Source organism: Molossus molossus, unplaced genomic scaffold, assembly GCF_014108415.1.
Source record: "Molossus molossus isolate mMolMol1 unplaced genomic scaffold, mMolMol1.p scaffold_m16_p_4, whole genome shotgun sequence".
In the NCBI taxonomy this organism is placed as follows: Eukaryota; Metazoa; Chordata; class Mammalia; order Chiroptera; family Molossidae; genus Molossus; species Molossus molossus.
The window spans coordinates 53,552,064-53,623,526 of NW_023425377.1; the positions used below are offsets into that span (position 1 = coordinate 53,552,064).

The following is a 71,463-nucleotide window of genomic DNA, read 5'->3' on the forward strand; positions in this document are numbered from 1 at the left end:
GTGGGGTCTCTGGGGAGAAAATATCAATGGGAAATGGAGTTGGTTTTGTCACTCATGCTGTGTGGGTCCAAAGCTGCAGCTCATCCCAGCCACCTGGAGAGACACTGAGCCCCTGACCCCTTTGCCTGTTTCCCTGTCAGTGGATGTATTAGTCAGGATTCTCTATGAAAACAGACCAATAGGGTGTGTGGAGACATAAGAGACAGTTGATCATGAGAATTGGCTCATGTGGTTGTGGGGGTCAAGAAGTGCCATGACTGGACATTTGCAGGCTGGAAACACAGGATAGGGGGTGGGTGAGGCAGTCGCAGTCTGAGGATAGGAGAATCAGGAGCTCTGAGGTGTGAAGGCACGCAAGACAGACATCCTTAAGATGGGCACCTGGAGAGCAAATTTGCCCTTCCTTCACCATTTTGTTTTGTGCAGGCCCTCAAATGAGGCCTATCTGCTTTGGTGAGGGCCATGTTCTTCCCTCAAACCACCTAGTCAAATGTTAATCTCCTCTGGAACACCCTCACAGAGACATCCAGAAATGATGCTTTACCCATCAGGCCTTCCTTCAGCGAGCCAAGTTTACACATACAACTAACCATGCCAGCAGTGCTGGGTGGGGCCTGAGAACCTGCATTTATAATAGGTTCTTTTGATTCAAACGCTGTTGGCCCAGAGAACCCTTTGGGTGACATGGGATGGGGATGGACAGACAGCTAGCCTCTTCTGGCCTGAGGCCCTAGACTGGGGGACTCTGCTGGTGAGGGTCTGCCCATGTGTATGGTGTCTTTGTGGATTGGGGTGCAGGTGTTGTCATATTTGAGGAGTCTGCATTTTGGAGGGGCAGAGTGGGCTCTGTAAGGAGCCCCTGGGCACCCCTAGCCCTATCCATGCCAAAGCCTAGCTCTGTGACATCCAGCCCTGAGATGGAGGGCTTACTGCACCCATTCTGCAGAGGTCATGTTCTGGGGCCTTGTCACTTCCTTCCTTCTCGGGCCTCTGGGCACCCATCACTTAGTGCCCAGACCTCCAGCCCCACTTTCCCCTCAAGCCCAGATCCTAAGAGTGACCAGTCCTTGATCCTTTCTACTGGGGACAGATGGCCTATCTTAGAGTCTTGGGACCTGCCCTCTCCATCCCCTACAGAAGAGGAAACCAAAGCCTGAGGACAGAACAGGATGCCCTGGTGTCCAGTGGGGGCTCTGGGATGACTGTGGCAAGTGGGCAGTGGGTCCTGGCCTCTCTGGGTTTTCCTCTTCTAAGCTGAAGCATAATCCACATTTAGTGACATCACAAGTGTTCAGTGAGCTTTGGAAACTGGTTACATCTGTGCAAACCCCAGTGGTTCCACTCCCCAGCAAATACACAGAACACCTCCACCCTCATGCCTTCAAGGTGCCATTCTGCTCCTGTTAGATGTAGCTGGACACTTGGGCAGTCATGACTAAGCTGCAGGGGGCATCCAAGCTGGCTTTGTGAGACATGCTTTCACTACTGTAATGCTTTGGAGTGCAGTGATTGGCTCGTGGGACCAGACTGTGGATCCCTTCTCACTGGGCCAGAACTGGCAGCTTTCATAGCTGCTGTGTTGGCAACCCTCTCCTTCTGCAGAGGGCTCTCTGCTTCTGCTCCTTAATACAGAAGATAGCTGGGGTTCAGGGAGGGGATGAGCACAGGGCAGCACCCCTTCATGTCCCTTAATTACCTTGTTAGGGGCAGATGGTTTCAGCCCTCCCTTGTGCCCCTCTCTATCCTCTGCCCTCTGCCCTCTCACCTGCAGTAGAGCCAGGAGCCCCAAGCCTGTCCTGTCCTCAGGGAAAGGGGAGAGGGGCCTCTTTCATTTCCTTCCAGGCCAAATGTCTTCTTGGGAAGATAGAGAAATACTCCCTCGAATTCTGCAAAGGAACCAACTAGACCCTCAGCTGGGGGTCTGTCTGGCTACCTGAAGGGCCTGTGTCTGAGCCCAGAGCTCCTAAGAACCTGGCTGTGTGCTGCTGAATCAGGGGACAGGGTTGAGTGTGTGGAGCTGCTCCATCCTGGAGCCTGCTTTGGTGGGAGCTCTCTGGGAATGCCCAGGGGCTATGGGTGCAGCCAAGTTGGTGGGCACCAGTACAGAGCAGGGACTAGCTCCATAGATGGGGAAGACAGTGAGCTAGTGTTGCCGAAGTCATACAAGAGGAGGCTAAATGGACTTTTTACACAGGAGCATTGGTGTCAGATAAGGCTTGTTCTAGGTGAGCCAAAACTCAGATTTCATCATTTCTTGTATGGGAGGAAGTCACATGGGAGAGGCATGTTAATGAGGATAGCTGGAAGGGAGAAGCTTCCTTTTGTCCTTGGAGAATGTCTGGATGTGCCCTTTTTGATGTGTGTGTGTGGCGGGGGAGGGGGGGCACTGTGTAGCCAAAGGGGCAGGGTTCTCCAATGGATGAGGCCAATCAGGGTGAGAGAGAGGCCCCACATAGGGATGTGGTGAGGGCATGCTGGGGCAGCAGAGCCAGTAAAGTTGAGGCTGGAAACTGAGAGGCCAGAGAAGCTCCAATGACTTGTGGGCTTGCAGGTAGTCCCTGCAGTGTGGTCGGGGAGAGGCTGGAGGCTGTGGCCAGCAGGAGGAGGCCATCAGGACTAGGTTGACTGGGGTGTGGAGCTGAAGCAGCCAGCAAGGTGGAGGTGGGGAGAAGGGATTGGCCACCATGGGTGAGGGAGTGATCCAGAATGTGAAGGGTACAACCATAGGCTCCACTTGGACAAAGCTGTCTTCTTGGGATCCCCCCCCCCACCAGGTTTGAGGGACCTGGTGTCTGTATCCCTTTCTTGGGGACTTCTTCCTCTTTCAAGCCTAAACAGAGGATAGACAGAGGGAGGGACTATGTCTGGGCTGGGAGGCATTCAAACACTCAGGATAATGAAGACACCGGGAGAGGGAACATTTGGTCCCTATTCTGGGTTCTGTGGCCTAGTGACAAGTTCTGAAAATTTTGCTGGCTTATAACGACAGACTTCGTGCATGCTACTCATGGTTCTAGAGGGGTTAGGACCTAGAACTTCTGGGCAACAAGTACTGGCCTAAGGTCTCACATAAGGTACAGCCAGACAGCAATGGTGCCCAGGTTTAAACCACAGGCTTTGCAGTGGGTAGAGCTGTGTCTCCCAAAAGTCACATCTGTCTGGAACCCAAGAATGTGACCTTTTGTGGAAATGGGGTCTTTGCAGATATAATCAAACTAAGGATGGAGGTGAGATGACTCTGGATTAGGTGGACCTTGAATCCAATGACATATCTTTATAGAGAAAGGAAGGGACATCTCCCACAGACATGGGGAGAGGGCCATGTGGTTACAGAGGAAGAGATTGGGTGATGTGACCTTAAACCCATGGATGCCTGAGGCACCAGCAGCTGGAAGAGGCAGAAAGAACCCTCCCCTGGAACCTTCAGAGGGAGGGCAAACTTGAGATATCTGTCTGACTTCTGGTCTCCAGACCTGGGAGAGAGCACACTCCTGTTGTTTTAAGCTATCATGTTTGTGGTCATTTGTTGTGGCCGCCCTGGGACCTCATGCAGGCTTCTTCACTCACTTGGCTGGTGCCCAAGCTGAAAGGTTGCCCCCCACCCCCATAACCCTCACTCTTTTCTGTGCCTGTATGGGTGGTATCTATATACAGTGGCCTCAGGGTAGCTGATTTTTTATAGCTGGGCATGTCCCTGGCTCTGACTGCCATCCTTCACAGCCAGTCCCTCTGCAGCCCCAGCAGGACCAGAGGAAGGACTGGCAGCAGCTGATGCTGGTACTGGAAAACACCTCTCACTCCACTTCCCTCACTCATTGCCCTCCAAAGTCCTTTGTCTAGAGCAGTGGTTCTCAACCGTCCTAATGCTGCGACCCTTTAATACAGTTCCTCATGTTGTGGTGACCCCCAACCATAAAATTGTTTTTGTTGCTACTTCATAACTGTAATTTTGCTACTGTGAAAGTGTCGTTTGACCACCAAAGGAATCGCAACCCACAGGTTGAGAACTGCTGGTCTAGAGGAAGTCAGGGGAAGTCCTTTGTTTCATGTGTTTGTCTCTTGTTGCCTAGAAGGGCCTTTGCAGTGGACACCACAGACGCTCATGATATCTGTCAATTATTCCAGAGAAGATGACCAGAGGGAGGCAAGGCAGGTCTCAGGGGGCAGCCAGCAGAGCCAATGAGGGGCCACGAAGACTGGATGGGAGGCCTCAGGCCCTTGGGAGCCAGCCCAGGTGTATATCAGCCAGCAGAGGGCAGGCAGGCTTGCTGTTGCTATCTGAGGCACCACTGCCCTTTGGAGCAAGATCAGAGTAGAGGTGATCAGGCGGTGGCGCTCCTGTCCAGGCCACCACCACCTTGGCTGGGAACCCTGGAACTTTAAATAAAACCCACCTCCTGCCTGACCCCACTCTGCCATCACATTCTCCACCAAATTAGGGCCCTTGAGAGACACAGAGGCAAATTAAAAAGCCCAGTGAAGGCATCATGGTGTCCCAGCATTTGCTGTTAATGCCGGTCTGCACACACCCTGCCCTAAGCCCCAGAGGTAGGGCCCTTGCCTGTCATCCCTTCTGAGCAGGGGTCCTCTTCTTGCCATGTGCTGTATGCCGCCTCCAGTTCTGGTCTCTCTAAGGGGGTGTACTATTTGGAGCTCAATGTCCTCACCAAGGGAGGGCAGGGCAGGCACTGTCCCAACTCCAGTCTTCCATCTGCCAGCCCATGTGGGTACCCATACCTGGGGAGCCCCTTTTTAAAGAACGTCTCCAGCCCTGGCCAGTTTGGCTCAATGGTTAGAGCGTCGGCCCAAAGACCAGAGAGTCCTGGGTTTGATCGCCACTGAGGGCACGTACCTTGGTTGCAGTTTGTCCCCAGCCCCGGTTGGGGTCGTGTGGGTGGCAACCAGTCGATGTGTCTCTCTCACGTCGATGTTTCTCTCTCTCTTCCCCCCTCTCTCCCTCCCGCTCTATCTGACGATAAATGCAAAAATGTCCTTGAGTGAAGATAAACAAAAAAAATTAAAGGGAGTCTCTAGCCTCCTCATTCCCTGGCTGTGGCCTCCTCCACCTCTATTATGACTGTCTGTGAGGGGTGGGCAGGGCACCTGGTAACCCAGGTGTATTCAAGATGGGTGATGGGTGATGGGTGATGGGTGCTGGGAGAGAGGGGAGTGTGCAGCCCACCAGGTGAGAAGCCAGGGTCATCATGGTCTTCTAACTGAAACTTCAAAGGCCTCATGTTAGGGCCTGGCCACAGAGAGGGGGATACTGGTCAGGCAGAGGAACCAAATGAGTGACAAAAGGGACCTTATTTTGCCCTCAAGGGAACAAGGGCATAGGAAGCTGGACTGAGGGCCAGAGTCCAAGCAAGTGGCCGGGTTGCTGAGAAGGCCAGGGCATCTGCACTTTGGTTGCTTCTATTCTGGAAAGAAAGTATCCCTCCTTAACTGGGCAAACAAAAATCTAAAAAGAACACACCCAATACTGAAACAGATTGAAGCTGAATATTACCATGTGCTGGGGGCTAGTCCAGTGGAGCATTGGCCAGCTTGCTGCCCACCTAGCTTGCTAGGTACAAGCTGTGGGGAGAGCCCAGGGAGGCCTCTGGTCCTGTTCCAGAGCCCAGGAGTGTCCTCATGACCCTCAACCCAGGCCCGCACAGGAGGGGACACAGGAAGTTGACATGCCCCCCCTCTGGCTGAGAGAGCATATTAGAGTGCACTATGGCCTGTCATATGTCATATGTCAGGTGGGCTGGGATGCAGACACTGGATCCTGTGGGACCAGGCTGGCTCAGCTCACTGTTGAGGGTCAGCCCAGAGGAGGGGCTAGACCTAGGGTCAGGAACACAACTCTCTTCTTCCTGCCCATAGCAGGACAGGCTGTGTGACAGGGAAAGGCAGAGAGTTGGTGTGAGCCACCTATCAGTGTGTCTCAGCCTGAGGCCACCCACCTGCTCTGTGTGCAAACCCATCTGTAGTATGCTACTTTGTATTGTCTCCACTTACTGCATGCCCACCTGTAGTGTCCTCCCTCACCTGTATCATCCTCACCTGCAGTGTCCCTACCAGCAGCATCCCCACCTTCACTGTCCCCATCTTCAATGTCCTCACTTGCACTGTCCCCACCTGCAGTGTCCCTACCTGAGTTGTTCTAACCTTTATGGTACCTACCTGATGCGTCCTCACCTGCATTGTCTTCACCTACAATGTACTCACCTGAATTTGTTCTCACCTGCATTATCCCCATATGCAATAGCCCCACTTGCAGTATCTCCACCTGCATTGTTCCTGACTGTATGGTCTCCACCTGTACTGTCCCCACCTGCAGTGTCCCTACCTGCATTGCCTCCACTTGAATTTCCACCATATGTGTTATCATCACAGCTGTCCAGGAACAATGCTGTGCCCTCATTGCTTGGATGGGAGATTGAGGTTATCTCTAGGCAGGCCGAGCTGTCTGCAGGTACAGGCCAGTCACACTGCCCTCCTGGTCTGAGCGAGTAGGTACTGGGCCTGAACCCTACTGGCTTCCCCACATTAGCTGGGGGCTGGGGTATCTGTCCCCTTCATCTGAGAGGCTAGAACTGTCCATACCAGTGGTGGCCTACCATTGAAGTTTTCTGCCAAGTCCCATCTGGCCTGCGGACAGGCCATACCAGGGGGTAGCTAGCCGGTGAAATTTTATCACAGTACAAGGTTATATAGAGTAGAGAAAACAAAGCAAAATGGGAGGTGGGATGCGCAGGACATGCTCATGCTCAAGCTGTGTGAGATCAAAACGTTAGCTGTTTCTCTGCAATTGTTTACAGTCCAGGCTCACATCCAGAAGCAGTTTCTCTTTAGCTGTTTCTTTAGCGAGAAGCTGGCCAGGCTCCCAAAGTCTTGTAGTCTGCTTACTGATTGCCTTCATCATATTTCCACATGGTGAAAGGGAGAATTGGAGTTTGGGAAGGGGCCGGTGTTCTCATTTACCATACAGACCCTGTTCTTAATTTGCTGTTAACTCAGAGTCTGGGGCAAGGCCTGGTCCTCTCCTGGCCTCAGTTTTCCTGTTTGCAACATGGATAGATGCTCTGCTGTCATCCTGGGACCCCGGATGATGCCCTTCCTCATGGCCCCTTTCTGGGACATGGCTCCTGGGTGAGCATGTGCACCTGGCATGGTTGCAGAGCCAGCCCATGTTGATGTCATACCTTGCAGGTTTGGCCCCTCCCAGGTGCCCCAACCTCTCCCAAATTTCCCCCCAGAAAAGAGGGTATTCCTCTGAAAGGCTCTGAGGGGCACTAATTTGGCTTGTTCAGCCTGGCCTGCACAAGGGCTGGGCAGGAGGATGAATCTGTTGGGGGTGGGTCTGGAGGTGGGGAGAGAGTTGGCCCCAGCAGATGAACCAGATAGCGGGCTTGGCACCAGAGCCATTTTCCCCACCATGCACACAAACACAGCTTCTCCTTCCCTGTGTGGGCCCCTGAGGTATGGCTGGCACTGGCCTTCCAGGGCCCCCAGAAAACAGTGATTTTGGAGATGCTGAGAGTTATGGACATGTGGTGGTAAGAAGGCTGTGGCTGGTAGTATGGAAGGAGGGTGAAGGAAGGCAAAAGTGAACTGCAGGTGGGACTAAAAGGTAGGATGTGAAGTTGCTGAGTACCCTTGTGCAAGTCATGCCCTGGTGAGGGTTTCTCCATCTAAGCATAGAGGCCCTCCCTTCAGCCCAGAGTGTGAGCAGGGTGTGAGAGGCACAGGCTGAGGCTGAGGCACTCCAACTCCATCTGTGGGCACTGGGGAGCCATAGAAGTTTCTTGAGCTGAGGAGGGGCTGGCTCAGGACTATGCAACCCATGATCTCAGTTCTAAAGGTTCTGGATCAGACCTGGATACTGAAAGCATATGTGGGAAGAAGCATGTAAAATCTCCCTCCAAACAGCCTTGCTCTGAGCTCCCAGCCTCACCTTTCTAAGTGCTGTGAGCTGGTGGGCTGGGCCGTGGAAGGCGAGGTAGGGAGGATGAATCTGGTGGTCTATAGGCAGCAGAGGGAGCTGATGGGCTGCTGAGGGTTCTGCACCAACCTGTCTGCCTTCCCACTGGATGTTGTCAAGCAAGGAACAAACAGGTGGGGAAGTTCCCTTCTCCCCACTGCTGTCTGCCTGTGTCTGGAATTCCATCATTCACCCTCTTGCATTCCTGCCTTCAGTGCTGCAGGTGGCTGCTGGGGTGGGGAGGGAACTTGGAGCCAGCTGAGGGAGGTGACAGGAGCTGCGGTTGGATGCAGAGCATCCCTGGGAGGCAGGCAAGGGCTTGGTGAGCTTTCTGAGCTTTCTTTGGAGGGGACTCCCTGCCACAGAAGCCTCACATCTTCCTAGAAGCCCTCTGGATTAACTGCAGTGCCACCTCCAACCACACAAGCACCCAGCCAGCAGGATTCTGGCCAGTACCAGTCCAGTCAACCAATTGGCCCCTCTCCTCACACTGGGCTGCAGGAAGCAGATCTACTTCCTCCTTCAGAGTGTGGGAAGGTTCCCCCCCAGAACCAGGCCTCCATGAGTGGGCGGGTGTATTGTCCCTCCCAACCAGTCATGTTTGGGTGGACGAGTCTTGGTCCTCACACCATAAACATCAATTTGCAGGGCCCAAGAGCCAAATGACTGTTTACTATGTGCTCCAAGGACTCAAATAAAAAGAGCAAGAGAGAGAGAGAGAGAGAGCAAGAGAGAGAGAGAGAGAGGGAGAGAGACCTGAGCGAGCAGCCAGCTTATAGCTAAATATTAATTAGCATCTTCTTACTAGCTATTGCCAGGCTGGGCAATGGCTGCTCTCAGGCTGGGGCCCTCCCCAGGTCTTCCGTGGTGCCCTGGGCACCCTGCCCAGTCTTCAAAAGTGTAGGAAGCCTAAGGGCCCCAGACTGAGGATGTGAGAACCAGAGAAACAGTGCTCCATGCCCACCTCCTCCTGAAAGCCCTCCCAGGTGATCCAGTAGGTGACAAAGGGGCCATTGTCCAACTCTCCAGAATCAAGTTCACTTGGTGGAGTGAGGGGTGGGGCAGGTGGAAGTGTCATCTGTTAGCTGTTCCCTATCGTCCCACTTTATAATGGGACAGCGAGGAGGAAATGGGAGTGGCTTCACCTTCACGAACTCATACTCAAGAGAGAGCAGGCTCATCCAGCAGGCTTCAGTTTACTAGTCAGTACCTATGAACAGGAGGGCTGGCAGTGCCCCCAACCAATATACTGGAGGGATGTCATCCTGGTCCTCTGAGAGCCTTGGATGTTGCTCTGGGAGGTCGTGCATTATCCAGACTGAGGCTGAACTCCAAGGCTGAAGGGTAGTGTGGGTGGGTCAGGTGTCTAGTTTCTGCTAGGACCTGGAGATCAAGGGGCTGTTGGAGAGAAAGCTGCTGACTCAGAATGCCCTGTCTTTGGGCATCCCAAGCAGAGGGTTTTTTGAAAGGAGAAGAGATTCCAACAAGGAAATGGATGGCAGACAGGAGGGCTGTGGGTCCTGGGTTGGGGAGTCCACTGTAAGGGAGAGCTGAGGGAGTATGGCTACCACAGGCCACAGGTCAGACACCAGGATGGGTTGTGTCCCCCACACCAGACCCCAGGGCAGGGGCAAATTTCAGTCCATCAGGGACTTGATGACTACCCACCCATCCATGCTTTGCTTTGGGGGGCAGGGGCCTTCAACATTTGGGGCAAAGACTTGGGGGGGTGAGTCTTGCTGCCCTCAGGTCCCAGCCTTGAGTAGGAGGTAGAGGCTTGCTCATAGTGTCCCGGAAGAGAGGAAACTGAGGCTCCAGGACCAAGACAATGGAGGCCATAGGAAAGGGCCCACACCCCTGTAGGACTTCAAAGCCCTTGTTTGGTGAGTGTGAGATTTGCAGGGGCGGGGCCAGGGGTGCCTTAGTGCAGGGTGGGGGCCTACTACCTCCGGTACCTTTAATATGGTTATTCCTCTCCTGTCTCAACTACCTGTGAACAGGCCCACCAGGCCCATTTCCTCCCTCCCAGGGTGGGCAGGATGGGCTATAAACTCCCAGGAGAGGTGTCTTCAGAGGCTACAGGCTGCTCAGCTCTGCTCTCCTTTGAGTAGGGGGTTAAGGAGCAGACTGGGGGCTGGGCCAGGAGTTCATGGGGACATGCTGATAGATCTTGGCAGGTGAGAGGGTAGCCAGCTAGGCTCCAACAGTGGCTCCAGATAGAATACCCCCTCACCCCACTTCCTCTTGCACTGGAGGGAAACTGAGGCCGGGAGAAGGGTGGGCCTTTCTCCATGCCAACAGAGTTGAGGGTTTCCCCTCCTCACTCACACAGGCACTTCCCAGACCCCTTGAGGCCTGTCTTGTGGATCCAAGGGCCTGGGTGCCCCATCCTAGACCTTTTCTAATGGAGTTCTGCCTCTTTCCAGCCTGGAACAATGCTGGCAGGGATGGTGGGCATACCCCTTAGGTCAGCACTGTCCTGGTGCCTCATCTCCTGGAGAGCTGAGACCATCTCCACATGGTCCTGTTACCTGGACTGAAGCAGGGCCTCAAGACCTAGCACCCAGAGGCCAGAGTGGGTCCCTAACACTCTGTGTTCTTAGGCCAGTGCCACCCCCTCTCTGGGCACTGGCCAGACAGAGCTTGGATGTTGGGGGTTTGTAGTCTTGTGACTCAGAGGTGTGGGGACCAGATACGCAGAACCCATCTCTGCATTGACCCTAGAGTGGTCCCATCATGTCTCTTTTCATAGGCCAGCCCCACCCATGCTCAGACTGTCTCTCTGGCCCTTTCATCTGTGGAGCCCCTGGCTCCTACTTAGTAGCAGGTGCCAATTAGTGTGGCTCCTGCCCAGCCCCTGACTCAGGTGCTGCACATCTGTGCTGTGTGCACTGTGGATACACTCACGGTTGGCTCTCAGGAGCATCTGTCACCCCTACCTACAAGGCCTGACCCCTATGCAGAGTTTCTAATCAGCTCTGTTGCCTAGGATGGCCTGGTGGGCTGAGAGAGCTGGGGTTCCCCTGGTCAGTGACTCACCCCTGTGGGGGAGATTGCTCCTGCCCTGGGCACTTAATCACTGGTTCTTTTTTTATAGAGCATCTGTTTGCAGCCCATTTGGCCCTGGCTGACCTCTTGGAGCCCCAGTTGGAAATCTCTAGTTGTCAGCTGTGCCCCAGAACAGAGGTTGACCCAGACTGGGGTAGGTCTATTGGGGGATCAGCCGCCCTGAGCCACTTGGGGGCAGGACATGGGGGATGCCAGCCCATAAAAGCCAAGGAGGGATGTTGGGAGTCCAAAGACCTGGATCTACCCCTGTCTTTTTGCCCTACTGGGCCCCATCTAGCTCTGTCTTCAGTGACTTAGAGCCTCCAGCAAGAACTCTGTGGCCATAAGAAATGGGGAGGCAGGTCAGAGGAGGGCACTCCCCAGGTTCTGTCTTAACCATCAAGGCCATGACCTCCCACCACCAGCTTCCTCTTGCTTCTCTCACTCTGATGGGTGCCCACCCCATCCAATAGACATCTCCCCACATCCTCCCACAGCTTTCTTCCAGCTCAGGGCTTGATTGGGAGTAGATATCCATGCTGGCGCCCTGTGTCACCACACCTCTGTCAGGACCCACAGCCCTGCCTCTGCACACCTCTGTCCAGGACCCCCCTGCTCAAGACCCCCCTGCCCTGTGTCTACACACTTCATCCAGGAGCCTCTGCCAAGCCAGCAGTTGCTTTTTTGTCAGCAGAGGGTGGTCCTTACTTCTGAGGCCCTCAGTGGCCCTGATATTTCAGTAGCAGGAGTGTTGTGCCCCAGTGGGCCCTGGTCAGATGTGTGTGTGGGCTCCTAGGTAGGGGCCAGGTTGAAGTCTGTGCCCAAGAGCAATGGTGGGGAGCAGAGGCAGCCGGTGGCAAAGCTGAAGGGCTGAGTGAAGTCAGTAGGGGTGCATGTCCTCAGAGCAGCGGCTAGCCTACCCCAAAATCTGGGGTCTCCATTGGACTTCCCCTGGAAAAAGCTGGAGTGGTGGTGAGTAGCATGTGAAGACCCTGCTCCCCAAAGCTACACAGACCCCTTCTCCCTCCTAACCTCACAAATGGCTGCATTGGGTTCCTTCTCTCCACCATCAGCTGGCAGGGGGTTCCTTATGAGGCCTCCTCTTGCCCTCCATCTTCCTTCCTTCCAGCAAATGGCCTACTAAGGGCCTCAGCTTTCCTTTTATGTTCCTCATCCTCCACCTGTCCCAGCCTCTCCACCCCACCCTTCTCAGGGTTCTCCCTCACTTTGAGTATTGCTCAAGATGTGGTAGTGGCAGGGTTGGGGGGGGGGCTTGGAAGGGTAGAAAGAGGTCCAGGGACCCTGCACTCAACTTGAAAAAGCAAAGGTATGGCCTTGGGAAAGCCCCCTAACCCCCTTCCTGGAGCCTCTGTTTCCAGAGGCCCCACCCAGCACTGCCCTGTGAGGGTGGACATGGTCAACTTCCAGGCCTCAGCTGGGTGAATCTCTGGTTGAGACACTGACTCTTGCCTCCCAGAGAGGCTGGGCTCCTGGAGTGCTCTGTGGTGAGCCACATAGGGGAACCCATACAGGGGCTATGTCCCCAAACCCAGAAGGCAAAACTACATAGCCAAAAAAAGGAAGTGTCTTTTGGCTGACCTGGTGGATGTTCCACTGCTCCACTGATTTTTGTAGGGCCTTCATCCTGCTGACTGCATTGCACCACCCCTGCAGCAGGCAGGCTTCTTCCTCCTCCCTATACCTCATTGGAGCCTTCTGCCTGGGTCTAGTTCCCCTGCCCCAGATCTCAGCACCACTGGCCATGTCCTCCTTTCCTTGGCATGGTGACCCCTTTTTATTCTTCTGGGATGCTGTCCTCCAAGACCCCAGGAGTCTCTGAGGTGCATGCTGACCACTTCTTTACCTGGGTGTCTCCCATCCCAGAGGTCACCACCAATCCAACCATCATGCCTTGCCAACCCACCACCAGAAATCCAGCACAATTCACTGAGTTTGATTGTTTCTGCTTTTTGTTTCTTTGTCTTTTACTTCCCCATTGTTTGAAACTCACAAGCTATGACTAAAATTTCTTTCACAGAAAGAAAAGGGAAAAAATAACAACACAGCTGTCTTATTAGCTCCAGTGTATGGTGAATATAGCAGCAACTGAAATAAAATTAAAACCAAAACCATAAAATTCAAGGCAGAAGAAGGTCTTGTCCTGGGACGCGAGCAAGTCATCCTTGTCTGGCTGGTCTCCTCCCCCTGCCTGGGGACTGGGGGACATTTCACAGTGGCAGAGTCTGAGTGAGGAGAGGCCTGAGTGAGGAGAGGCCTGGGCATTGGCTGAGGAGTCCAGAGACCAGTCCCTCCTGAGCTGGGTAGATTAGTCAGAAGATGAAGGGGGCTGAGCAGCCAGCCAGATGCTCCAAGACAGTGGCCAGTGTGGCAAGTCTGGCACCTCATAGTTGCAACAGGAGACCCAGGGATCAGTCCTAACCACCAGGGCTGGGAGGGGAAACCATCCCTCTGGGTGCTATAGGTCCTCTTCAGCATAGGTGTGGCTCGTCCTATCAAAACCTCCCAAACAACTTACTCCCACCCCAAATGAGCCTTCAAGGCAGGATGATGGAGCTGGGATGGTATAAGCCTGTAGCCCTGGGAAGACATGGTGTCTGGACTGTAGATGAGGAAGGTAGGGGAAGTTCTGGGGCCAAGAGGGAGGCAGGTCAGGGCTAGGACAGGAGGCTATGCTTCTTTCCTGTGGATGGGATGGGGTGCAGGTGAGAGACCTGAGGAAGGGAGGTGGAAGGGCTTACAATGGAATGCTCCATCCAGGGCCTGGGCGACAGCAGTAATAGTAACTGGGAAGAGTGCCTGGGTGTCTGAAGCCCCACACAGGACAGCTAGAGCAGAGCCAGGTTTCAGGGCCCAGCATCCTGCTCGCCTTTGCCACTAGGCCCTTCTTTTCTCCAGGCCCAGCTGGTTCTTGGGGGAATCTGCCAGGCGTGGGCTCTCTCCATTGTGTTCTTGGTTGGGAGCGGTGGCCGATGTCAGGTCTCTGGGCGCTGGAACCTTTCCAGAGCCCCAGACTTGGAGGGCTCCTGGTCCCCAGGCTTCAGAGGAAGAGGTTGGGGGAAAAGGGTCTTGGCCGCTATTGTGCCAGCAGAGCTGCCCTACACAGAGGAGATGGGGTGGATGGAACCTTACTGGTGGGCTGCGCTGGAATACGTGGTGGGGCTGAATCCCCAGCATGGGAGCCCCATCCCTAGAGAAGACTGCGCCCCACCCCAAATCTTCATCCCCGAGCTTCGCCCCATCTCGGAAGGAGCTTTGGACCTGTGGAGAGGAACCACACCCTACTCCAGAGCCGTATACTTGCTCCATCAGAAGACCCAGCCCGATGCGGGAGGACCTCCGTCCCTAGCCAAAGCGCTCTGCTACTTGCAGGTGTGCACGTCGTAGACGCGTGCACACTCCTGGCAGCTCACGTAACAGCACCAGTGGAAGATGCAGAGGCACTTCTCTCGGCGCTGCTCTGCCCGCGCGTTGTGGCCGCGGCCACAGCACAGCAGGTCGCAGCCATCGATGCCAGGCGAGCTCACGTTGCAGGTGCGGTCATGAGTGCCAAAAGAGCCGGTCTCGGGGTTGGGCTCGCAGAAGTTGGGCGAAGCCTCGTAGTACACCAGGTCGCGCTCCGTGGGCACCTTGAAGTAGGTGTAGCGAGGCCGCAGCGTCTCCACCCAGCCGCGCGACTCCCGGTGCTTCTCCACCACCATCTCGGAGGCGCTGTCGTACTTGTCCTTAAGGAAGTCGCCGATGACGCGGAAGTCGGGCTGCGACCACCAGCAGGTCTTTACTTCGCAGCTACCCGACAGCCCGTGGCACTTGCACTTGAGGTGCATATGACTGGCGATGGCCTGCAGGATTGCGGCGGGGACGTCAGGGCCGGTGATCATGCCTGGGTGCATTTGCTCAGGACAATCTCCCAGGACCATGCTCCTTGCCAGCAGCCCTCGTCCCCCAGGCTCACCAGGCAAACCCAGCCCACCTGCCTGCTCCATAAAGAATCTGGGGCTCCCCGGAGGAGCAGGTGCCCTCTCCGTGGGCCTACAGTGGCCTACCCGAGTTCCCCGGAGGGGTAGGGGCAGGGCCTGGGAGCCTCCTTGCTCTCACCTAGGCTGGGTCCAATTCTTAAGCATCCATGACAGAGTGAAGGAAGGCCGGGCTGTAATATAATGATGTAGTGCAGGCATGAAGAAGGAAGGCGTTAATTCTGACTGGGAGAACCCAAGACTGGAGTCCAGAGGTGTATGTGAGCCTATGGCAAGGTTGGGGGCTACCTGAGTGTGGGTAATGGGGGTGGCTTTCATTGGGTACCTTCAGGGCCCAGGAATCCAGGTTCTTGGGTTGTGGGGGATTGGGAAGAGGAGGAGTGAGACAGTGCAAGGGACAAATCTGTTGGGGCCTTAGGGACCTGAGGGTAGACAAACAGCAGGACCTAGTGGAGTAGTGTGTGTTTCTCCCTGTGGGAAGCAGGGAACCCCAGGTTCTCTTCCCTTCTCTCTTTGGGGGAAGAGGTGGGGGTGAGTGACTTAATCAGACCTAGGGTTGCTTTGTCCTCTATGATGGGCACCACCACCCATGAGCCCCTGAGATGTGACTGGTCCAAACTGAGAAGTGCTGTGAGTGTAGACCACATACTGAGTTGCTGTTAAGTCCCCAGACTTTGTACAAGAAGAGTATGCAAAATACCTCATGCATGATTTTAATATTGATTGCATTATTGAAATGACAACATGTTGGGTATAGTAGCTTAGATAAAATTTAGTATTAAAATGACTGTCAACTGTTTTCTTTTAAAATGTGGCTACTAGAAAATTTATTGCACATACATGGCTCCCATTGCACTATTAGATGATGCTGAGCTAAGGCTTCAGGTAGGTTTTGCATCCAGATCCTGCCCCAACTTCATTCCCACCTCCCTGCTGTTTCAACTCTTCCCTCTCATACTGGCCCTTTCCCAGGGCATCTGTGAGTTGCCCCCCACACCAGTCCATTTCTATCTAATCTCCATCCTCTTCTCTTTTGTGGCCAAGCTTTTCCAAACAGGAGTAGCTGCTTCCCACCTCTGCTTCCTCAGTCTCTTGTTTTAGTTTGACTATAATATATAGCTGGGTCTCTTAGTTGGTTAGAATGTGCCATGGATTTAATGCCAGATCAGGGAAAAGAATTGACCAATGAATGCACAAATAAATGGAACAACAAACATCTCTCTCTCTCTCAAGTCAATTAAACACACACACACACACACACACACACACACACACACACACACACACACACAAGTTCTGCACCTATTCTCACACAGTACTTTTTTGACCATCCAAAGTAGTGCCATGTGCCTTTCACAACCTTGTGTTTGGCATTGTCTCTGGACCTCTCATCCCTGTCCCCCACCACTCTGATGCATATTTTCAACTTCTTCCTGCCCTAAGAACTAGAGCATACTTCCAGTTAGACTGATATTTAGTGCTGATGGTACTGGGATTGTTAAATGTCATATTTAGTTGAGCTGTGTGATATGTTATGATTACTTTTCCTTTCCCACAAGATTATTTTTTCTTTATTGATTTTAGAGAGAGAGGAAGGGAGAGGGAGAGAGAGATGGAAACATCGATGAGAGAGAACTGGCAGCCTTCTGCATGCCTCTCACTGGGGACCTGGCCCACAACCTGGGCATGTGCCCTGACTGGGAATTGAACCAGTGACCTCTTGGTGCATGGGTTGATGCCCAACCAGCTGGGCTTCCCACAAGATTTTTTTAAAAAATATTTTTATTGATTTTTAGAGAGAGGAAGGGAGAAAGAGACAGAAAGATTGATGTGAGACTGGAACATCTATGGGCTGGTTCCCTGCGGAAGGTCAAGCCCACAACCCAAGCATGAATGGGGATCAAACCAACAACCTTTTGGTGCACAGGACAATGCTCAACCAACTTAGCCACACTGGCCATGGCTTCTACAAGGTGTTTTGTTGTTGCTTTTAAAATGTATGTATCATGGATTCAGTCTCAAGCTTTCCCTTAATTGTCTAAGTATCTTCTTCAAGACATTCAAACACACCAGGTGTCCTATTGATTTCATCTTGGAGGCATCTTTTTGAGAGGTCTTCTGATAAATTTATGAAATGTGCATGTCTTCAAACAAATCTTTTCTACTTGAAAAGTTGAAAAAATGGTTTTGCTGGCATAAACTTCTTGGCTAAAAAATTTTTCTCCACAGAATTCTGAAAGCATTGCTCCATTTTATTCCAGCATTTATTTGTCTTGGAAACTCTGATGCCATTCTGACTCCTGATACTTTGCGTTAACTCGACCTTCTCCTGGGCAGCTTGGAGGCCATGTCTGTACTAATGGCTTGGTGTGGGTCTCCATTTCTTGTGCCAGACACTTCCTGGGCTTGTGTGGTCTGAAGTGTGTGATCTCCAGTCCTGGAAACTTTCTGCCTTGTTTCTGTGCCAACTTTCCCCATATTTTCTATTCTTTCCTATTTTCTATCTCTTTGTCTTTTTTCCTCTGCTTTGTGGAGGAAAAAAGACAAAGAGATATCTTCCAACCTTTCTACTGAAAGTTTTGTTTCTGCTGTCCTGTTTTTAATTTCTAAGAGCTCTTCTTTTCCTTTCCTAATGTTCTCTTAAATTAACACCCCATTCTAATTTCATGGGTACAGTGTGTTCTATTATCTCTCTGGGGACAGCAATAGTTTTTGAAGTTTTCACCTCTCTTTACAACATCTCTTTTCCTTAAGATTGGCTTTCTTTGTTTTGGTCTTTACCTTTGTGATTGCTGGAGGCTTCCTGGGTGTCTGATGGTCATTGGATGTCTGCTCATATTTAAAAGCAGGGTAATAAAAATCTTGTTGGAAGCTCCTATGCCTGGAAGGGATTGACCAACTTGAGCCCTTGCCCCAGAGTGACCTGAATGCATTGTTTCATTGGAGAATGTCTCTTTTGGGTTTGTGGGATGTCTAGAAACTTCCATTCTTCTGCCTGGGGGTGATCAAGCTTCACTGCAACATTAGATTAGGAAGAGAAATGCATACATAGATAGACTATTTTTATGTGGGTGGCCTCACCCTTAGCTGTGCTTAGGGCTCCTCAGTGTGGATACCCTCTGTTTTACCCTTTTTAGAGAATACCAGACTTTTGGTAAAGAAAGGGTTTGCCAGAGTGCAGGGAGTTGGACAGAAGAGCTGGGGGTTAAAAAGTGCATTTAACATAGACTTTCAACCAGTCTTCCTGTTTTCAGCACCATATTTATCTCTGCTTCTCAAGATACTTGATACTAGTAATTCCTGGGTTGTTTCTCAGATTTTTCCTCTACTGGCTTAAGATTTAACTTTCTTGTGTCTACTAAGACATCAAGTATTGTCTATCTGCTTTTTAACTCTTAAAATTTTGTTGCTATTGTTATTTCTTTTTTTTTTATATGTTCTCAATAGTCTTTATTTATGTTAAAATTCATTCATTGTCATTTTAGTGGGTGTTTAAGAGGGTGCAAAGGGAACTGCCTGTGTTTGCTTTATTGTCTTTAACTGGAAGTCCTCATTCACTCTTCAGTTCTACAATTTCTATGTGACTCTTTAGAAAATCTATTATATTATTTTTATAGTTTCCAGTTCCCTGCTGAAATGTTCAACCTTGCAATTTAGCTTTATGAATGTAAGTGAGCATATTCTAGTATTTAAAGTCCTGTTTCTGTTTCTGTTTTTTTTTTTTTTTTTTTTTCTGATTACCACTTATTTATTGTGTCATCAGTTCATGTGATAGATTATTTTTACTTATGTGTTGGACATTGTGTTTGAAAAATTATTTGCAGAAACAATTTTCAGCTGAAGGTTATCACCCTCCAAAGAAGATTTGTGTGCTTTTTCCAGGTGCGTGAGGATACCAGCATTTGGAATCACCTTAATTCATTCTCAGGTCTTGAGATTTTTTTTAAGCCTGCCCATGTGCACAACAGCTGGTCTGCTTTTGGTTTACCTTTACTCCCTAGTGACCTAAACTGGACAGTGATTTCCTAGAAAGACCACCCTTGGTGGGTCCCTTAGCTCTGTGAGGCCTCTGAAAGTGCAGCTCAGTCTTAGTATATGCACTTTCTTCCACATTAGCAAATAACCCCTGGACAGAAGCTACCCCAGGTACTAGGCTCAGAGTCCTGTCTTTTGGACCTGGGAGTGCTAATTCCTCACTCTATGGTTAGTTATTTGACACTTAAAAATCATTTTATGGAAGTGTAGTATATAAAAATGTATATGTCATAATCTAAAACCTGACAAAATTTCACAAACCACCAGTTCCTCAGAAACTCCCATCATGCTCTTTTTCAGTGGTAGTCCTCCCCTTTTTTAAGGCACTGATTCTGACAGCATTTTCTTGATGACTAATGATATTGAGCACCTTTTCATATATTTATTGGCCATTTTTATATTTTCTTTTGTGATGTGGTTTTCCATTTTTAGCCAGCTTTTCTATTGGATTATTTTTTAAAACAAGATAGAGTTCTTCTTATAGCTTTCATGTATTTTTAGAGATATATTATTTCCTCCTGTGTGGGTTGTGTTTTCAGTTTCATAGTGCTGCCTTTTATAAATAGACATTCTTAATTTAAATACAGTCCACATTATTATATTTTCCTTTGGCCTGTCTAAGAAATCTTTGCCTACCCCAAAGATGTCTCCTATGTTTTCTTCTAGCATTTTTTGTTTGTTTGTTTTACCTTTCCCATCTAGGTTTATAATTAGTTATATATATATGGTGCGAGGTAGAGGTCAACATTATTTTTTTTCATATTGTGATTCAATTGACTGAGTACCATTTATTGAAAAGCCCATTTCCCCTTCTGCACTGCATTATCTTACCTGTGATAAATCAGGTGACTGTATATAGTGAGCACTCTTTACTTTTACTTTTTATATTTCAACCTGCATTTGTACTTGTCTTCAACAGGAAGATGAGTCTGACTCACCTAGTCCCCGTTGTTGGAAGTTGAACATCCCTGTTCACTTTTTAGTCCTCTGCAATCCCCTGGTTCCACTTGGCAAAGCTAGTGCCATCTTTGTGTTGTTAAATCTACTGGACACCTATAGGTCCTTACATAGTCACTTGTATCAGCGATCAGTCCTCTATCAGTTTCTCATTAAACTTCTCACAAAGCCCTCAAAGCTTGATCCCATCAGCTTCTCCATCCCCCCAAACTCTCTTTCTCCTTCTGTTTTTCATATTCTACCAAAACTAATTCATGTGCAGTCTCACCTCTGGGCTGCCTGAAGGCTCTCCTGGCCTCCCTGCACCTAGATAATTGCCATTAGTCTGCATTTCTTCACTCACCGCCCTTGGCAGCAGAATTCTTTTTTTGAGACTCCAGCCTGGGTATGGACCCTCCACTATGCCATGCCACCTTGTGTGTGTGTATTTCCTCATCACAGAGCTTCCCAGATATGCTGTAGCCACCCGGCTGTCTCTCTCTTGTTGTACAGGAGCTCCTACAAAGCAGGCCTTTATCCCATCTCCTTTCCTGTGACCCTCAACTCCAGAGGTGAACCTACTATTCTGTGGGAGTACCCTAGACACTTGTGGAGCAACTGTGTAGTGTTGTGTTTCAGACAACTCTGGGCAGGAGGTGAGTAGACCCTCCAGCCTGGCCACCACAGACAGCCCTCCCACAGCCCCCACCAGATCATACTCCTCAAGGAACCAGGGGTATGCTCAGAGAGTCCAGGAACATCTCCAGTGCACAAAGGGCTGTGGCCAGATGTTCCCCAGCACCCCAGGATGCACAGGGAAGTGGTCAGAGGGCTCCCAGTACCCCAGAATGCACAAGACCATGGTCAGAGGCCCCCCAACACCCAAGAATGCACAAGGCAGTGGTCAGAGGGCTCCCAGATGCATCCCTAGGACACATAGGGTCATGTGCTTACCTGGCGCCCCGCCTCATTGTTGTGGCGGTTCATCGCAGAGCGGGCGTCAGGCCTATTCTCTCTTGCATCCGCAAACTCCCGAGACACCATCCCACCAAACTCGATGTCCTCGCTGCAGCCACCCCATTTCCAGCCTTGGCCCGGTGAGCCCTGGTGATGGCTGCTACATCCACAGATGGCAGCGGAGCCCTCAGCGCATGAGCGCGTCACTGCGAAGGCCACGCCGGCGGAGGCGATGGCATGTACGAAGGCGGACTCTCGGGTGGCTGTGGAGAGAGGCGTGAGGTGGGCAGGGCTGGAGAGAGAGGGATGCATGTCCCCAAAGGATCCAAGGAGGAGGGAGAGCTTCACCAAAGAAAGTACACCGAGGGCCAAGGAACCCAAGAAATGATGTTGGACCGTACTTGTCCTAGTGGGGAAGTGTAGGGACCTGAGAATCCTGCATACTGCTGGCTGGAGGGAAATGGGAGCACCCCTTGGAAATCGACTTGGCAGCTTCTAAAAAACATGCACATACTACCTGACCTGGCCATCAGCTCCCAGGTATTTACTCTGAGGAAGCCCGCATTGATGAGGAAGATCAGGAAGCAAATGTCAGGGCCGTTTCATTAGTAACAGCCCCAAACTGGCAGCTCCCAAATGTCTATCAATAGGTGAATGGATAAAAAACTGGTGTAAGATAAATAAGTCCTGGGATATAATATACTGGGTGGTGACTGTAGTTAACACTGCTGTATTGTATACCTAAAAGTTGCTAAAAGAGTACCTCTTGTGTTATCACCACACACAAAAAATAGTAACCACATGAAGTGATGAATGTTAACTACTATTATTGTGTGATAATTTCACAATGTATAACATATCAAATCATGTTGTACACTTGAAACTAATACAATGTCAATTGTATCTTCATAAAATTATATATGTCAATTATATCTTCATAAAAAATTGTGGCATTTCCATAAAATGGAATTCTATTCAGCAGTAATTAGAAAAAAAGCATGATGCTTCTCAAAATAATCAGGCTGACTGAAAAAAGACCACTCTCATAGCCCTGAAGTGCAGCAACCCTCTGCCCAGATTTCCTGGTAGGAGCTTTCAGCAGCCTGACCACTCACCCAGACCGTGGCTCTGGCCCACATGCTGCTACGTATGCTGCTATTCTGCTTGCACATCTTTCCCCTCCTTCACCCAGACTCCAGGCACTGCAAGGACCACAGGTTCCCAGTGCACACCTCACCCTCTGCTGGCTCCACATGCTCAGGCCTGGGGATGCCTAAGGGCTGCTGGATGTCTGCCCCCGGATGGCCTCCAGGCCTCTGTTAACCTAAGGGCTGGTATTGGAGCTGCCTGGGCCCCTGCATGAAACCTTTTGTTTCCACACATGGGAAACTGAGTCAGAGGAAGTGACATTGGTTTTGCAGAAGGGGGAGGGCTGGAGTTTGGGAAGAAGAAGCTGGTAAGGCAGCAGGATCAGACATAGGTGTATGTGGGTATCCAGGGAGGTCTACCTGGACCTTGCAGTGTAGGGTAGGCCTGGCCTGACCCTGGTAGACAGAGCCTGGAGCAGCTGGTCTTGAAAGAAGATAGGAAGCAGACAGAGAGAAGACAGAAGGCAGGGGTATTCTGCTGGGCTGGCAGGACCAGAAGGAAGCACAGGGCATATTGGGGGCAGCCTGGCATCCCCTAGCAGGACTTTCCCTGAGGGGATGAATGCATTGCCTCCTGGGTATGTGTAAACATTTAGATTGCTCTGGGTTCAGGATAAAGAGGTGGGACTGCCCTGGGTACCCAGCTCACCATTCCACAGGCTTCATATGGAGCACCTGCTGCTTGCCAAGCCCTGCTGGAGAAACAAACAGCAGGGAGCCAGATGGCTTCCTGGAGTTTACCTTAAACTAGTAGGAATTTTAAAAACCTAGCAAAAACTCTCAGGACTTTGGAGCCCAGCAGGCCCAGGTTAACCTTGGCTTGGCTCTGATGGCTTGTGTGCCTTAGGTGTCTCTGCTGCCCTCATGTGGGGTCTTGCACCCCAGTTTTCTTGGCTCTGGCTCCTGTCTCTCCTCAGGTCCTGGGTTGGCAGGAGGGAGAAGGGAGCAGGAGAGATGTGGAAACAGGACTGAATAGGGCAATGGGTGAGTGTCCTGTTGTGTTCCTCCAAGCTTCTCCTGGTCAGAGGCCTCATGCAGGCCTAGACCCTGATGGCTATGGAAGAGTAATGGGGGAGGGTGCTACTGTCCCCTCACCCTACCTTAATGCCTAGGGGCCTTTTGTTCTGGGAGTGGTATGGGTAGGTGGGCTCCACCCTGAGGAGCGAGCAGAGGTTTCAAGCTGCTTCCAGGTTTGCAGTCCAGGATGCATGCCCTAGCCACTCCCCCATGCATGCATACACTCAAACTTACTCACCCAGCTTCATTCACATCCACACACACATTACCAAAATGCACATTTCCTCAGATACCAAGAGGAAGTGCCCTCTGCACTGGCCTCCCCCTGGCCATCTGGCCACACTTGTACTTTTGCTTTTGGTGACTCTTTCCATAGATTTGCCAACATTTTCTGATAGCCCTGTGCAGACTCTGGGCACCCTGTGTCCTTTTTGGGCTCTGGCCAGAGCAGGCCTGGACTCTCCCTGCTTTCAGGAAGCTGTGGGCCATGCACCCAGCCATAAACCCTAGAAGGCCCATCCTGCTTACTTAGCCCTTCCCCAGGAGTCCAGCCCTCAGCATCTCCCACCAGACCAGAAGGAACTCCTGGTTGGAACCTGCACCACAGCCTCCAGCTTCCTCCTACATCCATATGTACCACACACAGAGACACATGGACACACACACAGATACACACACAAATATGCATACACACGTACATAAAAAACATAGAGACACATATATACCCGTAAACACTCTCACATACAGACACAGACACATAGACACCCAGACACACATAAATACATGTAGACACATGCATACATACAGACACACACCCATAAGACACTCTCTTACACACAGACACATAGAAACACACATAGACACAAAAAGACATACACAAATGCATGCATACATATGTGTACACACAGATACACACACCCATAGACACTCTCACAACACAGACACACACATGTATAGACATTCACTCTCACATATACTGGCCACACAGCCACACACACACACACACACACACACACACATATGCACACACACCCATAAATACTGCCTCTCTCACTCACACACACACACACACAAACACACATGAGCACATACACACACACATATATACACAGAGAGACATGGACACACAAACATGTATGCACACACATATATGCACACACAAACACACACATATACATTCTCTCACACTCACAGACACACACACAAACATACATGCGCATACATGCTCACATACATGCATAAACATATACATACACAGGCCACTAGTGCAGTGGTTTGCCCCTTCTTGAGTTCTTGATCAAACACAGGCCTCCTCCTGCCTGTGTGTTGCCCTCCCAGTCCTTCTGGCCACTACCTGGCCTCCAGCCACACTCAGCTATTGTCCTTCCCTCAGTTTTTTCCAGGTGTTCCAATGATCATGTGACACCTGCCTTATCCCACTCCCCACTCCTTAGGGCACAGGACAGGATTCTGTGGCATGATCTGCTCTTGGCTCCTCAGGCTCCCAGGCACCATGGACCTCCCTCCTTCACCCGCTTGGTCTGGAAGCCAGCTGAAGCAGAAACCGTGTCCTGTTCACCTTTTGTTTTTAATCAAGAGCACTAGACAGTCACACAGATGGTTGCTGAGGAGTAAAGACCTGGTCTGAAGAGAGGACAGGGATCCTGATCTGGAACAGGGTATCCAACAGGATCTGAGCCCATATGGGCAGGCTCACACTATGGGGTTCAGCTCTCTGACCCTCCACATCTTGTCTTAGAACAGATCTACAGAATATCTCCCCTCATTTTCCCCTTTCTCAAATGTCTTTCTAAGACTTATGAAGCCCCTACCCTGTTTTCCTTACATAAGACAATGAATCAGTGCACAGGCAGGCCTGCAGAAGCCTTCTGCTGCCCCAAGGCGTCTAAGTGAATAAATACTGAACACAGACCCCTTCCCCTCCTGTCTCTACACTCAGCAGAGCTCCCAACCTTATTTTGTATTCTCAAGGACTCAGGCTGCCTCCTCTCCACTTCTCAGGCCTTCGACCCTCAACTCTTCGCTTCTTCTCCTCTCCAGGGCCCAGCCTGATTCCTTCTCTCCCACCAGTGCAGCCTAAGTTAGGGGCTGTTGTTCGGATGGCCTGTGGACTCCTTGGGGGCCAGCTTTCCTGGCCACCCCTCCCAGGGCAGTGCAGGGCACAAGGCAGAGTCGGTATGTCCCAGGCACTCCTGGGACCCTCCACATACAGCCTGGTGCCTATCTCCACTGCACCCTCTCACTCTCAGCTGGTCGAAGGCCCTGGTCACCCTTCTCAAAGGTCTCCAAGGTCCCCAACCCCAGCAGAGCCTGCCTTCCAGCCTAGGGAGTTCAGGGCAGACTCCTACAGGAGGACCCTGGCTCTACCCTTCCCTCTATGCCAGCCCCTCCCCACCACTCTCTTCTATGGAGATAAGGGCAGAGCAAGCAGGGCCTTGCCCCACAGCTCTAAACAAGGGGTTGAAGATCCCTGCTTATTGACCTCAGGCAAACAGCCTAGGGCCTCCGGACACACTTGAGAGGTGGGGGTAGGGGGTTTTGGGGATTTCCACTTGAAAAAGAATTCTTTTTTGTTTTTGTTTTTTTGGCTAATCCTTATCCGAGGATATTTTTTCATTGATTTTTTTTTTAGATAGAGTGGAAGGGAGGGAGGGAGGGGGGAGAGACAGAGAAACATCAGTTTGAGAGAGACATATCAATTGGTTGCCTCCCATACAGCCCCAGGGACTAACTTGCAACCCAGGTATGTGCCCTTGACCAGGAATCAAACCTGTGATCCCTCAGTCCACAGGCCGATGCTCTAACTGCTAAGCCAAACTGAATGAATTATTTTTGCCTAGTTCTGTCACCAGCTAGCTGTGCAGTCCTACACACATCCCCTACCCACCTGTGGGCCTCAATGTCCCCTTCTGCCAGATAAGAGAATCTCTCCTCAGATAAAATTCTGATGGCTAAGGATACCCTCAATTTGGTCATGAAGAAAAGAAGTCTCTGCTTCATATTTCAGAAAAACGTGATATGATTTGTTCTGGTAAAGGAAGTACATTTTAAAACTGAAGACACACGTCTGAGCAGTTCCCTGAGATACTGGTCCAGCACCAAAAAAAAAACAAAACTATGACTCTGCATTGGAGAAACCGAGCAGGCCCACCTCACCAGAGGGACCAAGGTGGCCATCACCAGCAATGGGGCAGACACCATGCACCATGCACCTCCCCAGATGGTGACAACCCATTGCTTTCAAGGTATTCTTGCCAAAGATGCATAACCTTTATCTAATTCTCAGGAAATCCAGAGGCCTGAGCAGGCTCCTTCCAGTCTCAAGGGCATGAAGGACAAGGGCCTACATAAGATCCTGGACAAAAAAGGAACATTGGTAAAAAAAAAATGGGTGAAACCCAGGTAAGGTCTGAAACTTAGTTTTGATGGATGCAGCTGGGTTTGTGTGATGTCAGCCCTGGGAAAAGCCTAGGAGTAGATTTGGACTCACTCCTGTAATGTTTCTATAAGTTGACACTTATTTTCAGAGAAAAAGTTAAAATGCACTCTGAGGCCATACAGAAGGAAGACCCCGGAATGCCCATGTGGCTTTAATCCAGGGTGACAAGGAGGCTTTTGGGGGTTCATAACCATCCCAAAACCATTAGCAGGAATGACAAGGCATGTCTGAAAACTTGCTCTGGTTTCTGGATAGAGAACCCATTGCCTTGATCAGATTTCCATAGGGGTTTGAACAGTAAGGTCATGACTCAGGGACTGGAATGTAAACTCAAGTTTACAGAGGAGGGCGACAGGGCTCCCCTAAGGTCATGGGTGTGGAGAGTCTAGAGCCCAGTGGCTGTGCCAGTCACAGCAAAGCTTTTATCAGCAGACAGCAACGTCTGCAGAGGTTCCTGCTTCTGAGCAAGGGATGGGGAGCCATCCCGCCCTGGGAAGGCACCTCCTTCACCAGCAAAATGTCTTCCTCTCAATGCACTGTGCCAGGTCAAGAAAGAAGGAGGCCACACAGTCTACTGTGGTGGCGGTGGAGGGGTACTTAAGGACCAACACTGCTAGTTTGTCATGTCTCTGGCTAGGAGATTGGATAAGTTTCTTGAGCTACCTCAGGCCTGTTCTACTCCTTTCAGGCCCAGGACTCTCTCTCTCGCTCTCTCTCTCTCTTTTTAAAATATTTGTATTAATTTTTTAGAGAGAGAGGAAGGGAGAGAGAGAGATAGAATCATCAATGTGAGAGAGAAACATCTATTGTTTGCCTCCTGCATGCCCCCTACTGGAGATCAAGCCTGCAACCCAGGCATGTGCCCTGACTGGGAATTGAACAGGGATTTCTCAGTCCATGAGAGGATACTCAATCCACTGAGCCACACTGGGTGGGCTCAGGCCCAGGACTTTTATTACCACAGTGTGATCAGGCTGGGAAAATGAAGACAGGGATCACATGACAAAGTCATTCTGTAAGACATGCATCTTCCACCAGGAAAACCATCTTCCCAACTTACTGTTGTCTCATTAGTAATTATTTATTGAGTTTATGCAAAATGCCAATGATTCATCCTTTCTTTCATCCATTTCCCATCCATCCGTCTCCCATCCATCCATCCATCCATTTATCTACCATCCATCCACTGTCTATCCATCTCCTATCTGCCCAACAATCCTTTAATCCATCCAGGATCCAAGAGTCTATAATGAGTCATACACTAAATTCAGAACTAGGAACATGAGACAAGTAAAATGCAAGGTGCCCATTCTGAAGAGCCAAAGTAAGAAATTGGAAAAAAAGTAGATTGCTGCTCCATATGATGAAGTTTCTAACAACCCAAACTTTCGAAAGTTGAAAGAGCTACGTGTCCCAGTGGTAATTAAGCAGAAGCTGGATGACCGACCCACTGTCAGGTGGAGAGAATCTATGCACTGGGAAGGAAGAGGGTGAGCCAAAGGAATCCTTCCATACCTTTAGTAGTAGGCTCTACTGTTGCAAGTCAGATTCTTTGCTTTTTGCTGTGTGGAGTCATCTGCCTTTGGGAGCTTACAGTTCATGAGGAAGAGAGTAGGGGGAATAAGGCAACATGAGAAGTAGGTTTGTCAACATAAGCTTTGGGACAGGCCTGGGATGGATGGATGGATGGTGGATGGGTAGATCAATAGATGAACTGATGGAAGGGTAGGTGGATAGATAATTAGTGGATGGTGCATAGAGAATAGATGGGTGGGTGAATGGGTGGATGGTGGATGGATAGATGGATAGATAATAGATGGATGGTGGATGGTGGATGGGTGGGAAGAGTCTTGTGCAGATGAGGGAGTCCTGTGTGGCAAGAACTGAGCATCTGGAGGAGGGCAGGAAGAGCTGCCCAATGGAGACCATCACAGCCAACACCAGTGCAGCCTTAGGTGTGGGGAGCCAAGTATCACCCCTGAGATGGGCTTTGGCAGTTACTTTGCCTCCCAGAACTTAGAACTAAAAGAATCTTGCCCTGGCCAGTTTGTCTTAGTGGTTAGAGCATTGGCCTGCAGGGGTTATAGGTTCCATTCCCGGTCAAGAACATGTATCTGGGTCACAGGTTCAATCCCCGGCCCTGGTTGGGGTGGTGCAGGAGGCAACCAATTGATGTATCTCTCTCATATCAATGTTTTTCTCCCTCTCTCTCTTTTCCTCTCTGCCTATCTCTCCCTCCTCCTTCCCCCCCCCCCTCTCTCCCTCCCTTCCACTCTAAGGAGCAATGGAAAAATATCCTCGGGTAAGGGAAAAAAAATTTAAAAAAAGAAAGAAAGAACTAAAGGGATCTTGTTTCCAAGGCTTGTCAAGTACCAGAGATCATTTGGGAACTGAAAAAGGACTGCCAAGTATTGTTACTTTTTCAATAGAGGGCAAAACATATAAAAAATGACTGTCATAATTTCAGAAAATGATGTTTTAACATCAAAAAGGCTGTATTTCTAAAATCCTGTATGTTGAAGAAAGTTCCAGAAATTATTCCAAGGATCTTGTCTTTCACATTTCACCATGAAGCTGATCAGTTGACAACTATTTATTGAGTACCAACTGTTTTAATTGTGGACAAAAAGGCCCTAGTCTCTGTCCCCAAGCTGACCTTTCCTCAGGGAGATCACTCAGGAGGTCATTTCAGTCAGATTGATAGGAAGGCACAGCTTGGAGGCTGCACTGCTTCAGACTTTGAATCCTTTATCGCTGATGAGAGAACTGGTCCAGACAGGAAGAGGAGTGCTCTGCTTAGCCCCAGCAACATGCAAAGGCTAGGAGCAGGTCAGCCACTGGTCCCAGGCTGCACAGCAGGGAGTACAGTTTCCAGACAGAGGGTCCTGGGAGAGGCTTCTGCACACCCAGCAAGGAATCCTAAGACTCCACCAGGCTCTTTCTGTTACTGCAGCCTTGAGGAGGCGGGGACCCCATTGCCATGGTGAGTTGAGGAGATGCCCACCTGTCCTCTCCTGGGAGGGGAAGGCTGAGGGCACTAATACTGGATGAGGAGGAGGTGTTCTTGGGATAAGCCCATTGGCCTGAAGAGACACTGCAATGAACTTTCTGAGGGACAAGGGTGACTTCAGTCAGTGGAGGTTCTTGGAAGGGGTCTGTGGTTCAAACGTGATTTCTGAACAGTAAACTGAAGCTCCTGGGTTCTGACTGTGGGGTTCACTAGGTGATCTCTTTGGGAAACTCTGCAGGGACAAGGTCACCCAAGCCCTATGTCACTGCAGGCCCACCAGTGGGCCTGGGGCCACAGTTCTTGGGGACATCTATACCTATAAAAGGTCCCAGGTGATTCCCATGTATCCCCAGCTGTGGAGCACTTGTGCCTACACTGGGCTAGATGAGGAGGAGGTAGGACTCCTGGGATGAACCCCCAGCCTCCATTATGAGCTCAGATATGTAAGCCTCCTCATCTGGACAGTGGCCAGACCCAGCAGGTGTGTGGGAGGGGAGGAGCTCGCATGAAGGTCTCTGACACACTCCCTGGTCCCGTGTTCCCACGGTGGGCTGTGTGTCTCTGACCTGGTCTGTATGTGAAGCTAGGCCCTTGGTCATTGACCTGTGGGACTCAGGGGCCTAGACATTGTCACTTGGTGGCCAGGCAGGTACTCAGCCAAAGGCAGGGTGGGGTGTGACATCCTTAGGAGCTGCAGGACCTGCTTGTTAGAATCTCTTCTTGGCTGACCTCCTTCCTCACCTGGTTGCAGCTTTCCCTCCACCATGGGCTCCTGGGCTCCATCTCTGCTTGGGTCAGTGCTGATCTTCAAGCCTCTGTGGGGTCCTCTGTGGGTCACTTTGCCCCTGCCTGCCTATAAGCATTACTGGCGCATCACAGAGAGAACTGGAGTCCCATTAATCATGCTGTACTCCCAGCCTCCTTCTCTGGGCCTTCCAACCTCCAGAGTTCTGCCTTATAAGAGGCCTTACAAAGTTCTGCCCACTTGGCAGGTGGAGGTCTAGGGCACTCCTAGAGCATTCAGTGGGTTGGCACCTCTCCCCCAATCAATGCCTCAAGACTAAGGCCCTGCTAGGCCAGGGCTGGCCAGTGCCTCCCTTTCCACAATGCCTACCTTCTCTGGTCCCAGAGTGAGGTGGGCAGTGTAGGTGATGGTGGGGGGTCACAATGGCATCTGGTAAAACTGCATCCTGGAGCCACCTGAGAGTGGAATTTGGCTGGCACCCCACTGTGGCTAAAGCCCCTGACACCGCCCCTCCAGCAGTGTGGCAGTATCCTCTGATTACCTGCTGGGGCTAATAAATTTGGCTTTGTGAGCCACTGTCATGCTGCGTTAAGCCCACAATGGCTGGTGATATTTTATATGAATTTCCCCCTTGTGTGTGATTAGGCCATGGCAAGCTGGTCATAGCAACCAGGAGGTATTTGCAGTGAGTGCTGTTCACACGCCGAACATGGTCCTTGGGCGTGTGAATCCAGCAGCATTTTCACTTTTCTCTGTGTTTAATCTTGTTGTCCTGGTGGGCACATTGTGCTCTGAGCTGGGCGAGGCGGGGTCTTGTAAGGTTTCTCTGGCGCCTTCATCCCCTCCCACTGGGAAGAGTTAATGATATAGGCGGGAGCCGCCACCACCCAGCATAGAAACACTTTCTGATGAGGGTCCTGGTTTGGAGATGCTGATCCCCTCGAGGGCCTCCTATTCAGGCCCCTCTTGAGCACTGAGCCCAACTTGTGCCTACACCGGGCACTCCCAGGGAGGCAGCAGACCACCTCTTGAAGCATGTCCAGGGAAAGGGCCCTGCCAGGGAGGGTACAGGGCATGCTGCCCCCCTCCTGCTCCTACCCAGCCCAGTCCTCCAACAAGAATAGAGAAGATTAGGGTATGGGGTACATACCTGCTGAGAACTTGATGGATCCCCCCAGACCTTACCTTAGAAAGCTTAAGGGTCCTGGGGAACTGATGAGTACTCTGAAGTGATGGGTTCCTGGCCCTGCTCACACCAAGGGCACAGAATGCATGAACAGACACAGCCTAGTGCCTGGGGTCATTGGAGGATGCAGCTAGGGGCCGCTTCTCATCCCCACTGTGGATGACTCACCCCCCATGGCCCCTTGCATTGCTCTAAGGTGAAATACTCCACCTGGCTGGAGCCCAGCTCCCTGCAAAGTCATGTGCCACAGGAGAGTCCCCCTCATGCTTGGGCCCTAGGCTGACCACATGCCATTGTGCTCCCCAGGGGCATGACCTGGCTGGCCCTCCTTCAGGGTGTCTGCTGTGCTGAGGTTCTGAGCTCTGAGACTTGCCTTTCCTGCCCTACAGCCTCCCCATTCCTTTACCTCATGGGGTCAAGATGAGGTGTTGGCCAGCTCTGGGGAAAGCAGGCCCTCCAGGTGTGCAGAACCCTGTCAGGGGTGGGGAACAGATAACTAACAATCCTATGCCAGCCTCCATGTACTCAAAAATTCTTCAAATGCTTTTTGCCCTGCGATGCAAGTTAAAACATCCTACTGCCTTCGAAGCAGGGGTGTGGGGCACTTGTCTCAAGCCAGGGGGCACTTGTCACTTAACCCCACCTTCCCGGCCAACACATTCTGTGGGTCTAGTCCCTGGCCAGGCAGGTGGCAGACATTGTGTGTGTGTGCGCGCGTGTGTATATGTGTGTATGTACACATGTGTATGTGTGCTGTGAGCATACATTCTTTCCTCATATCCTCACACACCCCACATACACTCACACATGCTCACACAAAGCTGGGCTTCTCTCCTCAGCTGGCTGGGTGGTGTTAAGCTCTGTTCAAGAAGGTCCTCAGTGGGGGTGCGGCCGGAGCTCTGTGGACCCTGCCAGAAAGCCTGGGTGACCCCTGACATGATTAGGGTTGCTCTGACCCCAATCCAGTCAGATTGATTATAATCAGGGGGCAGCTCTGTCCCAGAGCTGCCTTTTCTCTGTGACACCTTGCCAGCTCCTTCCTCTGAGTCATTCACCACAATGATCAGGCCATTTCTCAGCCCTGTGGCAGGTGAGGGAGAGCAGGGCTTCCTCTGTCCCATTTAGACCAGGTTGTGAAGGGTAGGGGCTGAAACAATTGTAATCTAGCAGAAAAGGGAGGAAGTTGAATATGTGAGAGGGAGGAGGAGTGGGAGAGACTGGATAGGGGGAGCCAGAGGAAGCAAGGAACAGAGACAGAGCTTGGACGTAGGAGGAGTGGATGTGGGGAAGTGGACATGGAGAGTGGACATGGGAGGTGTGAATGTGAAGTAGTGGATGTGGTGGGAGTGAGTGTGGTAGAAGTGAATGTGGGGGCATGGACATGGGAAACTAGATGTGGAGAGAGTTGACACGGGGAGAGTGAACATGGGAGAGTGGATGTGGGGAATGAGACATGTGGGAATGGTTTTGGGGGTGTGGATGTGGGAGGGTAGACACGGGGGAGTGGGCATGGAGTAGTAGACATGGGGGAGTGGATATAGGGAGAGTGGACGTGGGAGTTTGAATATGGGAGATTGGACATGGAAGGAGAGGGTGTGAGAGAGTGGATATAGTGGGAGTGGATGTGGAAGAGTTGATGTAGGGACTTTGGGAGAGGATGTTGGGAGAGTAGACATGGTGGAAGTGGACACGGGGGAGTTGATACAGGGAGAGTGGACATGGAGGGAGAGGATGTAGGAGAGTGAGCATGGTGGGAGTGGACATGGAGTAGTGGACATGGTGGGAGTGGGTATGGTGGAAGTTGATGTGGGGGCGTGGACATGGGGGAATAGATGTGGGAAGAATTGACATGGAGAGAGTGAACATGGGAGAGTGGATGTAGGGGATCGGATATGAGGGAGTGGCTTTGGGGATGTGGACATGGGGAGGGTGGACGTTGGGAGAGGGAAATTGGAGTAGTGGACATAGGGGAGTGGATGTAAGGAAAGTGAATGTGGTATAGTGAACATAGATGAGTGGACATTGGGGTATAGGAGGCCAGGACACTGAGGTTGCAGGAGTGTCCCTGTGGCCTGCTGGTGTTTAGACTTCCCAGGAGAGGCTTTTGGGGAAGTTAGGGGGTGCAGAAGAGGATGGCTGCTCCCTAGGCCCTGGGTACCTTCAGGGCCTGCTCTGTCCTGGAAAGCCTCTGCTGACTCCACATGGGCTGGGGTACCCTCAGGAGTCCTGGTCGGGCACCTCATCTTGCCATATTTTCTCACTTGTAACCATAGCTCTGGCTCATCTGATGGGTATTAGGATTCAATTTGTTGCTTGGTGTAAAACCCTGAGCACTCCACCAGGACGCATTGTATACATGTTGTACAGGAAGAGAGAAAACTCTTTGAGATCTAGCTCAAGTGCCATTTCCCCTGAGAAATCTGTTCACACGGGGATACCCAGGCACATATCTTGTCTTTTAGCCACTGGCTCCAAACCTCCTTACTAAATACCTACTATGTGCCAGCACACATATTGGAACTACCCCGTGCATATACTATGCACCTGCTGAGCATGGGGTGGGGCACGTGAGACTCTTATCCCAGAGAGGAATGGCGTTAGTGGGGCAGAGATGGAGCCAAGAAATGCAGAGCAGCTCTGGGGGCCTGGAGCCGCTGCCCACATGGGACCTGTGGACTGAGAGTTGAAGAATGAGGAGGAGCTGGACAAGATGAGGACTTTGATGACAGGGGCAAAAAGACTGCCCTTGTTTCAGACTGTGGGGTGCAGCGAAGTAGGGTACAGGAGTGGGTAGCTCTGGGCCTTTAGGTAAGATCTATGAAAGCGTCATCTGAAATACACAGGGAGCAGGGAGCACCTGGGGAGAAGGCATGACACTGAGTGACACCTTGGGGGCAGAAACACAGAAGGGAGTGGATGAGGCCTCAGGGAAACAGATCTCAGGGCTTCAACGACCTTGCTGAGATGCTTGCAGGTCTGAGTATAGCTGGAGAATTTTGGTTTGGAGCTGAGTATGAAATGACTTGATGGACTAATGTGTAAAGAAAGGAACCTACATCCAGTGAGGGTGATGCTGTGCCCCATGGGGCCTACCCCAGGGGCCATGTATCCCTGGGGTACATTGTATGGGTGGTTTCAAGGCATCCTTGCTTAGGCTCCTACCTCTCCTTCCAGGGCCACCCTCTTCCACTCTGCCCAAGAGGAGACTCTTGGTCTTCCTGGCATGTGGCCAGTCTGGTGTTGGCTATGGCAACTGGGCCACAAAACCCTGTGTAAATCAGGTGCTTCCAATTCCTCATTTTCCACAGAATGAAAGAGAATCCAATTGTGTCACAAGCTGATAGATTTCTAAAACTTTTTAAAAAATATGTTTTTATTGATTTTTGAGAGAGAGAGGAAGGGAGAAGGAGAAAGATAGAAACATGAATCAGCTGCATCCTGCATGCCCCCTGCTGGGGATCAAGCCTGCAACCTGGGCATATGCCCTGACCAGGAATCAAACCTGCATCCTCTTGGTGCCTGCCTGGGTCGAAGCTCAACCACTAAGCCACTCTGGCCAGGCAGATTTTTAAAACTTTTTGATGATAGATTGCTATGTGATTTTTGGCACATCTAACTAAAGAAAAACAAATGCAAATAATCAAAAGACACATTATATATTTATAAAAACACTCCCACATTACCTCTTCATGCAAACTGGTATCCTCACACCAAGATCTATAAAACTAGCTAACATTATACCAGTGGTGAAAGACTGAAAGCTATTCCTCAAAGATCAGGAGAAAATCGTGGGTGGCAGCCACTCGATGTGTCCCTTTCACGTCGATGTTTCTCTCTCTCTCTCTCCCTCCCACTCTATCTGTACAAAAATTGCAAAAATGTCCTCGGGTGAGGATAAAAAAAAAAAAAAAAGATCAGGAGAAAATCAGGAGGAACACTGCCCACTGCTCGTCAACATTGTCCTGGAGGCTGCAGCTAGGCCAACTGAGCAAGAAAGAGAAACAAAGAACACCCAGATTGGAAGGAAGAAGGAAAACAACCTTTATTAGCAAATAATATGAAAATCCTAAGGAATGCACAAAAACTATCAGAACTGATAAAACTTCAGCAAGGTTACAAGAGTATGAGATGAATATTAAAATTTGACTTTTTTTTCTTTTTTAGTACCAGCAATGAACAATCTAAACATAAGATTAAGAAAACAATTCCACCTACCATAGCACCAAAAAGAATAAAATACTTAGAAATAAATTTAACAAAAGTAGTGCAAGACTTGTATACTGAAAACAACAAAACATCATTGAAAGAAATTAAAGACCAAAGTAAACTGAAAGACATCCCATGTTTATGGACCAGGAGACAATATTGTTAAGATGGCCAAACTCCCAAAATAATCTTCAGATACAATGCAATCCTTAAAAATCCAAGCTTTTTGCAGAAATTGATGAGCTGATCCTAATACTCATATTAAGGGGCCCCAAATAGCCAAAACACCAAAACAAGCCTGGAAAAGCAGAACAAAGTTGGGAGACTCATACTTCCAGGGTTCAAAACTTTCTGCAGGTAATCAAGATGGCATGGTATGGGCATCAATGTAGACATGTGGACCAATGGGTTAGAATAGAGACCAGAAATAATCCCATACTTCCTTCTCCGGCTTCCAGGTGGGGCCCAACCCCATCTGAGATAGCCTTCCTCCACCACTGGATGGCAGTCTCTCCAGGTAGGACAGACTTCTGCCTTCTTCCCTAAATCCTGTTGTTTCCTTCTAGGGGAGTGGCAACCCTAGGAGTCCCCATCTGGCTTATGGAGCCAGGAACCTAGATGGCACTGGGACCCTGTCTGGGGTTTCTGGCCACGGTGCAAGTGCTGAACATGCCTCCCTGTTCCAAAATACCACCAACCAAGGCTCAGCATGGGACTCACATAGACATCAAATGCACCACATACATACTTGCATACATATATACCACACAATGCATACTTACACACATGTGCACATTTGTGTGCACACTCGCACAGACACCATATACATGGACACACCACACACACTACATACATATGCTCAAACATGGGCACATACATACACACGCAGTCACGCACACCCATGCAATGCATACATATGTGTGCACACGTGCATGCACACTGAACCATACTCATACATGTACAGACACACACGCACATGCAGGCACATACATACAATCATACACACATGTTCCCACATGCCTGATAATGCCATATTGTCCTGTGGACCTAACTCCGCCCCCCCATGCACAGCAGTGGCCATCTCCATGGGGAACTGTAATGTAATTACCCTTGTAGTAGTTCGGTGAAGTTAACTGAGTAGCAATTATTTTTTCATTTTGTAGAAAGGGATGTCGATGCTCCAGGAAGTGAGTGGACTTGCTGGTTAAGGTCACATGTTATGATCTCCCAAGCTCCAGAGAACACATGCTCACCTGAGTGAGATGGTCATGACCACTTGACATTGGGGAGTCGTGGGTCCTTGAACAAATACCGTCAGGCCCCACCAGCCCTCAATGCAACACTGAGCTGCGCTCTCAGGAACCCTCCTCAGTGGACCCTGCTGCATGCATACCAGCAGTCCCAGGACCTGGTGCATCTTCTTTCCAGACATCTCTTGCTCTTTTTCCTTCCTCTGCATTCTGAGGGCATCTGCACCAGTGTACAACCCATCCTTTAGGCTCATCTCTCAAGGTAACTTGGACACACCATCAAGGGATGGGGTTTGTGCCCCCTTCCCTAGGCCCTGGGTGGGCTTTCAAAACCACCTCAACCAATAAATGTGGTGATGCGCAGCCCCTGAGACTAGGTCTCAAAAGGCAATACAAAATGACATCAGTGAAATGGTAGAGCAGTAAGTGCCAAAGGCCTGACCCTTCACAGAAACATGAAAAAAATCAAGCAAAAACTATCAGAATCAACAACATCAGAACCCTGGAATGGAGTCCAAGGTTTTTAGCAACCAAGCAAATTCTGTGTCAAGGAAAAGCTGACTCTGACAATGTCGGAGAGCTTTGTGGTGTTTTTACTTGGCTATGGCCCACCAGCCTCTGTGGCACAGTGAAGTCTTGAGATGGCAGTCTTTGTTGTTTCCATGTGGGTAGATGGCTCTGGAGGGAGTGTAGTGGACAAGGACTTTTTCAATTTTGACCTGTATGGGGTTCTATGTAGGACTGATATCTAAATCAGAACTTTCTCAGTGGAGGGCATTCCTCGAAAACATTGGAAATTAAATAAACAAACCACTGCCACTTGGGGGGAAAGATTACAGTTGGCTGCCTGGAAGGAAAAGCTGGGGTAAGAACTACTTTGGTGAATAAAGGCTTTGAAAAGCTCCTGTGTATCCTGAGAGTGCCAAAGCCACATGCATACCAAAGGCAGAATGCATGTTCAGGAAATTCTTAAGCTTTCATCTCTAGCTGATCTCCAGGCTCAGTGACGGGAAGCAAAACTAAGGTAGAGTTGTGAGCAAACTAGCTAACATGGAAAGAGTGCATGGCATAGAGCTAATCTCTAAATACTAGGAGAGTATTTTTTCCTTTTATTTGCATATTTTTTGCTCCAGGATATTAAGGAAATCCCTGCCAAACCACTAGCTAACCACAAGTTAAAGGAACAGATACTTCAGAGACCACACATGACAAAGAATACAGTACCTAAAAATAGTTTTAAAAAGACATTTGCCCTGGCCTAGTGGCTCAGTTGGTTGGGGCAGAGTCCCACACACCAAAAAGTTGTGGGTTTGATTCCTGGTCAGGGTACATATCTAGGTTGTGAATTAGATCCCTGATTGGGGCACATACAGGAGGCAACTAATCAATGTTTTTCTCTCACATTGATGTTTCTCTCTCTCCCCCCCCCTCTCTAAAACCAATAAAAACATATCCTCAGGTCGGGATTTTAAAAAAGTCACTAGCCCTGGCCTGTTTTGCTCAGTGGTTAGAACATTGTTCCTTGGACCAAAGAATCATGGGTTCAATGCCAGTCAAGGGCATGTACCTCAGTTGCAGTTCAGTTGGGGTCATGTGGAGGGTGACCAATTGGTGTGTCTCTCTCACATTGATGTTTCTCTCTCTCTCTCTTCTCCCTCCCTCCTTCCCACACTGTCTGAAGATAAATGGAGGGATATTTTTGGGTGAGGATTAAAAAAACGAAAACAAAAGTCACTAAATAAATAAGCAGCTAAAATTTACAGCAATGCCTGAGGAGGGATAATAATCTAGTTTCCAGAGTTACCATACTGTAATATTCAAAAGGTACAGATTTTAACCAAAATTTATGAGGCATGCAAAGAAACAATAAAATCTAAACAACAAAATGGAGAAATTACTAGAAAACATAAACTACTAAAACAAATTCAAGAAGAAATAGAAAATCTAAAGAGATTTATAACAAGTCAAGAGATTGAATCAGTAGTTTAATACCTCTCAACAAAGAAAAAACTTGGAGAATTATACCTAACATTTAAAGAAGAATAAACACCAATCATTCTTAAACTCTTCCAAGAAACAAGAGGAGGAATACTTCCAAACACATTCTATGAACCAGCATTACCCTGACACAAAAAGCAGACAAAGACAAGAAAAGAAACTACAGAACAATATCCCTTATAAATACTGATGCATAAATCCTCAACAAAATCCTTGCAAATAAAATCATCCAGCAGATTAAAAGGATTGTACATCATGGCCAAGGAGGATTTATCCCAAGAATGCAAGGGTGGTTCAATGTAAAATCATCAACCAGCACTAATACACCACATTAATAAAATGAAGGCAACACCAGATGATCATTTTAATTGTTGCAGAAAAAGATTTTGATATAATCCAACACCTTTCATGATAAAAAACATTCAACATACTAGGAATAGAGGGGGATTTCCTCAACCTGATAAAGGGTATAAATGACAAACCCATAGCTCATGCCATCCGTACTCAATGGTGAATGACTGAAAGCTTTCCCCCTAAGGTGAGGGCACAAATGACAAACCCACAGCTAACATCATACTCAAAGTTTAATGACTGAAAGTTTTCTCCCTAAGACCAAGGATGATCACTCTCACCACTTTCATTCAACAGAGAGAAGTGCTAGCCAGACAACTAGGCAATAAAAATAAATAAAAGGCATATAAATTGAAATGGAAGAATTAAGTGTCTCTATTCACAAATGACATGATTTCATATATATAAAATCCTAAAGAATCCACAAAAATTCTCAGAGCTAATGAACAAATTAAGCAAAGTTGTGGGATATAGGATCAAAACACAAAAATCACTTCTATTTCTTCATATCAGCAACGAACGATTTGAAACAGAAATTAAGAAAACAATTCCATTGACAATAGCATAAAATAAAATAATATACTTAGGAATGCATTAACCAAGGATGTACAAGAGTTGTTCACTGACAACTACAAAACATTGCTGAAAGAAATTAAGGAAGACCTAAATAAATGAAAGATATCCCATGTTCATGGATTGGAAGACTTAATATTGTTTTTTAATCTTCACCCAAGAATATATTTATTGATTTTATTTTATTTTTTAACCTTCACCTGAGAATATTTTTCCATTAATTTTTAGATAGAGTGAAAGGGAGGTGGGGGTGGGGGGAGAGAGAGAGAAAACCACTGATGTGAGAGAGACACATCTATTGGTTGCCTCCTGAACAACTTTGGTCAGGGCCAGGTATCAACCCTGTAATCCAGGTATGTACCCTTGACTGGGAATTGAACCCATGACCCTTTCTTTGGTCTGTGGGCTGCCACTCCAACCATTGAGCCAAACTGGCCAGGGATGTTTATTGAATTTATGGGGGGGGGGGGTAAAGAGAGAGAGAGACATCTGTGTGAGAGAGAAACATTGATTGGTTGCCTCCAGTATGTGCCCTAACCAGGAATCAAACCTTCAGCTTAGGTATGTGACCTAACAGGGAGTTGAACCCGCAACCTTTTGGTGTGTGGGATGATGCTCCAACTAACTGAGATGACATACTCCCCAAAGTAAACTACAGAGTCAATAAAATCCCTATCAAAATCTTTAAAAAATTATCTTTATTGTTGAATGCATTACAGATGTTCCTCCTTTTTCCCCAATTGACCACTTCCTCCCTGCTCCTGCCCCCTCCTGCCTTTCCCCACACTGTTGTATGTGTCCATTGGTTACGCATACATGCATATAAGTTTTTTGGTTTATTTATTCCCACCCGCCTCATTCCCTTTGAGGTTTATTAGTTTAACAACCAATTTGTACTTATTTTATTTTATTTTTTTAAATCTTCACTGGAGGATATTTTTGCATTTAGCTTCAGATAGAATGGGAGGGAGAGAGGGGGAAGAAAGAGGGAGAGAAACATCGATGTGAGAGAAAAACATCAACTGGTTGCCACCCGCACGACCCCAACTGGGGCAGGGACAAACTGCAACCGAGGTACGTGCCCTTAGTGGGAACCAAACCCAGGATTCTCTTGTCTGCAGGCTGATGCTCTAACTGCTGAGCCAAACCAGCCAGGGCCAATTTGTACTTCTTAATCCCTTCACCTTTTTCACCCATTCCTCCAACCCCCTCCCATCTGGCAACCAACCCCCTCCCATCTCTGTATGTATGAGTCTGTTTCTATTCTGCTTGTTCATTTTGTTTGTCGATTCAATTGTTGATAGATACGTATTCATTGCCATTTTATTGTTCATGTTTTGGTCTTTTTTTTTTTTTTTTTCAAGAAAGCCCTTCAACATTTCATATAATACTGGTTTGGTGGTGATGAACTCCTTTAGCTTTTTCTTGTCTGGGAAACTCTACATGTCCATCAATTCTAAATGATGGCTTTGTAGGATAGAGTAATCTTGGTTGTAGGTTCTTGCTTTTCATCACTCAAAATAATTCTTGCCACTCCCTTCTGGCCTGCAAAGTTTCTTTTGAGAAATCAACTGACAGTGTTAGGAAAGCTCCCTTTTAAGTAACTAACTGCTTTTCTCTTGCTGCTTTTAAGATTTTCTCTTTGTCTTGAACCTTTTGCATTTTGATGATGATGTGTCTTGGTGTGGGCCTCTTGGGGTTCATCTTGTTTGGAACTTTCTGTGCTTCCTGGACTTGTATATCTGTTTCCTTTACCAAGTTAGGAAAGTTTTCTATCATTATTGTTTCAAATAGGTTTTCTATTTCTTGCTCTCTTTTCTTCTCCTTCTGGCACCCCCATGATGCAAATGTTGGAACACTTGAAGTTGTCCCAGAAGCTCCTTACACTATCCTCATTTTTTTGGATTCCTTTTTCCTTTTGCTGTTCTGATTGGGTGTTTTTGCTTCCTTATATTCCAAATTGATGATTTGCTTCTTGGCTTTACCAACTCTACTATTGAATCTCTGTAAATTATTCTTTATTTCAGTGCCTCCTTCATTTCCGACTGGTCCTTTTTTATGTTCTTGAGGCCCTCACTAAGTTCATTGAATGCCCTTATAAGCAGTGTTTTGAACTCTGCATCTGTTAGATTGCTTATCTCCATGTTGTTTAGTTATTTTCCTGGAGTTTTTTTCAGTTCTTTCATTTGGGACATGTTTCTTTGTCTCCTCATTTTGGCTGCCTCCCTGTGTTTGTTTCAATGTATTAGGTACAGTTTCTATGTCTCCTGGGCTTCCTAGGGTGGCCTATTGTTGTAGGTGTCCTGTAGGGTCCAGTGCCACAGCCTCCCTTGTCTCCCAGCTGGGTTCTTGCGGTGCACCCCTCGTGTGGACTTTACACCCTTCTGTTGTAATTGAGTCTTGATTGCTGTTGGCATGTCAATGGGAAGGTTTTACTCAGGCTGATCAGCTGCAAGGACTGGCTGTGCCACTACCTTGGATGATCAACTGTTCAGGGACCCACCACACAGAGCAAGAATTACTTCAGCAAGGAGTCAGAACCCACTGAGTCCACTCCTTGAGTTTGTCAGTTGTGGAGGTGATTGGGTGGTATTGCTTCGCTGCAGTCTGACACTGTCCACTGGGTGTCCTGGCTCTGGAGCAAGATCAGCCACTGCCTGTGTTCTACCCAGGGCCACCAGGCATAAGCTACAAAGCCATCTGCACATGGCTGCTTCTTGTGCTGGGCTTGGAGGTGCCCAGGCAAAGCCACATTGTGAACCAACGCTGGCTGCTCCTAGTGCTGGGCCTGGGGCCACTTAGTGAGAAGTATGAGGCTTGCTGAGGCCAGATGCTGCAGAGGATTTAGGAAAATCTGAAATAGGAGCCAAGACAGGCCATTCCTATGGTAAAACCTCTGGGAACAGCTTGGGTGGACCTGAAAGTTGGGTGGGGCAGTGCCTCAGGGAATCACCAGAGTGGGGCAAACCGTGTGAGTTAGGTTGCTGGAGTCCCAGGTATGGTACTAGTTTGCTGACCTCATTGGGGAAGGTCTTACCCAAGGAACAACGGCCTCCACCAGCACATCTGTCCAGAGAAAGCTGCCTCTCCAGCCCTCACCCCAATGCCAAACTCAGTTCTTCCCCTTATGTCTCTGGTGCTTTTTGAGCTGACTCACCCATGCTGGAGCTCAGAGGGAGCAAGTCCGAGTAAGTCTGTGCATGGGCCCTTTGAAAGGAACTGCCTGGGGCTCCAACAGCCTCAGCCTCCCTCAGACTCAGTTTCCATTGTTTTTTTTACAGTCAGAAGTTATGGGGACTTCTCTTCCTGGCACTGGACCCCTGAGCTGGTGGCCTGGTGTGAGATGGGGACTTCTTGCTCCACAGGGAGGACTTTTGCAGCTGAGGTATCCCTCCTAATTTTTATCTGCCACACGTGGGTGTGTGACCAGCCCCTCTGCGCCTCCGCCCTTTTTACCAATCTTGATGTGTCTTCTTGTTTAATTTTTCTGCAGGGCTTCCATTCAGCTTGATTTCAGGTGGTTTTGAAAGATGGTTGTTCTGTAGTTTAGTTGTAATTTTGATGTGGTTGTGGGAGGAGATGATACAATATTTACTTACACTGCCATCTTGACCAGAAGTCTCTATCAAAATCTTAATAGCCAACTAATCCTACAATTCATATGGTTTTGTAGGGGACCCCAAATAGACAGAACAGTCTTGTAAAAAAAAAACAAGGTTAGAGAACTTACACATCTCAACTTTAAAACATACTACAAAGCTAGAACAATCAAGATCATGTGGTATTGACAGAAAGATAGACATATATATGTCAATGTAATGGAATTGAAAGTCCAGAAATAAATCCATAAATCTATTACTTATTGATTTTCGACAAGAGTGTCAAAACCATTCAATGAGAAAAAATAGTCTGTTCAATAAATGGTGTTAAAATGACTGGATTTCTACATACAAAAGAATGAAGTTGGACCCCAACCTCACACCATTACAAAAATTAACAACATAGATCAAAGATTAAATGTAAGAGATAAAACTATGAAACTCTTAGAAACAAACATAGATGTAAATCTTTGTAACCTTAGACTAGGCAATGCTTACTTTGATATGACATCTAAATAGATAAATAAAACTTCACCAAAATTTAAAAATTTTGTGCATCAAAGGACACTGTCACAAAAGTGAAAAGACAACCTACAAAATGGGAGAGAATATTTGCAAATTGTATATCTGATAAGTGTTTAGTGTCTAGAATATATGAAGAACTCTAACTACTAAAGAACAAAAACAAAACAACTCAATTAAAAACTGGACAAAGAACTTGAATAGCTATTTCTCCAAAGAAGACATACAGATGACCAATAATCCCATAAAAAGATGCTCAATTCCCCATCAGGGAATTGCAAATAAAAATCATTTTGTGTCCACTGAGATGGCTAAACAAAAAAGACAGAGAATAACAAGTGTTGGTGGAAAAAAATGGAACCCTAATGCATTGCTGGTGGGAATATAAAATGGTACAGTTGCTGTGGAAAACAGTTTGGTGGTTCCTCAAAAACTTAAACATAGAAGTATCCTGAGACCAAACGACTTTACTCATCCACTCAGAAGGCTTTGAAAACAGGTACTCAGAGATAGTTGTATAAAAATGTTCATAGCATCCCTGTTTACAATGACCAAAGGTGGAAAAAACCTAAATGTCCATCAGCGATGAATGGATAACCAAATATGGTATATCTATAACAGTGAATATTATTCAGCCATAAAAGGAGTGAAATGATGTAACATGTTAGTGTGGATAAATCTTGAAAACATTATGCTAAATAAAAGGAGTCTCTCTCTCTCTTTCTACCTCTCTATTTCCCTCCCTCCCACTTGCCATGGGGCCCTGCTATCACATAATAAGGGAGCCCAGGCCACATGCAGAGGCCACTTGTGAGTATTGCCACTGACAGCAGCATCATGACAGCAGCATCAGCCACCAGATGTGTGAGAGAAAAGGGTCCAGTTGAGGGGCATGGGCCAACCCTGTTTGCGGGTGCTTCATTCTGATCTTTTGGGATGTAGGACACATTATCATTGTTTAAACCAGCGATTTTCAATCTTTTTTTTTTTTTTTTTATCTCATGGCACACATAAACTAATTAATAAAGTTCTGTGGCACACCAAAAAATATATTATATATTTTTTCCAATCTGATATTTTTGATTCATTCTTCACACTGAACAGCTATTGTTGTGTTGACTTGTCATTTTTTGCAGCATACTGGCTGAAAGTCGCTGACTTAAACTGCGATGTTTTGAAATGTTGCTCTTCACCAAAAATTAACTAACAGAGAGCCCTCCTTTATCTTCATCTCCTTCCCCAAATAACCACTGGCTCCAGGACCCTGGATAGCTTCTCCCGAACGCCTCTTGGCCCCCAACACTCTCCTTTAAAAAAAAAAAAAAAGTGTATTTTCTCTCTAAGACCTGCCTGAAGTGTTTTCCTGGAACTGTGCAATTTCCTTTTGGAGAAAGGAAGCAGGAGAAATCTGCATAATCTCGTATGCTTTCTGAGCTCCAGGAGCTTCCTCAGAGCCAGTGACAATGGGAAGAAACCACTTCAGAGATGCTGACATCACGAGATCTGTGCAGTACTGCCCACTTGGAGGTACTGCTCCCATGCCCAGGGACAGGTGAGATACCAAGGCAGAGAAGGGAAGCTGGCTTGAGCCTGCTGCACCAACAGACTACCACCTCCACCTGGAAGGCATACCTTTGTCCAGCACAGGGCCGAAGATTGCCAGGCTGTTTTTGATGGTGGTGCAGTTCCACCGGCGGCCTCGGAACTGGTGCTGGCACTCCTCAATGCTGATCCTGATGCCCTCTGCCACGCTGGGCATGATCTCCACGTAGTTCCGACAGAATCGCAATTGTTTGGGTACTAAGCCTGGTATGCTGGCACAGAGGATGGGCTGCATGCTCAGGGATGAGTACTGGGGCCCAACAGCCAGTGACCTGGGGGAGAAGAGCAAGGAGACCTGGTGAGTGGAAGAGCTAGCCTGGTAGCTGGTGAAACAAGAGCAGAAGCCAGGTCTGCCCTGGAGGGATCATGTGGGCCTTTTCCTTCGGGGCACTTGTGCATTCCAGGGCGAGACATGCTTCCACCCTGGAGGTAGCCTGTCCCTACACTGTACCTGAGATTTAGCACAAAACCTCAAGATGTGCCTTCGAAGTGGTGGGAAGTAAATCAAGGGAGAGTGGAGGCCACCTACTATCTAGAGAAGGGGCTGCTGGTCTAGGGCAGGAGTGAGGGTAAGTGGGCAAAGCAGTGGATGAATCACACACACCCATGCCAGCCCAACAGAAATAGAATATGTGTCCCAAGGAAAATGTGCTCAAGAATATTTACATGACTGTGATCGTGAGCACAAACCTGGAAGCCACTGCATGTGCAGCATGGGAATGTGGGTAACAGACAGAATTTCTGCAGCAGAATGCTGCTTGGAGACAGAGAGGAGTAGGGTACAGCTGAGAGACCTGACACAGACACTTGGGCTCCATTTCTCTAAGACAAAAGATGGTCATATCATGGGTGGGCACAGAAACCAGGGCAGATGTTCCCTCATGCACATGGGAGGATGGATCTGACTTGGGCACAAAGAACATTTCTTAGGCTGCAGAATGGTCTCCACTACCCACAGGTGCCTGAATTTAAATGAAGTAAAATTTCATAAAAACAGAGAACTTGGTTTCTTAGTCAACCAGCCACATGTGGCCCAAGGCTACCATGGTGGAGGGTTAGATATGGGACATTTCAGGCCTTGTGGAGAGTTCTGGACCACAGTGGACTAGGATGACAGAATTCTCTGTGTTTGATGGGGGTGTTGATTACACATGTGTTTACATGTCAGAACTGGTTGGACCATTTTCATTTTACTGTACGTAACTGCAACTCAGTTTCAAAAAAACATCAGGTCCTCTGCAAAAGGAGGGAGAAGGAACTTCTCTAATCTAACAGATGATACACAGTCCTGCCATCTATGGATTTATCAATTCCATAATAGGCACTCCATCATTCTGCCACCATAGACATGTACATCTCCATAGTGGGTGCCCCACTATTCTGCCATCTGTGGACACATTCATCTCCACATGGGTTCCCTGTGGTCCTGCCATCTGTGTACATTTCAGTAGTGGGTGCTCCCTTGCCCTGCATAGATGGGCTGCCTCCATCATCTGTTGGGGACCTCTATGCCAACCTGGTGCTTGGTTTCCTGATGGACAAGCTGGGGCCGGGTGGACAAATGGCAGGATGAGCTAAGGTCAGCTGTCTCTGCCCTCATGAGCAACCAGTTCGTTGGGATGAGGCCTCCAGGCTAAGAACTTAGGGCTGGCCTGGTGCTTCAACACAGGGCAGGGATAAGAAGACAAGGGGAGACAGTGGGAGCAGTGAGGAGAGAGTCTGTAGCTAACCTGCACACCCCCTACCACTCTTGGCCACTTAGGCACCATAAATAGAGAATACAATGTCCAGACCCTGGTTTCCCTCCCCACTTCCACTTCCTGTCTAGTCCACTCCAGCTGGTTTTTTTAAAAAATATATTTTTTACTGATTTTAGAGAAAGAAGGAAGAGGAAGAAAGAGATAGAAATATCAACATCAATTGGCTGCCTCTTGCATGCGCCCCCTGCTGGAGATCAAGCCCACAACTCAAGCATATGCCCTGATTGGGAATCAAACCAGTGACCTCTTGGTGCATGTGTCAATGCTCAACCACTGAACCACACCAGCCGGGCTCCAGCCAGTGTTTATGACACCCAGATGGCCTTGTCCTGGCCCTAGGGATTACGCAGCCTGTGTAGATGCTGTGGGTGAAAGTCTCTGCCAGCCCCAGGATGAGATCAGCATCCATTTCTCAATCTTTGTGTCTCCACTTCTGACCGCCCCCCAACCCTGGCAAAAAGCAGGTGCTGGGAGCTCCACACCAAGGACTAGGGAACAAAATCCTCTTCGTAGCACATCTACTAGGCCGCATGCCCACCCACACTAGGCAGTAGTGAGATTGACCTGGAACTGCAGCACAAGGAATGGGAGCAACACACTCTAGTGAGTGGAGAGATGTAGGTGTAGAGGTCCAGGGAACTGTGTAGCAGGCTGATTGTCCATCAGGAAGCTGGGTGAGGAGAGGAACAACTGTAGCTCAAGTTTTCAGCAGCTTCCATGGTGTGCCCATCCCTCACCAGAAGGAAAATTCATGCAAATGTTGACTTGGAAACTCAGACAGAAAGAAAAGAGGACTCCATCTCTTTGTCTTTGCCAGTCTCAAGATGCTGGTTCCCTGCCAGATGTGAGGCCAAGATGCATTCTATGTGTGGGGGTCCAGAACCCCATAGTCCCCCCAGAGAGCATAGAGCCTGCACCGCCTTAGCCCTTTCCATCTCCCTTCCTGCCTGTGAGCCAGGGCCAGGCAGGAAGATTGGGCCCACTCTGCTTCCTTCACACACCAGGACACTGTTCTAAGGGAAGAAGAGAGGGTCTCTCAAGTTCACAGCCTCTCCCCAGCTCATTTCTGGGGGTACTGAATCAGCTCCCATCTGCCTCCTTCCAACCCTCTTCTGGGCGATGCAGACTCTGCCTGAGGAAGGCTGAGAGCAGGAGGTGGGGAGATTGGGTGGTGTCCCTTTCTATAAGGGCAAGGGCAGTGTTGAACAGGAGGATGGGCAGGGAAAGACCAAGAGAGCTAATTGGGTCACCAAATGTTGACTTGAAGGATAAATTGGGTCATTTAAAAAATTATATGAAAAAACAAAACACATTCACTACCCTTATGTGGTGATCATTTTACAACATCTACATGTATCAAATCATCAATCTGTACACCTCAACCTCACACAATGCCACATGTCACCTGCATCTCAATAAAGCTGGGAAAGCATCCACACTGCACACACCCAGGACCCACAATTCTAACTGAGAAGAAAGTAGATGTCCCTAGTCAATCAATACTTGGAATCCAGGAGGAAGTGGGAGGCTCTGGGCTGGACTGGAGGTTGGATGGGAAGGTAGAGAACAGCCTTCACCTGTAGCAGTGGCTGTAAGGGGCTCAGTCTCCTGGGACTACCATGTATTGGCCTCTCCCAAGGACTAGAGGCAGCACAGAATGGGACAGGGGCAGAAAAAGAATGTGCACAGAGAGACTGTGAAGTCAGCCATGTGTGGCTGGTGGCATTGCACAGGATGGGCTCTTCATCCCCACAAATGTGCCCATTATGCAGTGGGCACAGCATGGGAATGGGTGGGTGGAATTAATCTTGAACCAAGAGAAGACACAGTTATGAGAAAGCAGCAGACTAATGTTCAGTTGCAGCCACAGCACAAGGTTGTGATTCAAGAATGAGGTATCTTTTTGTTGAGCCAATGCCTGGGCTGAGAGTGCCAGTTCATTTTGTACTCTCTGCCCTGACCATTATTTGAGATGAAAGTATCCACTTTCCCCTGGTGACACTGGCTCAGAAACTGCCAACATTGCTGCAGTTTGCCATCATGTTCTTAACTGAAGGTGAGCCCAACTGCAGTTGGTAGTGGGGGCAAATACAGATGTTATCCCCTGTTCTAGGGGATGGCACTGAGGCTGCTAGGAGCATCGGTGGTGGGTGGCTGATATGTGTGAGTGGGTGGTGCGTGGCTCCCCCTGCCTCATTGCACATCAAGTCCAGACTCTGATGTGGCCCCAAAAGTTCCCACTCTGCCGTCCAGACTATGACAGACAGCAGATCGTGATTGCTATATCGACAGGACCTGTGGTGGATAGCAGAAGTTAATCAGGGCCCCACCCGGAGTTAATCCAGGGCTCTACCACGAATTGTTTTCGCAGCACAACCACCAGCTGTGGGTGAAGTCAGAGCCCTCTGGAGCTGCTGCAGCTCTGAGATGGAGGGTCCCGAAAGTGGACCCTCAGAGCTAAGGACCACCAGGCTAACAGCTGCAGGTACATGTAGACTGGGTCTCCTTACCACAAGGACCCAAGTTTGACAGCTGGGTGAGGTTGGGAGCATGTTCTTCCCCAGACTGGCCAACAGTTTGATTTTGGCTTCATGAGACCCTGAGCAAGAAATCCAAACAAGCCACCTAGCTTCTGACCTGCAGAGCATGAACTAATGATGGGTGCTGTGTGAAGCATTGAGCCTGGACACCTGTTATGTAGTGCAGACTGGTACTAGAACTCTGCTTACAGGATGCTTCTCTTTCAGACCTGAAGAGACAGAATCTCATGAGCTGAAAGGCCTTCCATGTGCAGTTTGAGGGTCCATGCTAGTGCTGCTTTCACTAGCTAGTCACCAAGATCTTTAGATAGCTCTTCCAGCTCCCCACCTCAGCCTGCATCCCCAGTGCCACTTCTCCCTACAACCTGGTGCCTCTCTCTATCGAAGGCTAATTATTTTTTCTTTCCAAACCTCTGGCATTGCTCAGGTCTCCGCCTGCACTTAGCCACTGCCCAACCCCATACTTGGCCCACCTGCCCTGTCACTGTCACCTGTGTGGCCTTGGTTTCAGCCCAGCCCACTGTGTGACTCCCTTCAGCCTACACAAACTATAAAGATGGTACTCAGGACCTACTGGACTGGAAGGCCATGGCTCAGAGGAAGACACTGGCCAACAGATAGCTGCCTTCTCACTGATCTCCCATGGCACAGAGAGAACGAGTTCCAGTCTCTTCCTCTTCTCATAAGGACAGTGATCCCACTGTCAGGGCCCCACCTCCTAACACATCACATTGAGTGTCAGAGCTTCAACATATGAATTTGGAGGACATGGACATGTAGTCCATGACAATGAGTAGGATGTACATTAAATTAGTAAACAAAATCCACCAGCTGCCATTAAACTTATATAGCCCATTTCCATCATGGAACCATCATCAAGGGAGGACCTGTGTGGTGGCCCTTCCCTGTCCCCTGGCTGGTCGGCTTTGCCTGCAACTAGGGAACACTTTGTGCTTTGATTTTCCCAGCTGAAATGCCAGGTGGCTGGGTGAGAGCTGGGTCCTACCTGGGTGGCCCCTGGCTTGGCAGCACACACACCACAGGACCGGTCAGAAACTTGAGTTCCCTGAATCTTCTGAGTCAGAAATATGCCCTGGACAAGGGGTTCCGATATTGGGTAATTGAGGGTGTTGGGCTCTTAGTTCTGGGGTTGCAAAGCCGCTCTGCTGATGAGGAGATCCCCCGAGAGCCTCTTCAAGTCCAAACCCTTTGGTCTGATAGCCAGGCTTTCCCTCTGGTTTCTACTTCCAAACCCCAAGGCTTCTGGAGATGTTCAATTCTACCTTTGAGAATGTGGGTTTAGTTAGACCCAGGAAAGCAGCATCTGATCCAGGTCAGGAGTGGGCCAGACTTGAACACCCACCCCCTACAACCCTATCCATCTCCATGAGGTGGTCGTACACCTCCCTCCAGCCCAGTGTCCTAGAACCAGCGATGAGCAGGAGATCTAGGCCAGGCCTATGTGTCCCCTCAGAGGCACCAACAGGAGGAGAAGGTGCCAGCAGTGAATGTCATAGAAGCCATGTGGTGGGAAGGGTGATGCCTGGGTGGAAGTGATAGCCTGCTCCCCAGCCTAAGGAGACAAACTGATGTGACTGTCCAGCACTAATGAGAAGGGCGCTTGGGAGGGGTTACAGTGTGGGCTGGGCCTCATGAACCCCTCGAACCCATGTTCAGCTCTCCCCTGGAGTCTGGGCATCAGGTTAATCCTCCAATCTCCCCTGCGCCCCTCACAGGTTGCACAGGTATGCAAACTAGGGTCCAGACAGGGATGGGAGGAATTTGACTCAGGGCCTATTCACAGGAGAAATGATGGTGTCCAGGAGAGCACCAGTGGTGGGACCCTGAAATCTATTACCCCTCTTTTAACCTGGGTCAGCAAGGTTCTGACCCTGTCTCAGGGTTACCATGTGTTCCCTCGTTCTCATGGCCATTGCTACCGAAGGACGTTCCTGCTGACAGCCACTTTAGGGGTTGGCTAGCCCTGCCCTAATGGCTCCTGGCATTGTGGTCCTGGGGGCCTGAGAACCACAGGGACACGAGGACTCTGCCTATCCTGGGGAGAGGCCCAGAGGCCACCTGCCCTCAATTCATTCATTTCCTCCACCTGCTCCTGGCTACATGATTCACTCCATGAGGATGCCTGCATTTCCTCTCCTCTGCCAACTGTGAAGTGCAGAATGGCACCCCAGGAGGTGCCCACACCCTAGCAGAGGGGCTAGAATTTTAACTGTTCAGCTAAACATCATACCCCGATATCCCACAGGCCTCTGAAAATCAGTGTCACACACTGAATACACCCCCAAGATGTGTTGCTCCTTTCCCACCTGAGCTTTGAGCTTTACCCTGGATCCCACCTCAGGAGAGATCCTCCCTAGAGGAGCGTCCACATAGCAGAAAGGGTCAACAGTGAGACAGAGCACATCTATACCATGGGCCTGAGGAACTGCTAGCACCATCACTGAGAAGGCCCCAGAGATTCAGAAAATGCTTAACAGACAAGGTAAGCCTTTAAATGCAGAACACAAATGGCTCTGTGCAGTTTTTATAACCATGAAAAATATGTGAGTAAAATGAAAAGAACCCACAGTATTAAGTTGGTGAGATGACAGCCTTGTCTTTTTTCCAAGGTAGGAGTGTCACCTTCAGCCCAGAACATACCACATGCAAAGTGGTCCCTAGGCTTGGATACAGCTGTGGCTAGGGCCACAAGAATCACACCTGTCACTAGCACTGGTGGTTTTCCTCCCTCCTTCCTTGCTCACTCCTATTGAAGATGATGCTGCTGAGAGGCTGGGCATCTTGCCAGACTGTCTTGCTCGGAATAGAAGTGGCACTAGCTGTGACATGCAGGGGAGCAGGCCACCTAGAACCCAGTCTGGCTGATGGCCTTCACCATGTGGACTTTACCATAATTTTGTGTTGGGGCCAAAGGATAGAAGAGGCTCTGGGCAGAGGCATGAATTTCCAGTCAGGATAGGCTGGCTTTGTGCACTGTGCAGGTGGTTTTGGATGAGAGGCAGGATCTCAGGTACCTTGAATCCTGGCCATGAGCATTTTGGGGGCTCCACTGGGCCTGGAGGGCAGGATGTGGGCACCAGCTCTGCCATTATTCTCTGGTTTAACTGTTTCTATCTTCTCTTGGGCCTCAGTTTCCTGGTCTGTTTCAGGAGGCAGTGGGCCACATTCTATCTGAGGCTCCCAGAGCAAGGTGAGCAGTGGGGAGGTGGGCCCTTTTGCACCTTGGTGGCCCTGGGCACATTCCACCCCACATCATTAGGCCACCTCTTCCAGGAAGCACCCTGTGCCCCAGCCCTGCTGTCTGCCTTCTTGTCCTGCTGAAGCTCACTACCTCTTCCCAAACATCATCCCACATCTGGGCCATGAGGTGCCTCTCCAAGAGGGCAAAACTATGTCTTCTCTTATCCTTCAAGGGCACAGAGCTCTGCCCAGGCTCCAGGAAAGTAAGGAGGTCAGGGGGCCTCTGCGGCCCACCCTGTGGGGTCTCTGGTAAGAAGGGTCCTGGTTTGTCTAGGGGGCCTCCTCTTTGATGATGCACAAGGCCTCCAGAGCACCTGTCCAGTCAGAATTGCTGCCGTCTAAGATCAGAGCCTCTAACAGGAGGAATAAGTTTTCTGTCCTGAGATCTGAGGCCCGAAGTGTGGGCTGGTTGCTCTGAGGATTGATGGGCAGGCTCTGCTCCTCTGGACAGAGCTGTCCAAGAGCCATAAGGAACAGAGGCTCCCCCATGGGTGCAGACCTGCCTGGAGGCAGAACCTCCAGGTTCTGCCCACCAAGGGGACCCCAGGAAAGGCAGCATGCCTTCTTTCTCTCTCTTTCACTTAGAAGACCCCTCCCTGGGAGCTTGAGCACCTTCTATATGTTGGGGGTGGGGCAATGGGAGAGGGGTCTTAGGACCCACCCTTCCCTGCCCAGGGCATGACCCTGCCTGTAGCCCTCCCAGCACACCAGACCTACCCGGCCAGAAAGCATTACTGACACATACTTTGAGCAAGCCCCAGCAGGTGGGCAGAAGCTTGAGTGCCTGCGGCCAAGCATTTGCCCGCTTCCCTGGGCGGCAGCAGCACGTTTTGTCTGGGAAGGAATGTGGAAGCGCCAAAGTGTTAAACACCTCCAGGGTGTCACCTGTGGAGGCTTGGAGGAAGACTGAGGTAGTGCTCTCCAGTGAGTCATGGGCACTCAGCCCCAGAATGAGGGACTCAGAGAGGGCGCTGTAAAAACATTCAGCTGTGTCCTCATGTCCACCGGCTCAGGCCACCTCATATGGCTTATTTTTAGAGGAAAAATTCCATTGGTTCATTCATTCATTTATTCATTCAACAAAGTCTTACCAGCAATTTCAGGGGGTAAAAAGCCCAGAGGGAGGAAGAATGCATCCCCTTATGGGATTTCACAGCCGGTGATACAGACAGTCCTATGACAATTTTACAAAGGGAGGGACAGATTGAACTGGGAATAGGCGGTCTGGCAGACCGGGATTGTCTTTCCTCACAACCTGAGACCCAATTAGTTTCATGTCCAACCCAGCATAGGTGAGCTAGCAGGGTTGTCCCTGCTGTTTGTGCCGAGGCTTCTCTGCAAGGTCTGCTCAGTATAATGCATGTCTGACACCAGCCATTGAACAAATAAGCTACTCAAACTGCAGACTGCACCTGGTGGAGTTTAGGAAAATTACCAGGACTGTCAGCTGCAGTGGTGAACCTCAGGTGTCCATGGCCCCCACTACAGCAGGCCATCCCTTTTCACCCCTTCAGGAATGGGCAACCCACCATCTCCCAAGCACCAGCACTGGTACTGCTCTCAGATCCAAGGAGCCTTTCCTACCCTGAAAATCTACCTCCTGGCCAAAGTCCACCTCCTGGCTGCCTGCAGCTTCTGGTCCCCACCTCTCAGACCCTGCACAGTAGTGCGGGGTCCTGACACTTCTGAATTCTCCAACCACACTTAAATAGGGTAAATACAAGGCCTCACATTTGGTTAAAAAATCCAAATGCAGCACTAGGTGGCAAAGCAAAAGGGCGGTTGTCCACTGGGCTGCATCCTGCAGGGGACTTTAGGCTCCAGGCAGACATAGGTGCTTTTCAAACTTGCTAGAGGACAGCTTGCATTTTGAGTTTTCTTTTTAAACTTTCAATCCATTACACAATACCTAAAAATGCAGCAGTGCAGGCACTGCCAGGATGTCCCCACACACCATGTATTTTCAATTTCTGTTCTTATTTCTTCAAAGACAACATGTGGACCACCCTCTATGTATAACCAATATTTGCATGGACAGGAGGTACATTCCAGCCTTGCTTTCCTGTCCTGGGCGATACCTGCAGGACAGAACCAGATGTTTCCCATCCTGTAGGCTGGAGACTTGCACAGGGTACCCACCATGAAGAGTGTAATTTGCAGCCTCTGTGAGACTGCTCCTCCTGTATGTATGTATCCTGTTCTCCTGACACAAAGGATTCTATCAAGTTTATGCAAATAAAACAGAAAATTACTTTATAAAAATTGATAACAAATGCAGCAAAATGGAGGGCAGCTAACCAGGGAGAAGCTGCCATACCCAGGCCCAAGATAGAGGTCTGAGTGTTTGGGTGGCTAGGTCAGAGGGATGGATATGAGGGTGAATGTGCCACAGTGGGTTTGCGAGGGGTCAAGATGAGGGAGATATGACTTGGTAGTTGTATGAACCAGTGTTCTGACAATATAGATTTTACCTGTGGCCATTTCTGACATTGTCTCTCAGGAAAATGATGTCCGTTTGTAGTTCTATGGAGGAACACTGTTCCTAGTCCCCCAAGGTCCTGCAACACTGGGGATGTCAGTGCGTGTCTGGATTTCTCTAGTTTTATAAACTAGCTACCACCATCACCAGCTTCAGGGGTGCAGAGAGAGACAGACAGGGTTAGGGGAGACATACACACACACACATACACACACACAGAAAGAGAGAGAGAGAGAGAGAAAGAGAGAGAGAGAGAGAGAGAGAGAGAGAGAGAGTAGAGGGAAAGGAAGGATTAGAGAGAGGGTTCTCTGGATTCCCACCTTCATCTGTCACACAGGAACATATGCTCCTGAAGGTTTCCACAGCTCTCAACATTCTGGTCTTAGGATCGGTTCACCACCTTTGGACCTTGGGCCTCAGGTATCAAACAATACTCTGAAATGATCCTGAGGAGACCGTGACCCTTCAAATTCCCACAGGGTGCTGCTGCTGCGGGCAGCCAACTCCTCCTCTCCCTTTACTCTCCCACCAAAAGCCACACCAACTTCAAAAGCCTAATTACTGCTGATTTGGGCTGTTTCCTGGCTGTTCCTCAGGTGAGGAAGTCCCCATCACTTTCACTTTTATATGTGAGCTGCTGGGGTGGGATGAGAAGGAATGGGACAGTGGCTTCCTTTTGCGGAGGAAGGGTAAAACAGAACGGCCAATTAGGAAGACTGGGCATAGAGGTGAGAAGTTATAAAGGGAGGGTACCTCAGGCCCCCTGGGGGGAGGGGTTGCTGGCGAAAGAAGGGAGCCACCGGTGGAAGCTCTGACAGGTGGGAAGATAGAGGCTTTCCCTTCTGTAAACCTCCATCTTTCCATGAGCCCCTTCCTGCCCCTGTGGGGCACAGTCTCCTCCTGTATCCAGCTGGCCTGGGAGCAGAGATGAGGAGGGGGAATTGGTCGTCCCCTAGGACACTGAGGTTGTGCCCACTAGACATGCTTCTTTTAAAAAAATGGAGAATCACTGAGTGTGCAAAGTGTGATTCCATTTTCCCAGGAGCCACGGGCTGCCCTAGACTCTTTTTTGGGCGGGTGCTTAATGGTAGTTTCTGGGGAGAGGACCCCTTCCATTTACCTGGAGAAGGACCGGTCATGGTCCATTCAGACAAAACACACATGGACCAGGTGAGAAGGGTGACGTGCGTGTGTTGGGGGCGGGTGGGGTGTCAAGGCTACAGCCCCGCGGGGTCAACAGGACAAAGCTCTCACTGCGTGGGGTAGGCAGGAGGCTGGTGACAGAGCCCTTCTTTAAGAGAAGAGCGCGAGGGCGAAGGTGCTTCCTCCCGCGCCCAGGAATGCGGCGGCGGCTCTAATTAGAAGCCTGAGAGGGAGCTGGCGGCCCGCGGGGCCCTCTGGTCGCTCTCCCTGGCTCCCCCCGCGGCTAGCGGGGCGAGTGTCAGTATCTCTGCGTCAGAGGCCCTCCTGCTGTAGCTCGTGCTCTGAAGGCGACCCCGGCTGCAGGTGCTACGCGGGTGAGGGGCGCGCAGGGATCTCCGACGCGCATCGCCAGGGCTCCACCACCTCTTCTAGACCGGGGGACCCGCCCCATTCATCCTCCAGCCCCGCCCCGTCCCGCCTGGCTGCGCCTGGAACCTAGTTCCACTCCGGGCGCTACCACTCTCGAACAATCTCGAAGAGAAAAATTATTATCGGATTAGATGTACTTGGGCTGGCTGGGTCTCTCCTTCCCCTCGGCGTAATTATTATAATTCCAGGCAAGCCGTCGGAGAGTTCCTGGGAGGGTGTGTGCAGCGCGAGCAAGTGTGTGGGGAGGCTTCTCTCCAACTCTGGGTCTTCTCCAACAGCACGCCAGGCCCCCTGGCGCGCGCTTTCCCCAAGGGAGCTTGGGGTGGCCTTGGCCTGTGGAGGTCCTGCCTGATCAGATGCCACCAGGGAGAGTAACCCTGACCCTCCTCCACCCATATGTTCTGTATACCCTCGGAATCCTTTCCTAGGTTTGTGTGCGCTTCCATTACCAGGTTCAGGACGGTCTTGCGAGAATATGCCTTCTCTGGGGCAGAAGACGGAGCGCCCCAGCCTTCTCAAAGGTGGGCTCCGGGGTCTCTCACTCAGGAAACCTCAAATTCGATACTCATTCCCTTTATACCTCTCGATAACCCCTCCTTGCCATCGAGGTCCAGGCAGAGGGATCTCAGAGAGGCCCCCTCAGGACACCCTCGCCGCTAGAGCGGCAGGAGGCGTGGAGGGCCTGGCACTGGCCCCACAGCTCCCGCCGCTCCTGGCCAGTCCTCACTGCTGTCTTTACGTAACTTCGCTGCTCCGAGCTGTTCGGTCTTGTCTCAGAGACTTTGTTTTAAGGTGTGTGTGTGTGTGTGTGTGTGTGTGTGTGTATAAGACACAGTCCCTAAGAAAAATCTCTGGCGAATCTCTCTCTCTCAGCTCGCCCTCCCGGCTTCCCTTGGACTCAGGCTGCCCAGACGTTCGTGACATCTCTGCGGACCCTCTTCCCGCCTCTCCCCAGCCCACTGTTCGCCCCGTCTCGCGCCGCGGCCTCTCTGGGCCCAAGGATCAAGGTCTCCGGAAGCTCCACCACCCGCATCCCAGCTCTGGCCCGAACAGGTCAAAAGTGGCCGCCAAAGGAAACACCCGCCCGCGGCCCGCGAGGTCTAAGGGGTAGGGCGTGGGCTCCTGGCCACTGCGGGCCTTGCCCGAAGAGATGGCGGATGAGGGCGCACAGAGGCCGCGGCGAACGCGAGGAAGCTCACTCACCACCAGATCGGGTAGCTGCCCAGCGCCTGGTTCAGGCCGTAGAGGAATAAGAAGTACCCGAGCCGGGCCATCTCGGAGCGGCAGAGCGCGGGCGCCGAGCGGGCCGGGGCCCTGGGAGCTGGCGAGCGGTTGTGTTGGGTTTTCCTGTGGCCACCGGTTGTGCGGGGTGCGCGGATCTTCGCGGGTGTGAGGGCTCCGAAGGAGGCGCTGGGCCAGGTGGGCCGGCGGGCCCCGGCCCAGGGCAGAGCGGGACGGCAGGGGCGGGGCAGCGCCGCGGGGGGCGCCCGCTGGGGCCCTGGCCGGGGCGGGGCAGGGAGGGCCGGGCAGGGGGCGGGCGGGGCTCTGGGCGCTGGCGCGACAGAGGCGCTGGCCCCTCCAGCGACTGCGGGATGCGTGGGGTGCACTGGGTGCGCCGAGTGTTCAGGGACTGCTGTCAGATGCGGATGGCGGAAAAAACCGGCGGCGTGGTCGGCTGTCATCCTTTCGGAGCTCCCAGTTGCGCCTTGCGTTTGGAGCCCCGCGCGCCCTGCGCTCACCGTGGGACGCGCTGTTTTACTTTAGCTCTTGCTTCTGCTGTGTCTGCTTCTGTCCTTTGCCCTCATGGTGCCAGACTACCGCTCCCTTCCATCCATCTCCTTGCCAGGGGCCGGAGTGGAAGGTCAATTCGTTCGAGGTCTGCCCTAAGAGCCGTGCCTTGCCGGCCCACTGAGATCCAGGCTGCCTGAGCAGCTTGGCCGACGTAGATCGGGGGGGCTGGGGACGGCCTGCCCTGGGGACAGCGGCTGGGTGGGCGTCTAGGGTACAGCCACGTACCTGAAATTTAGGATTGAGAAACAGGTGGTGACGCCTCCACTCTCTCCCCACACCCCACCAGGGAAGAAAACGCTGCATCTCCTGGTGTTTGGAGGAGGCGCGCAAAGAGACACAGCTGCACCCTGAGCTCGGAGACCTCCGACCACTGGGTCTCATAGGGCTGCCAGTTTCTTTACCCAGTAGAGATTTCTGACAACTGAGGTAAACCTTATGGTGCAGCTGAAGGGGGAAAGGAAGACCAGAAAGGGAAAGTGACTTACCCAAAATTTCAGGGAGTGGCTCATCAGCTTTCCAGCTTGCAGTCCATAATGTGGCTGGCTGCATATTCATCTGTAGCACAGGGAGACACAGGGACTTTTATTTGGGGAGTGGAGGAGAGACACCTCCCCCCACCCTCACCTCTAGTTTCCCCTGGCGCACATGATAATAGCAGGTGAGACACCTGCGCCCATGGGTGACTGGTCAATCTCAATTATACCGTTAGGAGAGCAGAGTGGGAATTCGTGTCATTGTTTGGGGACTGGGGTCAGGGGAGATGAACTGTGGCTAGAAGTCTTAAGTCAGGGCTCTCCCATGATGCCTCTTTTCATGTGAGCACTGCTCCCCACAACCTCTGAGTTGTGTCACACTGCAGTCTGTTGAGTGCGGGGTCCCCACGGAGAGGCCCCAGTGCAGGGGGTGGTCCAATGACCGTCCAGATTTAGCGCTGGCTGGAGACCCAGAGGCAGGTTTTACCCCACAGCATACTACCCCATCATCTGCAAAGGGAACCTCTGGGCCCTGTGGATGCTGGCCCCATGGTCACCTGGTGACTTGTATCAGGAACCCTTTCTCATTGTGGAGCAGAGCCATTGTATTTCAAGGAAAGCTCCCTTCCCTCCTCGAGCTTTGGGATCCAGTTATGTCTACGCATGCCCGTCCCTCCACCCCTCCACTGAGTCACTGCATGACCCCCACCCAAAGAGGGAAGGAGGGAGAAATTCTGGAATGAGGTGGGTGGGCAGGAGGGAGCTGGATTGTCCTCCTCTGGACTTCCCTTTCAGAGAAAACTCCACCCAATTATCAAATTACTGGGAACCTGGGCTGTGGGAGTGGCATGGGAGCCATGCTGCAGCTCCCACCCTTGCCTCCCCAGGTGCTCAGCCTGCCTGGGCTTAGAGCTTCAATGAAGAGCCTCCAGAGGTTGCTGGATCCACACACACACAGGGGTGGCCATCCCGCTGGTATGGAGCAAGTGCGTCTTGTCCCTTCAGTCCTCCATCCTGCCCTTCACCTGTCTGGACCTCTCAGCTCCCCCTGCTGCTCTCTTCTCCTTCCTGGGCCACGTCCTCGGTCATGTTAGGTGGTGGGGCAGGAAGAGAGAGTGAAAGGTGAGCCCTGCCACTTCCTTGCGAAGGCTCCCAGTTCTGGAGAGTTCCCTGAAGACATGCATCATAGTGAGCCTTCCAGAGAGCTGCAGCCAGGGCAAGCTCTTCCTTCTCCCCACTTCCTGGGAGTCATCGAAGTCCTTGAATCTGTTTTCTGCAAACCCAGGAGCATGGGGTGAGGCCATCCTGGGGTTGGTGTGGAGGGGAACATAGATGCAGGAAAGAGAGGTGTCCACTGCATTTGGGTGGTGCGGTTCTTTCAGCTGGAAATTCTGTACCCTAACCAGAAGAGAGACTCTCTTTCCCCACATGTCTGCTTGTGACCCTGCTTGCCTGGCCCTGGCCACTTCAGTGTGGCTCCCTTCCTCCTCAACAAAGCTGCTGAAGGTGAGATCCTTCCTGGCAGCGCCCTCTGCTGTCACCCACAGGGAGTTTCCTGACTCCACAGGTCTGATTTCACAACATTCCCCCTTTGTGGATGACTCCTGAGGAAAAATCCTGTTTTTGCCCCACTATAGGCTGGAAGAGGCTCATGGAGGCTGCTTTCTTTCCAGAATAGGCCCTGAGGGGAAAGAAGGTTTGACCTCAGGAGCTCTGGGTGGCCCTTGCTGGTGGTCAGGGGAGGTGAGGACCTGGTGTGGGGGCAAGGCCAGATAGGAGGGCAGTTTGCTTTTCTGAGGTGGTGAGCTCTCTATCTGTGGTGGCATTTAATTCCTTCATGACAGGTATCAGGTGAAATTTTGTAGTGATACTTCTTTTTTTTTTTTTTTTTATCCTCACCCGAGGACATTTTTCGATATTTTGTTCAGATAGAGTGGGAGGGAGAGAGAGAGGAGAGAGAAACATCGACGTGAAAGCGACACATCGAGTGGTTGCCACTCACACGACCCAACCAGGGCCGGGGACAAACTGCAACCAAGGTACGTGCCCTTAGCGGGAACCGAACCCGGGTCTCTCTGGACCGCAGGCTGACGCTCTAACCGATGAGCCAAACTGGCCAGGGCTGTAGTGATACTTCTTATATTGGGGAAGGGAAAGCCAGGCTTTCAGACACTAATTGATTAATCATTAACTTCCTTCTTTTCCAAAAAGAAGTTGGGGAGTCAGGAAAGGATGTGGGTCACCAGGGGCTGGAGATGGGAAGCCCATGGATTTGCCCTTAGAGGGACCAAGTGCAGACAGGATGGGCATCTCGGATCAGAAGCAGGAGTGTTACTTCTGCCCCTTTCAGGAAGCTTTCTCACCTACTGTGTGTGTGTGTGTGTGTGTGTGTGTGTCTCATTTTGGGGCATTTACTCCTCAGGTCTTTGCACTCACAGGCAGAGGGTCCAGACTTTCTTTACATGCTCAGTCATCTTTTCAGAGCACCCCAGGCCAAAAGACATACCTACAGTTTTGTTTAGCAAGTCATTAGGTCCAAAAACCATAATAATTGGTAGTTCTTAAAAAAAAGTCACATAAGTTAAAAGAAGACTATTTTTACTTCATTCTCACATAAATACAGTTACTTACCAAAGGGAAGCTGTGCCCACAGTTGGCAAAGACACCTCACTTTTTGTTCCCTGTGGATTTTCACTGGTTCTTGCTTTTTATCACAGCATCAGCCAGAAAGCCAGCTTCACAGATATATGATAACTTCCAAAGGAATGAGTCCCATCCCACCTAAAATGCAGCCACCTAGACCCAGTTGGTGTCTTTTCTGCAGATGATGATATTGCTGTGTCTCCCTCCCTTGAGTGTGCAGTGCCCTGGGAGTTTGCTGCAGTGGCCCAGGGAGCCTTGGAACCCAGTTGGGAAACCATGGCTCTAACAGAAGTAGCTCAGAGTGGCCCCCAGATGCATAGTCCTTCTCAGCTTCTCTGCCTCCTCATCCCTCCCCTGATCTCAGACACACCTCTTGGTGTGCCCTGCTGCACATTCAATCTGCGTGTTTCTGGATCTTTCCATTGGCCCATGTTTTTTCCTCAGTTTGTGGGCATATTTCATTCTAAGAGCCTCTCCTCTCCAACCCAGAGCCCTGGTCAAATTTTTGGCTCTGGAAGGTTTTCTTTGCAAATGCAGGCTGTCGAATCAGATGACTTCTCCAAGCCCTTTGAGATGGTGACAACAAAACATGCTCTGGGTTCTGAGCTCTGCCCGGTGCTGTGGTGCCTGATCTCACTCAGAGCCCCAGAAGCATCTGTCTCCAGGTGGGCAAAGGTTCCCCATGTCCTTGGAGGAAGGTGAAGCAGAATGGGTTCTCAGTCTCTATGGATTATGTGTTTCCCATGAGATTTAGTCCCTAAAGATCTGAATACTGGAGGCGGGTCTCAAAGTTTCTGAGGTTGTGTGGTGGAAGACCCTGTGCATGGAGAAAAGTTAGGGCTAGGATGCAGGGGTGAGGTGGGGGCATGTGCACTCATCTTTCTGAGCTGCTCTGTGGATGGAGAGTGAGGCCCCTTTCATTCCTGAGAACTAGTCCATCTGTCTCAAATTATCCCATAGCAAACACCCTGCTCGCAGTCGCCACTTACAACTACCCCTGAGACCTCCATTTTGATTTTGATAGGATGCTCTGACTAGACTCTGTGGAAGTAACTGGACCCTTAGGTGAGCCCCTCCTATATGAGAAAGTAGGCTCAGAGCGAGTGGCAGAGACTGAGAGGTGACTGGTTGAGACCTCTGTTTCTGGGCCCCACCCCTCAGGGACCCTCCACACCTTTCAGAACATCAACTCTGAGTCACCACACACTAGCCTGTGCCTCTGGATGTCATGTGGGAGGCTGTCATCCATAGCACCTCCTGAACAAGATTCCTCTGTGCATCCCAGCTTTAGCTCAAGTGACTTTCTGTTGGCATGACCTCCCATACCCTGCTCCAGTAAGTGCAGCCATAAGACTTCCAAATCTATGATTCTCAAAGCAGTGAATGGGCCTTAGAGTATCAGAAAAACAGAACTTGAGAATAAAAATTAGCATCGTGGAGTTCTGGAATCCCAGACTCTCATCACAGTGGTTAGGATTTTAGATTAGTTTTCTGGAGGCTCAGCTTCCTGGGGGTCTGCAATTTTGGCTTTGTGGCCATACTCACTTATAAAATGAGATGTTAGCCTTTCTGTCTAATGTGCTCTTTTGCTGTGATGAACAGATGGGGCCATTAGTGTTTGAGTGGTCATCTGTGGGAGTTCCACTTCTTGACCAACATTGCTACCATGTAGAACGAGACAGCAGAGTGAACAAGACACCTGGGGCCACATTGAGGTCCCTCACCTGCAGGCAGTGCCCACCTGGGCTCTGCTGTGGGTGCAGCAATCTTCAGCCCCTCCTCGGATCTTGGCCTTCCTGTGACCCTCCTCCTGGTAACAGGATGATCACAGTTCTGTAGGGTCTGCTTTAGGCATTTTGGGTGATCCTGAGACCACTCAAGACACACTGTTACCATTCTCAAGGCATGAGTTGGATCTGAGGACCAGAAGGGTTGAGAGTGAGATTCATGGGGCCAACATTCCCAGGGTTAGGATTAGAGTTTAGGTGACTCCCTGGCGGTATCTTTCTCACTGCCCTGTCACCCTGGTTAACAGTCTGACTTCTCTCTCCTTTGGTGTACCATCTCAAGTATTACCTTTGGAGCCTCCCTAAGTGATAGTGGGGACACATATGTTTGTTGGCCTCCATCTCCCCAGATTGCCTCCCCAGATCTATATATTGGGCTCTGTGGCCTAGAACAGGTGGAGCCTGATCTTAAGAGGGTATAAGAAGGGTGGGGTAAGGCCTGAGGTTGTCCAGGCCTCCACTGGCCACTCCCTTCCTCTTTTGCTGCTCTCTGGCTCCAATGGCACTTGACAATGTGTTTCCTTTGAGGCTTTAACCCCTTGGTGGGTGGCATCCTTTGCTACCTGCTTGCAAGTCCTCTTCATCCAGCAACCCCTTCTCCCCACACATCCACAGCCCAGCCTGGTGCCCTACCAGCAAATTCTTTTACTTCCTTTTGTAATTCCAGTGCATCTTCTCCCTTCTCAGTAGACTCCTTCCTCTTTCATGTCATTGAGGGAAATTGAGGCCATCAGCTTCCCCTTTTCAACCTGCAGTGGAGCCTCCATCTCTCCTGCCTCAGAGGATAAGATTTCCACCAGCCCAGCTGGTTCAGAAAGTTTAGCAAAGCATTTGTTTTCATTCTTTCCATGCCCAGCAACCATTCCTACATCTTCCATCTGCCCCTTCCTCTTAGTTTGGAAGCTGGATGCTATTTCAAATGGTATTTTTCTTTCAATTTCCACTTGCATCATTTGCTGTTAGTATGTAAAAATACCATTAATTTTATTATTTTGATCATGTAGCCTTCCCAAACTCACTTGTAGTAGTCCCTCCAGTTTTATGTCTTTCTTTCAATTCTGGACACCTTTTATTTCTTTTTCTTGCTTTATTGTCCTGGCTAAAAATCCCAGGACAATGTTGAATGAAAGTGGTAAGGGTGGATGTCCTTGTTTTGTCCTTGATATTGGGGGACAGGCATGAAGTGTTCCATTTAAGCATGATGTCAGCTATAGGTTTTCCATAGATGTCCTTTATCAAGTTGAAGAAATTTCCCTGTATTTCTAGTTTGATGAGAGTTTTATCAGAATTTTCAAGTGATTTATCTGCATCTATTGGGACAATTATATGGTTTTTATTTTTTTAGTCAGTTAATATATTGAATTTTATTAATTGATGATCAAATCGCAAACCAACCTTGCATTCTGGGATAAATCCCACTTGGTTATGATGTATTGTCTTCTTTACATATTTTTGAATTGAATATTATAAAACTTAGTTAAGACTATTTGCATCTATGTTCATGAGAAATATTGGTCTGGTATTTTCTTTTCTCATAATATCTTTGTCTGATTTTGGCATCAGGGTAATTATTTGGCCTCATGGAATACTCAAGTGTTCCCAAATCTTTAATTTTTAGAAGAGTTTGTAAAGAATTGTTATTTTATTCCTGAATGTTTGGTATAATTCACCAATGTAGCCATCTGGGTCTAAAGTTTTCTTAGGAAGAAAAGTTTCTATAGTTAAGTTTGTAACTACACATTTATTTATTGAATAAATGTAGAGGTATTTTAGTTATTTTTGTTGAGTGAGCTTTGTTATTTATGTCCTTCAAGGGATTTGTTCATGGTGTAGAAGTTGTTGACTTTATTGGCATATAGATTATAATAAATTATCTTTTATTTTCAATGTGTGTAGAATATGTAGAGATATAACTTTTATAAATCTTGGTACTATTAATGTATTCTCTTTCTTGATTAGTCTGGCTGGAGTAATCTTTTCTAAGAGCCCATGGTTTGAGCCTGCACATGATCTCTTTCTGAATTCCTGTAGATTTTGGACTTGTTTAGTCTCCATAAACTCATAAAGCAGTTCCTTATAATAAATCTATGTCCTACTTTCAGGGGCTCTAATTACAGGTATATTTTGCTGCTTAAAGTTTGCCCCCAGCTTATTGATTATCTGTTTATATTTTCAGTCTTTTCTTCTATGCTGTGTCTTCAAGTTCACTCATCTTCTCTTCTGCCATTAATCCAATCCAGTGTGTGTCATCTCAAATATTATAGCCTTCATGTTTAGAAGTGTGCTTACTTTAATATATTCCTTGTTCTTACACATCTGTTCAGTCTTTTCTCTGCCTTATTGAATATGTGGAATCCCTACCATCACTGTCTACTAATTTTCTTATCTGTGTCTATTTTATTGCTTGATTGATTTTCCTCCTCATTATTGGTTGTATTTGTCTGCTTATTTGCATGCCTGGTAATTTTCAAATGAATGCTAGTTGCTGTAATTTTTCCTTATTTGGCTGAATACATTTGTATTCTTATAAACATTCTTCAGCTTTATTTTAGAATACAGTTAAGTTCTTGAAAACAGCTTGGTTCTTCTGAGGCTCTCTTTTAAGTTCATTTGGCAGGACTTAAGCCACATTTAGTCTAGGGCTAATTTCCCCTTAGTACTGAGGCAATACACATCTGATGTCCTTTGAGTGTGGGGCTTTCCCACTCTGGCTGTTGGGAACCTAAACTGTTGCCAACCTCAATGAACTAGGGGAATTATTTTTCTAATTCTTTTGGGTGGTTCTTTCCTTGGCTTTGAGTAGTTTTATCACATGCATGTGCTGATCAGCACTCACAGGTAAATTGGGGTAACCCTAAGCAAATCTCAGGAGCTCTCTCCATGCAGTTCTCTCCTCTCTGGTGCTCTGTCTTGTGAACTCCAGCCAATATGAACTCCCTGGATACCTGACTCTGTCTCCTTAGCTCAGGAAAACTCGGGCTCCCCCTGGGTCCTCTTCCTGCCTCAATGTGAACTCTCCCCAGACAGTCTGCCGGCAATTCTTGCTTGCTTCCTCTCTTTCAGGGATAACTGTTCTACAATGTTGAATACTCTCCGTATGTTGTTTCATATATTTTGCCCATTTCATTTCTTTTCTATTATTTATTGTTTTAGATAGGAAAGTAAATTCCTTTCCTATTATTCCATCTTAAATGGAAGCAAAAGTCCTGATGTCAGTCATTTTAATTTTGGTTTTGCTAGTGGGTAGGAAGTGGCAGCTCACTGTGGTTTTCATTTGCATTTTTCCTAATGACATTTGTATATCTTTGCACTTTGGAGTATCTGTTTTAATGTTTTATGCATTGTTTTATTGAGATGTTTTATTTTTTATTTTTTACTTGTAGGAGTTCTTTATACTTCCTGGATGCAGGTCTTTTGTCAGATATAAATTTGGTGAACATTTTTTCTGCAGTCTGATGCCTTGCATTTTTTCCTTAAAAATGTCTTTTGTTGAGCAAAAGTTTTGAATTTTGATGAAGTGTATGTGTGTGTTTTAATGTTTAGAGCCTTTGTGTCTTCTCTGGGAAATTATTGCTTGCTTCAATGTCATGAATATATTATCAAAGGAGATATTTTTAGGAGAATTATAGAAGATATTCCTTCTAGAATAATTTCCCACTTTAGCCTTCATAGTTAGGTCTATGGTCCATCCAGAACTGATTTATGTGCTTTAAGGTTGAGGTAGGCTCTTTCCATCGGTCCAGTTATTCTAGCACCACTTATTGAAATACCTTTTCTTCCAAGTTGCTTTGCCTTGATGCCTGGGCAGCACATGACAGCATGACAGAATCTATTTCTAGACTATTATGTATATGTACAATCTATTATTATGTACATGTTGATCCATATCTCTATACTTGTTCCCTGTTTTTGCAGCCTATAGTAAGTCTGCCAATTTTGTTTTTCTCAAGCTGTTCAGGTTATTTTAAGCTCTTTACTGTTTCATATAAATGTTAGTATCAATTTGTCCATTTATCCCAAAAAAGTCTATTAAAAATACATTTGTGAGTTTAATTTTTAAAATTAAAATAAAGTAAATTTAACTTTTAAAATGTACAGTTCCATGAATTTTAATACATGGGTTTAACACATGGTGTAATTACTACCACAGTCAGTATCCATAATGGTTCCATCACCCAAAAACACTCTTGTTGTTCCTTTGTGATCACACTCTCCCCTCTTTGTCCCCTGGTAACTACTGTTTTGTTTTCCATCTCTATAATGTTGTCATTCTAAGAATGTCATATGAATGGACACATATGGTGTGTAACCCTTCGAGATTGGCTTCTTTCACTTAGCATAATGCCTTTCCACTTTGTCCATATTGCTAAATTTATCAATAGTTCATTCATTTTTTTTTCACTGTGAAGTATTTCCCTGGATAGGAACAACATGGTTGATTTGCCCATTTCCTTGTTGAAGCCCATCCATTAATTTTTTTAGTTATATATTTTAGTTCTAAAGTTTTTCTTTGATTCATTTTTTGTTGTTGTTGTTGTTCAGGTAGAGTGGGAGGGAGAGAGAGGAACAGAGAGAGAGAGAGAAACATCGATGTGAAAGGACACATCGAGTGGCTGCCACCCACACAACCAACCAGGGCCGGGGACAAACTGCAACTGAGGCACGCGCCCTTAGCGGGAACCGAACCCGGGTCTCTCAGGACCGCAGGCCGACGCTCTAACCGCTGAGCCAAACCGGCCAGGGCCTTTGATTCTTTTTTATATTTTCTATTTCATGGCTGAAAATGTCTTTTAAAAATTTTTTATTTTTTAATATGTTTTTATTGATTTTTTAGAGCTAGGAAAGGAAAGAGAGATAGCAACATTGATGTGAGAGAGAAATGATCAGCTGCCTCCTGCACGCCCCACACTGGGGATGGAGCCCGCAACTCAGGCATATGCCCTGACAGGGAGTTGAACTGGGACCTCTCAGTCCATGGGATGATGCTCAATCCACTGAGCCACACTGGCAGAGCAAATATATATATATATTTAAATTTCAACTGGATTTGTAGTTTCTCACTGAAATATTTAATGATAGTTTCTTCAACTTTTCTTAGTTAGGTTCAACATCTGTGTTGTCTTGGTATTGGTGTTTGTCTCTGTCACACAGGTGAGGTTTTCCTAAAGCAGTTTCTCTTAGGGTTTCTTTGGTCTGCACCCCTTGTTATCTTTGGGTTTCTGAGTTCTCAAGTACCCAGGACAGGATCTATGGACAGAAGGAGCAGAGGACACAATGTTGGATCTTCCCTCAGATCCCAGGGCCCTGGTGTCCTGCCTTCTCTGCACCTCTCACATCTTATTTCACTTGGTTCTTTTGAAATCAATTTCCTGTTCATGTTTTGTGTTAGCTCCTTGAGTGATGTGTCATGCTGCTTCTGCTTCAGATGGTGGCTAGTGTCAAGTGGTCTTTATTCTGAGATGTTGGCATTTCCAGTTCTTTGTCCTCTGGGGCTTCCAGACCTGTCAAGCAACGTGAGTTAGGAAGGGCCAGAGGCAGCCCTGATCTGGGTCAACCCATGAAGCCAAGATAGTGTAGGGTGAGCCTGAGCAAAGGGTCCAGATTCCTCAAAGATGCTGTGAGCCACTTGTGCTGGCTGTCACTCTGAGCTCCAGTGGTGTGGCAGGAAAGTACAGGACCCAAGAAGCTCTCTCCACCTGTCTAGAAGTGTAATTGGGTTTAAACCCCATCCCAAGGCTTTTGCACAGCCCTGAGATTAGTGCATCTGTGGACATCAGAACCAGGGGTCAGGATCTGGGATTGAGTTCTGTGCTCAAGGGACAGGTTTGGCGATGGGCAGAAGCAAGAGTGAAACACGCAAAGTCCTCTGTCAGATAAAGACTGCCAGAAGTCCCCTCATAATGAAACCAAGTTGAGTGCTCTGACTCATGCTGCCTGGGTGGCCTCCTGCCAGGGGGAGATGTGGAGAGCCCAAGGTTGAGGGAGGGCTTTATAAATGGTCTGGGCTTGTGACGAGCAATTTTGAGATGAAGGTCGACTCTGGGGTGTGTGCTGTCATCAATCAGAGCTCCCAACAGTCTTTTCTTGGGAATAAATTGGGGGATGGAGAGAAGAAACAGTCACTTGGGGTGCAGGGCAGCCTGGAGAGAACCGTGGCTTACATGGCCTTTGCCCGATGAAAACTGTACATTTTTTTTTTCTTTATTGATTTTATAGAGAGAGGAAGGGAGAGAGGGAGAGAGAGATAGAAACACTGGTGAGAGAGAACATTGATTGGCTGCCTCCTGCATACCCTGCAATGGGGATGGAGCCCACAACCTGACTGGAATCAAACCAGTGACCTCTTGGTGCATGAGTCGATGTTCAACCACTGAACCACACTGGCTGGGTGAAAACTGTACATTAAGGTCGATGTGGAAAGTTGTGTCTGAAGAGACCCCTTGAAGCTTGGCATCAGGTGTATTAGTTGTTGGTTGCTGAAAAAAAAATCAGCAAAAGGTCAGAGCTGAACAAAACTCATGTATAATGTCAGTAGACAAAGTTGGTGCAGTGTGGTCGGGCCCTCTGCTCAGGGCCTCACCAGGCTGATACGAAGGGTGGGCAGTTGTATTCTCATCAGGAGGCTGGACTGGGGACAGCACTGCCTGAGCTTCCTCAGGTTACTGGCAGAACCTTGGTCGTTGTGGTTCCAGAGCCAAGGTCCCCATTGTCCCAAGTGCTGAGAAACCTGTAAGTTCTCCCTGCAGGGATGGCCAGAGCTTGCCTGCCACTGCCAGCTCTCTGGTCCAAGCACATGATTATGTTACCAGTTCCTGCTCCTACCCTTGCCCCATAGCCCAAGGAACCATTCCCTGGGCTCCAGACCTGTGTATCTGCTTGCTGAGCACAAGGCCTTATGTGATCTCTTTCCCTAGCATCCATCTGACTCACCCTTTCCCTTGGCCTTCGAGCATTCTTGCCCCTCCAGTGACCTCCAGGCACTGACAACAGGGCACATGCATTCATCTTGCTTTGCTCAGACAGGGAAACTACAGTGGGGAGCTTGCCTGGTTGAGGTGGACTCTGCAGTTAGAAGGCACTTCCCTGCAATGGACAAATCAGCTGGGTTCTGTCAGAGGACTGACTCAGGCAGTATCAGTCTCCACTCAGCCTTGTTCCAGGGGAAAAACTGTGACATTGGTAAAATAGATGTTGTTACACACATCCTGCCTCAGGTCTTACCCTCGTTGGCATTGTTTCATTCCTGCAAGCCAGAGAATCTCAGCTCAAATGCCAAGGCTTGTATCACATGGACAAACTGAGGCACAGCAGGGTGGTAGGCCTGGACTGGACCCTCCGTCCTGCCCTTTACTCCCTCATCCCACATGGTCCCCAATTTTATCTCCACTCCTTTTATTCTTGGACTAGGGACAACCTGATTACTTTATTTCACCTTTATCACCTCTGTAATGGCCCATATCCAAATACAGTCATATTCTGAGGTCCTGGGGGCTGGGCTCCAACATGTGAATTGAAGTAGGGGCACAATATAGCCATAACAGACTCCC

General features: G+C 49.2%; 1 protein-coding gene across 1 annotated transcript; it reads right to left on the reverse strand.

Annotated features, from left to right (window-relative positions):
- Positions 1 to 14,400: 14,400 nt before the first annotated feature.
- On the reverse strand, positions 14,401 to 58,538 carry WNT3A (Wnt family member 3A). The gene is made up of 4 exons (XM_036241488.1): positions 58,426 to 58,538; positions 45,641 to 45,882; positions 20,941 to 21,206; positions 14,401 to 14,880 (listed from the first exon to the last, which is right to left on the reverse strand). Exons 1-4 carry the CDS (start codon positions 58,494 to 58,496, stop codon positions 14,401 to 14,403), a joined length of 1,059 nt encoding a protein of 352 aa, XP_036097381.1. The 5' UTR covers positions 58,497 to 58,538.
- Positions 58,539 to 71,463: the final 12,925 nt, after the last annotated feature.

Bases quoted from the DNA above. Each gene is read 5' to 3' on its own strand.
- WNT3A (XM_036241488.1), bottom strand. From the start codon at position 58,496: ATGGCCCGGCTCGGGTACTTCTTATTCCTCTACGGCCTGAACCAGGCG. The intron at 21,207-45,640 runs GTATGCCTTCCA...CTCTCTCCACAG, and splicing joins CGGCCCTGTGCTGGACAAAG to CCACCCGAGAGTCCGCCTTC. The intron at 14,881-20,940 runs GTAAGCACATGA...GCAATCCTGCAG, and splicing joins ACAATGAGGCGGGGCGCCAG to GCCATCGCCAGTCATATGCA.